Genomic DNA, 70,931 nt, shown 5'->3' with positions numbered 1-70,931 from the left:
TATGATTTGACAAGAGTCGTCTCAGCCGTCTTCTGTTGGGAGCGGTTATTTGCTGGCACAATATAAGAATTATTCCCTGGAAGATTGGCATTAGGAGCCATGTTTCGACTGCGCTGATCAGCAGACGAGCCATCTACATGAAACTGGTGTGACGCAGGCTGAACAGATCCCGCCAACCCCATAGGCGGGCTAGGGTTCCGGTGCAGCTGAGATGCCTCTGGCAGAAGAGAGCTTGACACAGTAGCAATTCGTCCCGATGTGCTAGGTTTTTTCTTGTGTGGCAGGGAAGAATTGTGAGTAAAATTGTTGGAGACAACCGGTAGGTTAAGCCCACCCGTTGACATGATTGCAGAAGCGGCGGCGGCGGCAAGAGATTTCCGAGCGAGCAGCGTCTAACAGCTGGTTGCGGCGTGTTGATTCCTCCAACGGCGGAGGCGAGCAGGGGCACGGCTGTCGGCGGAGGCGAGCAGCGGTAGAGTCTCGCTGAAACGGCCTTCCGCCCAGATGGCAGCGGTACGGCGGCTGCTCGGTCGGTCAACGGCCGGTCGTGGGGTCTCGGCTGAAAGCCTCTCTCATCCTTGCCCAGGTGAACCACGGCATGCGGAGGAGGCGGCGCTGAGGCTGCTGCTGACGTGCCGTGGTGTGTACTGCCGGAGGAGCGAGTCGATCAGCGGCTGCGGGAGGAGAAGGCTGCTGCCGACGTGCCGTGGTGTGACCGGAGGAGGAGGGGTGGGGATCCCCTTTTTGGCTCCTCCGTATGGGCGCGGCGGAGATGGCGCAAAGTCACTCACGCCTCCTTAAAGTCACGCACGCATCCCATTTTTCAAAAGATGAATATACATAATATAGAGGGGTTGGTTATTATAAGACATGTATCCATAGTAAGGACGTCAGGATATTGTATTGAGCTTACAAAATTATTATATTCGAAGTGAAATTTACTGTATTAAAAAATAAAAATTCACTTCCTCTAAGATTCGAATTTCAGTGTTGCATTTATCAATCAAAATACTGCATACATCGTCAATCATCACAACCGAAGAATTGAGAATGATTCTTTTTATAAGAATTGAGAATCAAATACATAAAATACATGAATAAGAGATAATCAGATTGTGATAACTAAATATAACACATACGGATTGAAAAATTAACAAATTAATGTGATTCTTCATGTATTATATCTAATTGTTCACTCTGATCGTTTCTCATTGATGGATTTATGAATTTGTGCAGGATTCTCAATTCTCACTAAAGATAGTGGTTCTCACATGATCCTTTATATATATATATATATAAGGGAGGGCTAGAATAAAAACACTCTTAAGTGTATAAAATATAAATGATTTTCAGCCCTTAGATCATCAAGATCTACGGTTGATTCGTAACCATGTTGGATGAATTCGTGGTCTCGAGTTCGAATCCCAAAGGTAGCAAAAAATTATTTTTTGCAATTCGTAACCATGTTTGATGAATTCGTAACCCTGTTGGATAAAATTCGTACATTAAAAAACGTTTATATTTATATTTTAAGAAGTGTTTTTACCGTAGCCCTCCCCTATATATATATATATATATATATATATATATATATATTTATAATACGAACTAGTTAAAATGTATGAATTCTATGTAGAACACGTATGAATTCGTTGTGTAAATGTATGAATTGTGAAAATTAATTTTTTTGCTTATCTATGGGATTCAAATTCGGTACCATGAATTCATCCAATAAGGTGATGAATCAACTGAGTAAAATTATTCGAATTAATCATGTACAAAAATTTCACCAACCAAGTTTATTCGTGTGTTACATTGCTTTATTCGTTATTATCATTTCTCACGAATGATAGCATTCTCACTGTTATATTTATGAGAATGTTATATTTCGTGAGAAATGAGAATGACAAATAAGTTAAATATAAATTTACGAATAAACAGATTGTAATGCATATATAAATAGTAGTCGTGTTCAATTAATATAATGAAATTTTCACCCCTTTAAAATTCGAATCCAAGGTTGAATGATTATTCGTGCATTACAAAAGCGACTTATTCGTAAATTTATATTGACTTGTTTGTTATTCTCATTTTACACGATCAATTACAATAAATATCACTCATAAAATTTAAATATCTCACGATTCAGATTAATTCTTATATCTCACGATTCAGATTAATTCTTATTTCTCACCGCATTTACTATTTTTATAAAATCATTTATCTCCACATGTATCTTATGAAACTAGTGATATAATGAAATTTTAGAAATAAATACTAATGAGAATTAAAGGTGGAAATTGTATGTATATATAGGTGGTCCATGCACAGCTGCATGTGTTGTGTGGACTGACAGTTGTGGAAAAAAGTGACTGCAGCTTTTAGGACCATATTTGCTCATCAACAATTTATTGAAAACGATCATCTCTCCACTTTTAAATCAATAACAAAATTTTTGAGTGATTTACCCTACCCTACCTATATACTCCTTTTTCATTTTCGAAAATGCATGCATTTGTTTCCATTAATTCCTCAACTCGACCTATCTCAATAATTTAAATATTTACATAACCCTAAATTATCTTAGGGTAGACTAAGATAATTTATTTTATTTGATTTTTTAAAAATATTTACATAAGATATGAATAATACTATATAGAGAGAGGGTTCCACCAAAATGTAGGATGCATCACAATCTTGGATATATATCTGTGGTAGCTGCCATATATAGTACTAAAGCAAACATATGACATAACATTATATATGTGTGCCCACAATGTTTATTTTGCCTTTTTAATTTTAATTGGACATCTCAGAGAATTTTCAGTGGGCACAGTTCAAATGGTCCAGTTCTTGTTGCTCAATAATTATTATGGGCTTTTTTTTGTGTAAATATTGCTTTTTATTACTATTATTTAAGTTGTATGTTCGTGCAGATCTGAATCATTAGTCCAACTTAATCAAGTTTTAGCTATGAATTTAAGAAGAAAAAAATTAATCAAAGATGTGATGATGGGTTAATTTGTTGATTATGTTGTTGACGGTGGGTTTAGTTGGACGCACGCCTACCATAATTTGGCTCCAAACTCCAAAACCATAGTGCTTTTATTTCTATATATATATATATATATATATATATATATATATATATATATAATAACTACTCTTGGTACATCCAATTCTCAAACCACCAAAATATAGAAATAAAAAACAATATTATTGCTCAACCTTTAAATTTTTCCACAAAGATATCGGAATATATTGAAAATGATTATTGGCATATAAATACATTAATTTTAGACTAATTTTAATTTTAAGTACGAATTTAGAAACATATCAATAAATACATAAACTTATTAATCGGAGTAATCTAGAAGACAACATATTAGCTATGAGCCCTAATTTTTTTTTAGAGAAACCTGAAGCTTATATTAATTCAAATCGCGATGCACAATATCTGTGAACCCCAGGGGAAAATCGGACTTTCAGATCATCACATCGTCAAAAGAAATAGCAACATTTGCCAAAAAAATGGGAAAGCTTCCCAACGAACATGACACACCTCAAGCACAATCCTCTCTTTCGCACAGACGAAAGCGTCATAAAGCTCATCGCATAACGAATCCATCCCTCCCGTCTGCTCGCTAAGAACACGCGCCGCCAAGAGAGAATCGGTGTAGACAAGCAGCGGGCAAAAATCATTCTCCATACAATAGCCAATACCCAACAAGACAGCATGTAATTCTCCCATAAGCGTAGTCTCCATTCGACCAATACGTCTAGCCACGGCAGCATGAATCTTGCCTCTGGAATCTCTAATAATAAAGCCCACACCAGCCAACTACCCTCTAGCATGAATAGATACATCAACATCCATCCGAAACACCCCTCGCCGCGGTGGAATCCAACGCCTATCACCTTCCTTCGACATGAGACCTAGTTGCGCAGCAGTATGCCATCTAGCTTCACGAATTTTTTAAAAAGTCATATTTCACAATTCTGTCCAATTTAAACAGAAAAATATTTCTCTGTATATTTTTTGATATTTTATAAAGTTCGCGTTCAAAATCAAAATTACTCCCAAGGTATATATTTATGCAGCAATAACCCTATGGAAAATTTACAGTAAAAGAAAAGCGAGTGGTGAGAGTTAGTATTGTGGATCTCAACCTCGAGGGTAAAAGAAGAAAAGAGGCAATTTGTCAATCTCAAATGCATCCAAACTCAGTTAGAAAAATCCAAAAGAAACAGACTAGTAATCAAAGAATATATACATAAAACAGACTAGTAGTAGCTGAAGAGTGTGGAAAATTTTAACAGAGAATTCAGAGACAACCACCCTCAACGATTTATACTCTGAGAACGCTTTCTTAATCTCACACTAGCTGCTGCTTTTCTCTCTCTGAAAGGTGCCAAGGCACGACGCATCATTGAATCCGGCAACGGCTCGCTTTTAGCTCTCTCGAAAACCTCCATTTTTTGTTGCACGTCTATCTCGTTTGATTGCTCTTTTGAAACATCGTTGGACTTCAGCTCTTCATCATCATCGGACAGATACCCATTGTCTTGCATCGCAAGGTCGTCATACTCCTCGTCCGACTTGGTGGATTCTTCGTCCACGGAGCCTTCCAACTGAAATACGTCCCATCACAAACCGAGTCGAGTTATCAGCTCTTTGCCAGAAACTGACTTGTCAAAACAAATAACAGTAGCGCGCATACTTACCTCTTCTTGGAGTTGCTTCTCTCCATCACTAAGATCCTCGTCACTATCCACCTCCAGCGGCTCGTCAACCTCTTCATCACTTCCGTGCACGGAGAGTTCTTCCATGAGCTGCTCAAGGCGGGGAAAAGAAACAAAGGCTAATCAATCATAAAAGAAAAATGCAGCCTACTATTACCCAATATAAACCAAAAAGTTGTACCTCTTTAGCAGGGCCATCAGAATTTCTTGGTGAGCTGCAGCAAGATGACAAGTATCTGCTACCAGTGTCGGTCAGCTCACCCTTCGACTCATCCACACTGCTGGCGTGACTTGTGCCTCCAGTATCACCAGGCCAAGCACTAATACCAAAGTGACCAAACTGCAGATTGACGGGCTCTGCTTTACCAATCTGCAAGGGTCCATACATAGGCGTCCCTATCCCGTTCCATGTAGGATAGTTCGCAATGTGTGTGCCATTACTACCTAGGATGTCAACTGGCCATGCCTTTGCCACGGAGCCATCATCATTCAGAAGTGCCATTAACTGCCTTGTGGAACCTTGCCTCTGGATCAGCTGAAACATTCCCTTGGAGCTCAATGAATTGGCAGTACACTGATTCCTGTACTCCTCATCAACAATGGGAACTGTGTTTGTGGTCGAATCGTAAAGATGCTCACCTGCCTCACGCCTTCTCAAGCAGCTGAAGACCGTCGCGTGAATGGCTGCCACACTTTTATCAACATTAGTGTTGTTTATCTTTGGCACCAAATGCTTATCTGCTCGGTTGCAGAGGTACTCCTGGATTGTTCTTATGTTCCGGATATATTTAACATACTTGTTCCTAGCAGGGTCTAATGTCATGTATTTAGCACGAACAGCAAATCTTTCCAAGTGCTTTTCTTCGTTTGCAATGTAAATCATGAACGGTATAACTGAAGGATGTTTCTTCATGAGCCCCATCTGCATAACAATTAAATTATCATCCACTATAATTAAATCAGTATTCTCAAAAGAATCACTTGTTTAACAAAATCTAGAATCAGCTTCAAGTAGTATGAATAATTACCACAAAATTGAGACTCAGGTGAACCCCTTCAACCACAACTGATTCTTTTCGTTCTTCCCACGCAGTTATCAACCGGTCGAGGCTATCAATTACCATCTCACTTTGTGCTTTGAACCCTTCAATTGCCATCCGCTTTGGACTTATCAAATCACTGGTGGTTGTACTTCCATCAGATTTTCCAGTTGAAGAATTACTGGGCAATTCATCCTTAGCAGGTGAGGCAGCAGAAATACCAGCTGTTTTTTTCGCTTTCTTTTTGGCCTTTGCCTCTGCAACTGCAACTGGATCCAAATATTCACCAGCATGGTAAGTTGAAGCCCAGAGCAAAGGGTTTTGTTCTTCACCAACAAAACTTCTCATCATATGCCGAATTGAGTCAGTAGATATAACAGTTGTAATACCCAGCCTGCTTCCCTACAATAATAATGTGAAGAAGAATTAGGACCAAACACAAATGCTAGTGAAAAGTCAAGGCCAATATACCAAGGTATCTTCCAGAACAATAAAATTTAGGCAGGCCAATAAAGATTAAAGCCACCACTGATACAACGGTATTAATCAAAATAGTAAGAAATTTCTTTTTTTTCCTGTACAAGTAACCATCATTAGCTGAATATCTATTTCAACAAGAAATTTGGGGCCTCAAGTCGAAGGTTTGATAAGCAAAGATCTGAAGGAACTATAGATTGAGCAACACGGAGACAAACCAAAGGATAGATCTATGCTTATAGATTGAGCCACATGGAGACAAACCAAAGGAAATTTCAACAAGAAATTTGGGAACTCAAGTCGAAGGTTTGATAAGCATAGATCTGGAGGAACTATAGATTGAGCAACACGGAGACAAACCAAAGGATAGCAGTAGAAACTAAAACCTAACTTTTCAGTGAGAAACATGAAAAGAAACTTAAGACTGACAACCCATTAACAGTTTGTGGTGGTTTGTCTTGATCAAAACAATTAGAGATGGCAGCTTCAAGGCACCATCATGAAAACTAGATCATGAATATACTACTACAGAAAGTAAATCAACACATAGGAAACTGGAATGGAAAAACCCACCAGCAAGGCAGATAAAGTAGATTTTCCGCAGCCGCTCGTGCCACAGAGTAATACAGTCACAGATTCCTTTCTTTCTCTGATTCTGAAACAGCAATCAGATTTTAAGAATGATATGAAACAACATCCATTGAAATGAACATCCTAAGATTTTGAGTTTAAATTGAAAGAAGACATGCACACACAATATATTTCAAAGAAAAAACTATACTAGTTCCAGAGAAATTAAATTTCAGAAACTCTACATCTGATCTTGTTATTCTGCATGGGCGATCTAAATGAGTTGTTGTATAAATTGATTTCCAAATGATAGTTGCACAAGAAAGATGTTATATCAACCATAAGACAAAATGAATGGAAAAGGAACAATTTAACATACAGCTGTAGAACAAGAAAGATGTAACATCGTCAACCATCAGTCATATAATATCGTGAATGAAATTTCACATTTTCCCATTGCGAAATGGTTTTAGTCGAGTATCAAATACTTTACCTGCAAGCTAAGACTAGATCAGCCCTCTGGTTTGGCCCAACATACTTGTATTCTGTGAGAGCTTCACAAACAACATCTAGAAATACTTTCCTCCTGATAACCATTGTTGTGCGTCTTTTGTATAATTCAAACGGCTTGCTGTCGCTTTTGCTTTTATCTTCCTCCGTTGTTATATTATCAGCATCACCTTTGTCCGAGCATGCATGAACACAGCATTCAGAATCCCCTTGAGGATGCACTTTGACACCCCGTGGTGGTGACACCTCTATACATTCGGGAGCCAATTTATCCACAAAGCTTTCACTTCTGAGTATTTCAAGTACCCTTTGGCTAATCTGAACAAACAGCAATTCCAGTACTGAATACCAATATGAGTAATGCTGGAGGAACAGGAACCATTCTGATTTTTTCAATCGCTAAAATGCAACTGCCAACTAACATGACTTCATATAAAGGACTCACGGTACAGCTACTTAGAAATGCACGAGGTCACATTCTAGTAGCAGATTCAGCACATTATCTTTTATGACTAAAGTTTTCAAACACAAATGAGATCCTTATAATATATCTAGGTTTTAAAATGATAAAAGAAATATCCAGCTCCTAATAGCACTAGTTCAAAAGATATTATCAATTGTTGAAAAACGTCAAAGATCAAACACATGCATACACACAGAGACAGGAAGCGCTTATAAGATGAGGATATTACCCTCGAGCAGGTATAACACAATATGGCCACGAATTACATCATTTTCATTAAAAGGAAAATAAGAATGTCGTTTTCACTATTACGCTACAGCTCAAATATTACAAAAAATACAAAGGTATCCCAAAAACTAGAAAGAAATTTGGAATAATTCCCCAAACCCCCAACTAGAACGAGCTGATGTCAGCCCTAAAGGACTAGCAAGACATAGCAAATCAAGAACATAGAAAGAATGAAATCAGAAAAGGGGAATTGGTCACTCAAAAGTTTAGAATCGTAAATCACAACAAAACTGAATTCGAGATATACGACGCCCCTACGGTCTGAATCTCGACGGACATGCATGTAAGCCAAACGACAATTGATTGCTCTCGTATATGAGAAAAAACCGAAAAATTAAAGAACACCCTAACAAAAAACTCTGCAACAGAATCACAGGGGTACCTTAAAGGCATGACGAGCCTTGCAACCCATTAGCTGCAGAGTACTTTGCAGAACCGAACGCGTGTAGCGGAACGACGGCGGACCTCTCTTCTCCACTTCCGCCGGCGCCGCGTCATCCTCCAGCACCACTATGTACAGAAGCTTCGCAACTCCCTCCGCCGCCGCCATTTCTCAAACCTTCAAATCGACATGCACAGCAAATTAAAACTCCAAATCACCACACCAACAAGGACAAAACAACCGAATCAACCATCGCAATCAAAACCCCAAAGCTCCATAAAACAAACAGTCACAATCGCAATGTAGGTCAGCGAGAGGCGGAATCCAAACCTGCGCAGCACGAATCGACGGAGCAATCCTCGGCGTCCGGGGTTAGGGTTCTAGGAGTCGATGTAGTAAAAATCAGAGATGAAAATGTGAAGACGGAGGATCAACGCAGAAGAAGAGGCGGAGCAGCAGTAGCAGCATCGTTCCCGAGGCGATCGAGCCATTTCCACCGCTAGCAGCTGCCACGCATCACGGCTGGGACGCCGACACGAGAGTCGCCCGCCGCTGAGTTGCAGTCGGCGCGTGTAGCGCAGAAGAGACAGATTGGAGGTCTAATCTGATACGCTGTGGGAAATGCGGGCCCTTTTTGAAAGGGATATTTATAAGGGTAAATGAAAAAGGGAGATGGCATTTTGTGTAAATATTGGCAAATACGGGGGTGGATTCGTAACAGAAAATGTGGAGATTCTGTCAAGGTAGAAAAAGTTGAAATTGACTCGAGAATTAAGGGATATATATTTCGTAATTATGAATTTATGATCCAATATTTTTATTTTATTTTTATAATTACAATTTTGATTCTATATTAGTCAAACAGGACATATTGTGTATGAATTGATTGCGAAAAACGAGATTTTCTAATTCAATTATTTTTTAGAAACAATGGTGTCAAATGACCACATTAAACATGCAAACACAATATTTGGCCACTAATTGAAAAAATACAAATTATGGCCATTAATTAGGCAATATGCCTAATATACCCCTAACTGGGCGGACTGGGTAGGGTCAGGAGCGCGGGTCGCGTGCCGGGTAGGATCAGGCACGCGGGTCGGGTTAGGCCAACGAAATAGTGCCATAAGTGCCAACGAAATTTTTTTTTACTCCCCCTGCCCTGTTTACCTCCCCAGACCCCTGACCCCACCCACCCCCAAGCCAAAATGAACTTTTTAAACACTTCCCCTAGGGTTTAGATATTCCATTTAGGGTTTAGATTATCCATTTAGGGTTTAAATGTTCCATTTAGGGTTTAGATGATGTTGTTGTTTCTATATTTGTTCTGCATGTTTGGCACTAATAGTGCCATAAGTGCTAAAAAGACCATTTTACTTTATTTTATTTTGAATTTTCGTTGGCACTTATGGCACTATTAGTGCCATAAAATAAAATAACAAGAGTAAAATTTGATTTATTTTTATCTAGGGGGAGTAATTTTTTATTTTTTTATTTTGGCTTGGGGGTGGGTGGGGTCGGGGGTCTGAAGGGTAGACAGGGCAGAGGGAGTAAAAAAAAATTTCGTTGGCACTTATGTCACTATTAGTGCCATAAGTGCCTAACCCGACCCGCGTGCTTGATCCTATCCGGCACGCGACCCGCGCTCCTGACCCTACCCAGCCCGCCCAATTAAGGGCAAAAACGTCCCAAAGCTATAAAAATGGTCAAAATTTATGTTTTTTCAATGAGTGACCATAATTTGTGTTTTATGATCCATTTTGGCTATTCCAAAATTTTACTCTTATTTTTTATGTCAATCATTAGATTTCGGTTATGGGTACTTTTAGAAATTTTATTATTTTATTAATTACTTCCTCCGTCCCATTAATAAAGACATAGGTCTTTTGGGCACGGAGATTAAGACGAGGTAGTTTAAGGAATAAAGTGTTGTGGTGTGTATTTAATTAGGGACTTAACTCTCAACTCTCATTTCTCGGAACCACCACTGCCCACCACCACCACCACCACTGACCACCACCGCCGCCGCCGCCGACCACCCCCACCACCACCGATTCCCTATGCTATGCTGCCGAAAATGGAGCCCAGAAAAACAAACTAGAAATCGCAAATTTTCCAAAAAAATTAGCACAAAAAACTGATTCAAAATTAGCATCAAATTGCAAACGACCACCACCTCCGACAACCACCACCTCCGACAACCACCACCGCCGCCGCCTACGACAACCACTACCACCTCAGAAATTCAACCCCCAAATCAAACCCAGAAATCAAACCCAAAATCAACACCAAAATCGAACCTGCAAAATCGAACCCAAAAATCGAATCGCGGCAAACCCTAGCCCCTAACCCAAAAATCGAATCGCGGCAGACACAGAGTCTAGGGAGAGAGAGATGAGCGAAAGAGATGAGGGAGAACCGAGAGGAGTCGGACAGAGAGAGATGCGAGGGGAAGAATGAAGGCGGTCGCGGCACGGCCCCAAAGCCGACGTCGGCTGGAGAAAGAGAAGCAGGCGGCGACGGAGAAGGAGAAGAGAGGGGGAGGGGCGCCGCGCTGCAAACCCTAGTCCACCGCCGGAAAGTTAAATCTCCGCCGACCACCACTCTTCGCCGCCGACGCTGTCTTCCTTCCTCGGCGGAATTGCCGCCGGCTTGCTCCTCTCCACCTCATACCCCCAGCACACCAACACACCACACTCGAGAGAGGGTCGCCGGAGACGAGAGAGGGGCGGCGGAGGAAATATGAGAGGGCGGTGCAACCGAGAGGAGTGGGAAAGAGGGAAGAGGGAAGAGATGGTTTGAGAAGACCGAGGCGGAAATGAGAAGAGGGAAGAGATGGTTTAAGCTATGTTAATTACCAATTAAATTGCCTAATTATTTCCTTTTTTGGAAGTGTGTCTTTATTGGGACACCCCAATAAGGAAAGTGTGTCTTCAATAATGGGACGGAGGGAGTACTATTGTTATTATTAGGTATAGATTACGAAATTTCCTTAGGTGAGCAATGTATCATCACGTGACCCTAAGCCAATTAGTCATTTTGAACTAAGCTAGTAAAAAATTTATTTTCATATTTGGTTTATTTGGCCAACATTGCTAAAATCACCTTTAAAATAGATCATATTATTAAGAAGAAGGAAATAAGTAACAAGTTTCGATAAAACATCACCGAACCTATGTTGCATAGGTACGGGGGTGCGGATGCGGGGACGATACGATCGAGTACGGGGATACGGATTTTTAAAAATTATAGGGTGCGATTCGGCAAGGATACATCTAACTATTAAAATTTTATGATATATAATGCTTATAAAATATATACAATTTAAATTTTCTTAAATTAATTATATGTAATTTACATTTTATTTTACCCAAAAGTTAAGCATTTTCAATTATATAAGTTAATTGAGCAACAATATAACGATTCAAATATTATTAGTCCAATATATAAGTCATAACTGAAAATAAAATTATCAAAATAACCTTGTGTAGACCTTTCGTGCACGAGATACGTGAATTTCGCCTATGGAATTTGCGAATCCGGTTTATTTTTACAAATTGTTTTAAAAGATACGCCACGTGGCGAATCGGGTGCGAATCCGACGAGAATCGCACCCTAAAAGAATCCGATTTGCCGTACATGCTAATTTTTGAAGAATCCGTGCATCATAGCACCGAACTAATCCAAAGTTATGTCAAACAAAATATCCGGTTATTTTGGCTCTTATTACGAAACCTTAATTACTAAACTATAATCATGATTCAGTTTGAATATCCAATAACCGAATTTTCACTTTATTTTTCAATTAAATCAGAAATCATTGTAATTTCACTTTAATGGTACATGCAGTATCACGACGAATATCTAATTTCTCAGATGCATGTGAGACGGTTGTCCCCACTAACCAACACAAGTCTTTTTGTCCTCACTCGCACACTTCCCGAAAAACTTTTCAGGGGGTCACTCATCCTGAAATTGCTCTAAGCCAAGCACGCTTAACCTTGGAGTTTCTTCCATGTGGGCACCAGAAAAGAAGATGCATCTTGTTGATATGAGTAGCTCAATCAAATCCTTTAAGCTCTCCTCGAATATGTCATCCCATTCCAACATATTCTCAGAATCCCTCTCGTTCGGGTGTGTTTCGGTTCATCCCTGCGCCCCTCCGCTTGGAAGTCTTAATCGAAGCCGCTCCTTGTCCGTGCCTCTTTTGCACCGACGATCACTCTGTACTTCGTCCTGGGGCGTCACAGGTCTTCAGCAGGCTGGTGGCCTTCTAGCTGCATAACCTTCGAAAATTAATAAGATTGATGGTTCCATTCATAGTTTTCATCAAATTTGTACTCTTACAAGTTCCCCCTAGAATGACTATATATATGTGAGCAAAACGAACTATGCAACTATATAAGCCTGGGCTGATATCGAAGAAACGTAAGTCATTTTATCTTTGGGGACATGCATTACGCCAATATCGTGAGCGCTAGCCGGGTCGTAACATGTCTTGTAGAAAGAAGTCTCCTCGACTCGACTTTAGTTCGTTTATAAGTTTCAAAACTTCTGTCATCTGGTACATTCGCAGGTTCTATACTTATGTCGTCTGATTAATTCGCTAATATTGTTCTTAAGTTCTGTAGTTCATGTGTTAGTTTTGTATCTTGTTTCTATCCTATTGAAGTCAGTACAGTCTCTGTATCTTCTCATTATATTATTGTATTTCGTTTTATCGAGTTGTAATCGTCCAACACGTGTACCACATTTCTAACAAAATATAAGACAAGACAGTATAGATTTGAACTCGATCGAAATATGCATTTGGTGGAAAATCGAGCATCATTCGCTAATTAAATTGTGTATGGTTATCTATTTAAACGTATCAAACTTGTTCCCTTCTTCTTTTAGTTTTATAGTATACATGTTATATATAAAATGTTTTGTCTCAAAAGAATCAATGACGGATATACATTATTTTATTAATAAATATTCTCTTCATAAATCCAAAATAATTGAAATAATAGATTCTCATATGATTTGAGCACGCCAAAACCACTTTGTGACAAAAGAACAACAAGCTATTGATTTAAATCAATTGAAAGGGAAAAGAAAATGGCATTTGCATCTTTCTTTGTAGAAAAAAGACTCGTGGGGCCGAAAAGACGATGAAAGTTACATTTGCTCAAATATTACAATGGAAATATAAAACTTTTACTCGTGTGCGTATTTCAACCCTTTCTAGATTACTAGTTAATTGCACGTAAATAGAAAGTATATTTAAATTTAAAATTTTAATTGATATCAGCTTTTTGTCAATTAATTAAAAATTTTACTCCTAAAAATACTCCTAAAGTCTTCCCACACAACAACTATCCTATTTTTCATTATCTATTTTATAAATTTAGGATTAGATTTAAGGGGGTGTAAATTTAGGATTAGATTTGAAGGAGTGTAAATTTTTTTGTGGACTCAACTTAATATAGCTGATCTGTTGAATGATCATTTTATCTTACTTTTTATTATTTTAGCTCAAATTTAAAGTTATGATTACTTTTGAGAGATCTGTTATGGATGCTCTTACATCGAAATATTTGCATATTTTATTCTTTAATTTATGTGGGCTACAATCTTACATCTGTTAATTAATGTTAATTAATACAATCACAGCGCGCATTTACGGCTTATCAAGAAATTAGCTAACAACTTTAGATTTTATTTAAATTAAATATAATTCTGAGACAAACTTCTAGCGAAGTATCTCTAACTTGGGTAGTAGATAGCTTAAATAATTTAATAGCTTGACTAATTTTCCATCTTAAATCTTAGTAACTAAGATTGAATATAAATTAGATAAAAAAAAAAAAAAATTGAAATGAAGGTATAAAGTGCACGTGGAAAGCCTGAAATCGAGGGCCTCAACGACAACAAACAAACGCGTAAAAGGTTAAAAAATAAGCACAAAATATAGAAGTGGTGGTCCAAATCTTAACCAATTTTAGCCTCAACGGCACGCGGATTAAGGTTGCTGTCATCTCAATAAATCCACTATTTTGACTTTGACTTTTGTATTTCTAGCTAATATTTTTTATTTTCAAAAGTATATTACCTGCAGCGATAATTATAATTTTTTTGTCATTTTCGTTCGTTCATAAAAACATCCGCAACAAACTCATGAAGCGAGTACGCATCCGACGAGGAGAGGGTTGACGTGCGCTGAAAGCTCAAATGCGCGCGCTCAATGCAAAAAAGCGAAGAGTGAGGCGCGTGCAAACACCGTCGTGGGGCATGGGACGAGTCAGGCGCGGAGGTGGGGCTCGACGACGGTAGAGCCCGGTGGCTCGGACGGAGGGGCCCACCTGCGAGCCGGAGGTGCCGACTCACGATTGTAGATGCTCTAATAACTGTGATCTTTTCATTTTATCATTACATGTACTTTTATATTTTACTCCATTCATACAATATTTACAAAAAACATCTCTTTTTTTTGATAAGGAAAATAAATATTATAGAACGATAAGGCACCAGTAGTACCAAGAAGATTACAAAATCATCGGGGATTCATCATTCGACATCCACCTATGAAACCCAACTCCATCATTAACAAAACCAAAAATTCTACCCCAACTCCACACTCTAGCTTTGATTTCTCCAAACAAGTTTGCACTCTCCCATCTTTTGTTCTCAAATCTACTCTCATTCCGCATTTTCCAAATAAGCCAAGTAGTACAACACCAAAGAGCCATCAAGAGCTTCTTATTTCTTTTCCAAACATCTCACAAACCATTTATCAATTACCTAACAAATCAATTATGTGAGACCATTTTCTACACTTTATACACGTTTTTCAATAATTTCTTTAAACTGGTCCACGATACACTTATCGTGAATAGAGATGGCAATCTACCCGCGGGTAACGGATATCCGCGAAAATCCGAACCTATTAGGGTGGGTTTGGATATCATTTCCACGGATAGTTTCGTGGTTGCAATTCACTATCCATTTAGTTCGTGGGTATGGATTTGGATACTTACTAACCATACCCGCGAAACCCGTTTACCCGCGAAAAATACCCGCCAATTACCCATCAATTATCCGTGAATTACCCGTCAAATATCCACAAAAAATTCCATAAAATATGGGCTTTGAATATATATTTTGAGATTATGGGCTAGCATATTATATCTTAAAATAGGCCCAAACAGAAACTGAACTAAGAGTCTAAGACCCAAATTCTAACAGTCTAATTTAAATTTGAATTTTATTGAGCAATTATAGAATTTTGTTGGATTTTATATTTTAGTTGATGAATTTGAATTTAAACATTGTTCTTTGTGGATTTCAACATATGGATTTGAACTATGTTATTTGTGTTGATTTTTTTTTCTATTAAATTTGTTGTAAATTTATATTTAAATTTTGTTTCGTGAGTATCCGGCGGATAATAGGTGACGGGTATCCGGCGGATAGCGGGTGACGGATACCCGCCGGATAGCGGGTTCGTGAATACCCGACGGGTAGCGGGTATCCGTGGATAGCGGGTTTGGATACCATTTGATATCCATGGATAGTTTCGTGGTTAAAAACCACTATCCATTTAGTTCGTGGGTATGGGTATGGATAGTCACTATCAGTACCCATCGTACCTGATTGCCATCCCTAATCGTGAACGAAGAGAGTATTTATTTCTCATTTTTCTCGCAAGATAATAGACAAATTCGTCCTCATCAACACGAACAACCCAATCATGCATTTGTTAGGACAATCTCTAATACGTTCGACCATATAGAACAATTGCTTGTAGATGCAAAAAGATATGGAAAAAATAGATATTTGGCTTTAACTCATCCATGTATATTGTATACCACAACACCATCTTCTAATGCAATACATCATTTCAAGTAGTTCTTATATTTTTTAAGACGAGCGGCAGCCTTAGCCTCATGGTGGCGGTTTATTAATAATGGATTGCTTCTAAACCAAACTCATCATTAATTTTGTTAATCATAAATATAATCATACTATCTCATTCATACTTTTGTTAACTATAACTAAAGTTCTATTATATTTTAAAATTCGAAAGCATGTTCGATAGGGTATAATCCACTCATTGAGATCTTGAATGGGTAATTAATATGCGGGTCCAAATTATAATTAGTCTACGATATTGTATAGATACATTTACTAAACAAAACAACGAAGCACAACATAATTAATAAGGAGCTTTCCCTTCTATTATTGGGTTGATGATTCAAATCACCACTTTTTGTTAAAGTAACAAAATGAAAAATCTGATGACGAAATCATCTATTTTTAAAAATTGATAGATATCCATCGGTGCACCGTTTACTGATGAGGTTGACAGCGTTGGACGTTTGTTGTAGACGGTTCGTCAGTGTGCCATATTACCGACAAACTATTTCGTCTGTATACGCCTAGTTTGTGGATTAGCAACTTTGTAATTATTGCGACCAATTGCTAGCTATGCTCAAAGTATACTGAAACAACTCTAATATAGACACAAATAAGCATAATTTTTTTGTACCAAATCTAAAATTTTAAATTTGAATGAAGTACATCAATTCATACATATAATTTATTACTATATGGAACAAATAAAAATAACTAGCTATATATATGTTTCTCAGTGTGAACATTGAATTGCTATATTACATTTGCAATTGAGCATCATTGTATGAAAACAAGAAAAGGTCAAAGAAAAGTGTAAAAGATTTGGGGGAAAAAGATAAAGCACAGAATCACGAGGGTTCTTTTCTTGATGTTTTCTAATTAGATTTTGTGCTAAAAAACAACAACAAAAGAAATCGAGAAAAGAAGTATTTTGCTTCGATTAGATACTTTTTTAATTAATTTTCTTGGAAACCATATGAGCTTTTGAGTTTTACCATTTATAGAATTATTTTTGGTGGAGGAGAACTAGAAATCTGTCACATTAGATGTTGGTATGAGAATAAGAACAATTCAAAGTTGTTCACATAATTTATTCTTAAATTTTATTCCATGCAAATAGTGTACAATTATAGAGTTTAAAAGCAAAATAATGAATAGATACGTATACGCATTAATTTAATGACCAAAACTTAATCAACCCAAAAAATTGAGGCCGCTATTAATTTTTTTGAAGTAGCTAACTCCACTTTTTTTTAATGGAACATCTTTCATTGCTTAATAAGGCAGTGCATATTTAGCCAAATAAATAAATCAAACTCAAACATGATTAGTACTCCATCCGTCCTACGAATCTTGACACGTATTTTTTTTGGGTCGTTCCACGAATTTTGACACATTTCCAAATAAGGTAATACTACTAATTATTATATTATATCTCCTACTTTATCACTTTTATACTTTATTATCTACCCACTTAAAACACTAATCTACAACTCCTTAATTCTCGTGCCGAAATCAAACATGTCAAAATTCGTGGGACGGAGGGAGTATATTTCTATACGGATGAAATAAATAAAAAATAAGTGCATTAGCAGAAATATATGCTAGAAACTAATTTGATTCCAAATCTCTTTTCCCCCAAGCAAAGAATTAATGGATTCCAGCACAAAAAAATTATGCCAGCCGTTTTTGTTATTTGAAAAAATAATATATTTAAAACATAAAATTGCATTTGTTCCTCCAGAAATGTCAACTACGAATACATACTTTCACAGAACCGGATTCTTTTCAATCTGAATATTCTACAAACCTCCTAAAATAAATCTCCTAAAATAAATCTATGCAGCCACGTTATGGTCATCCACAAACTGCGAATACATACTTTCACAGACCGTCCATGGGCTTAATGAGACTGACCCGAAGCAGATTTTTCATCTTTGTTTTTTTTATGCTTTTCTATTTTTTTATAATTATTTTATTCTTTTTAATTATTGTTAGCATTTTATTTACATTGTTATATTAATTAAAACTGATGGATTAGATTTGTATGGTAAATTAAATTTATAGATAATGCCAAATGCCATATTTTAATTCGTATTCCGATTGTTGTAATTATTCTTAGTTTGTATTTTGTAATGTTGAAATTGTTATTATTTTGTCCTTTTTTTGATTTTTTATAATGCATGTTTAACATAATTAAAAATATTTAATAATAATAAAAGAATAATTGTATAATATGTTGTGGTTGGGTGTTTGGAGCGACGACTGAACTGATAAACCATAAAATATCGGTGTAATTAAGTTAGATAGAATATCAGTAATGTGTGAAAGAAGAAAATTAATTAAATATTAAAGAAAAATGGATGGTTAATTAGGGCGTATGAAAGAGATTAGTTGAAAATTTTGTTTAATTTGAACCGGACATCTATTTTTATATCAACTTTTTATCAACTTGAAGTCACTAGAAAGTCATTATTGGGCCGACACAAAAAACACTATCATTAACGTTAATGATGGCCTTAATTGCATATTTCCATAATGGTCTCCATAAGTTAAGGAAAAATAATCAGATTTTAGGCCTAAAGTAATACTCATTGGGTTCTAAATAAATGCCTTATTTGAAATTAAATGTGTCCTATAAGTGTCTTATTTCACAATTTCATAAATAAAAAATGTCGAACTATCTATTTTATTCTTATCCTCAATGTAAATTCTTTAGCTTCTGTTTCCATGCAATCACTAAAAAAAAAAAAAATAGTGCGTACAATAAATTTTATTATGATAAAATGGTCTAAAGGATTAAATTCGTACATACCACAACAAGAAAGCTGAGAGAAGAAAGCAACACAATTAAAATATGTAAATAAAAAAAATGTCAAAACAATCATATTCGAATTCGAAACACATAGAGTGCTGAAGTGAGACTGATCTAAATCTTACCAAAAACTCTCACACAAGAACAAAACAAAGTAAATGAAAAGAGTACCCAATCACAAGAGGATAAGAAGCTCCCCCAATATCGTATCAAGATCAAGTGTGAAAATTCAAATAGCCTATATCTTAAAAGAAATCATCTATGTAACCTATTGTTAATGGAGGTGATCTTGGGTACACCCGGGTGTACCGTACAATCGGGTTATATCTTCACTAAAATTTTGACCTATATCCTGATTTGAATTCATATCCTGACCCAACCCATATAAATAATACTATTATGGATACGGGTCAACCCGGTTGTACGGTACACCCAAGTGTACCCAAGATTTTGTGTTGTTTTAATGAGCCCTTAATCCAACACCAATTACCTACAATACCGTGTACCCATGTTGTGAATTGAATGTCATAGAAAACCAATCAAAATAATTTATTCTGTAAATAGAAGGTTTGATAAATTTGGAATAATGAAGAAAAAATTTCAATTGATAGGATCATGAAATTGGGAATTGGAAATTATGGGACCATAGCATTCAATTGCAGTGGCTTTCACACAAACGTGACTCTTTAAAGTTTTCAAGCGTTGGCTTTCTCCATTTGATTCCCACATTACAACTAGCAAAAAACATTCTAAGGAAAAGTATACGACCATTATTGATGATAAAAAAATTATTCCCTTTCGTTCACGAGAAGTGTAATATTTTAATTATTTTAATATGTTTACAATAAGTATAGTGTTTACATTTTAATATACATAATATTAGATTTTTAACTTCATTCACACTTAATATATTTTTTAAAAAAATCATCTAATAAATTGTTTATTAATTATGGAGTATATTTTTTCAAAGAAACTCGTGCTCCAAATCACACCATACTTTTAAAATTTGATTTTTATTCCCCTAAAAAAATGATTTTTATTATGTAAAGTAATAATTAGATTCAGCTCAACGGCATCGTTTTAGGTGCTTTAAATTGTGGGCCAATTCTTCTATTAGGAAAAAAAAAAGTCGAGAGATACAAAACACCAATGGCAACTTATTGCTATCCCATATTGATTATTGAGAGAATGTGACTGGTGAATAATGATTGCTGGCCAATCAAGAAATTGTAAAATTCTAACAAAAAAATATGAGTGGCTCCCACACCCACAAAATTAGTTGGACAAGTTACTTCCTAGATTTAATGTCTCCTCTACACACTTGAAAAGATTCAAAAGATATTCCAAGTGAAATCATATTTAGCATGAGAGAGAAAAAATATGACAAAAGTATATATTCTTTGATCTTGTGAAGAAAAAAACAGTGATGCCTTTTTTCTTATTAAAGAAAAGCAATGATCTAAATCTCTCTTGGATTTAAAGGGCCCAACTCAAATTATAAAATGATTCATTGATTGTAAATATATAAATTTGCACCAAATTTCACTCTACCATATCAAACAAAGTTGGAAAGAAAATACACAAGTTTTGATCACCTAAATCAAAAATTTGATCAAAGTTGCAATTTTGATGATATTTTTCAGCCACCTCCAATAATCAAAGCCCAACCATACGAGTACCATTAGAAAGCTACCATTAATAAATTTCCAATATTATTAAGGTATTTGAGTATATTTTAATATTTATATTTTTAGAGTCGACGCAAATACTAATTTAAATTGTTTCAAAATATGTTTGACTGAGATATCTTCGAGCGAAACAGAGTGAGCTAGCTAATTAAAGCTTAAAGAATCTCAAGTTGTAATGGGAACTTGAATCTTCTTGGGCTCGATTATTTTATGTTTGATGGGTTGAGATGGGCTAATGGGCTTTATATTTTAAACCTTGATTATCCTAATTGTCAATCAAACAATTTTTTTCATTCACAATTTAAAAGAGAAAGCAATACTACTAAAATGCATAGAATCTATGAAGTGGAGAGTAAGCAAGAAGAATTAGAAGGATGCAAGGAGAGTCATTTTATTATCTAGCACTACATTTTGAAGTCATTTGAAATCAATTGATTGGTGTGGAACAATATATGAAATTCAGCTCACTCAAAAACACACATACACACACCAAAACAATCCCTCTTCTGCTCACTCACTCCTTAACTAGTACACCAAAAATTTCCCAGATTAGACTGAGTAGCTGCCTGCTGGTGGCTGGCCAGCCGCGGCGGCTGCTTTAGGCTTGGCTTTCTCGACAACGATGGCTTGGGTGGTGAGCACCATTCCAGCAACTGAAGCTGCATTTTGCAGTGCGCATCTCGTCACCTTGGCCGGGTCAATAACTCCAGATTCTACCAAGTTCTCGTACGAATCCGTGAGAGCGTTGTAACCGAACTCCCATTCCTTGGCCCTCACTTTCTCCACAACTACCTCTCCTTCCACCCCAGCATTATGGGCAATCAAAGCTGCTGGTGCTACTAAAGCCTGCAGTTGCATCATATGTTGATGAAGAAAACATTCTCATTTCATGTAGATCTAGTCATTAAGCAAAACAGATCAATTAATCTAAAACCGAGTCGTTACCTTTTGTATGATATCAGCACCAAGTCGCTCATCGGCGTCTTCAAGCTTGTCCTTAATCCGTGGGACATAAGTCGAGAGATGAACCAATGCAGCTCCGCCACCGGGCACGATGCCTTCCTCGATGGCAGCAAAAGTTGCATTCTTGGCATCTTCGATACGGAGCTTGCGGTCCTCAAGCTCAGTCTCAGTTGCAGCACCAACTTTGATCACTGCAACACCACCGGATAGCTTGGCGATTCTCTCAGCAAGTTTCTCGGAGTCATAAACAGAATCAGTCTCGGACAACTCCCTTTTAAGTTGAGCAATTCTAGCCTGCAGCTCATCCTTGGATGCAGCATCGGCGATCAAGGTTGTGGAGTCCTTGGTGATGGTTATCTTTCTAGCGATACCCAGCTGGTCGATATCAGTGTCTTCCACGCGCAATCCCAAATCAGTAGCTTGATACTCAGCTCCTGCAACATAGCAAAACTGAATGAATGATGTTCTATGCTCACGGGAGAAGAGATGAGCATGCAAATGTTACAGGACACATTATTCTTACCAGTCAAAATGGCAATATCTTGAAGAAGAGCTTTCCTCCGTTCTCCAAATCCAGGGGCTTTGATGGCAGCCACATTTACAATACCTCGGAGCTTGTTTACAACGAGAGTTGCCAAAGCTTCTCCGGTGACATCTTCAGCAATAATGAGCAAAGGTGCCCTTAACTGAGTAGTTTTCTCTAACAAAGGAATGATGTCCTTGATTGCTGAGATCTTCTGGTCTGTAACTAATACCCGAGCATTCTCAAACTCAACAGTCAGCTTCTCGGGGTTTGTGACAAATTGCGGAGAGATATATCCTCTGTCAATCTGTGAATAGAAATTACCAACATTGTTAAAGCACTCTTAAACAGATAAGAACATGACATGCTCAGGGCAGCCACCCCCTCCACTGAACACCCAAAAAACATAACAATAGTCGGACAGCACACACACACGCACAACCAACAAAGAAAATCACACACACCTCCATTCCTTCTTCTACATCGACGGTGGTTTCAAAGGAGGATGATGACTCAATGGACAGAACACCATCCGGTCCAACCTTGTCAATTGCATCAGCGATCATTGTCCCAATTGTCTCATCGTTCCCAGCAGAGATGGAGGCAATGGCTGCCAAAAAAAAAAAACAAATTTTAGTATACAAACTGCTACTTCATACTTGAAGTGACATCATCCGAAGAACACAATGTGAAATTCACAGGAATGCAATACCTTTAATATCATCCCGACCCTTGATGGGCCTAGCCTTCTTCTCAAGCTCTTCAACCAAACCCTGCACAGTTTTATCAATGCCTTTCTTTACAGCAACTGCATTGGCACCGGATGTAACACTGAGGAGGCCAAGTTTGATAATTTCACGTGCAAGAACAGATGCTGTAGTAGTCCCATCACCAGCGGAATCATTTGTCTTGCTAGCAACCTTCACATGAAATAGGCACTCAAAAACAAATTCAGTAACATAAAAAGGATCATGAAATTTTTGTCAGAATCAACCAAACAAGTGGCTTGCTCTGATGTGCAAGAATGCTGAAAAAAGTAAACTGATTTTCCAAGAACAGAAACGTGAAGAACTAACCTCCCTAATCAAAGCAGCGCCAGCATTTTCCATAGCATCAGGTAACTCAATGGCACGTGCAATTGTAACCCCATCATTGACCACCTTAGGGGATCCAAACTCATCCAAGACAACGTTCCTTCCTACGCAGAGTTAAACAAACTTCAACCGGGTGTAACAACACAAACAAGCAATTAAGCTGAGCCTGGTCATATGCTAGATATTGAATACTCCCTCAATCGACGAAAGAACTTCCTACTTTTCTTTTTTGAAACGTCCACAAAAAAAAAACTTTCTACCTCTCTTTCGACCATACCCCACCATTTATAAATATCTCATTTACCCTTACTTTTTACCTTTTCACTACTCCCAATGTTAATTAAAAGACATTTTCAGCATTTCCAATATACTCAACAATCTTTTCTCCATTCTCAATACATTCAACAACTTATTCTCTTCAAACGCATGTCACTCCCTATTTCGTGGACGGAAGGAGTATTTCACAACAGTTTGTTTAAACATCGTCATAAAATGAAACCTACTCTGTCCTCAAAAGCTTCACAAGACGAGTTCGCATTCCACAAATCTTATCATTTCCAAACAACCAAACCACACTAGCAAGGCTCTACTATGCAATTACCCTAAAACAACGACATTCAATATCACACACAATAGTTACAATCTTCTACCCAATCATCTAGGTGAACATCAATCATATAGAAACCAAAGACATCATTTCTCTCTCGTCACACCTCACCGTAAGGCCGAAAACAAAGTCAAACAGCAAATACAATTCAGAAATTTACTGAAACTGCAGCAAGCAAAAACATGCTAACAACACCAGTTCTCCAGAAATTACCCCTGGGACCAAGAGTGAGGCCGACGGCGTTGGCGAGCTTATCGATCCCGGACTGCATCGCAGACCGCGATTTCTGATCAAAGGCGATCTCCTTGGCATTAGCCCTCACCACAAACCGATTCTTCGACTGCTTCTGCCCGATCCTCTGCCCCTGCTGCGACAGCTGGTTCACCTTCCTATTCTTCAACCCGTCCTAAAACACCGAAATGAATTAATAAAATTAACATACATATAAAAATAAACAGAAAAAAATGAGAGATCAACAATCAAAATACACAGAAAAGTGCGTGTAAGTGCAGCACCTGTTTAGAGGAGGAAGGGAGGATGGAGGCGGTGGAGATTGCATTAGCCGACGCCATTTCTGTAGAAGAAGGGTTATTGCGGAGTTGAAGAAGCAATGAAGTTTGTTGTTAGGGGTTTGGTGGGAGTGAGGTAAGACAAGCTAGGGCTTATAGTATAGAGAGAGTGAGAGAGAGAGAGAGAGGTTCCAGAAGATTCTGGCTATTCAATTTCGAGAAACGTTGAGGCCTTTCTATTAAGTATTAGTCACAAAATAGGAGTAGTAAACTTTCTCTTTGTAAAAATTTTTGTTACCATCTCACTCTTTTTTTCTTACACTTTCGAATAGAATTAATTAAAGTATTTTGAGTTGCAAAAATAGTACTCCTTCTGTCCCATTATAAATGAGACTATTTTTTAAGACACAAGAATTAAGAAAAATGTATTTAATGTATAAGTGAAAATGTGTTTAAAGGGTAAAACTTTTACTAAAAAAAGAAAGGGTCTCACTTATGATGGAACACTCAAAATGGAAAGAGTCTCACTTATGGTGGGACGGAGGGAGTACTTAACCGATATCCTATAAATATGTATAAGTTTTTTTGATACGGATTTTAATAAAAAATTATTTAAAATTTTGATAGTGAAAAAAATCTCACATAAAATGTATTGTTAAGTAAATTATAAATAAATAGTAAGAATAAAAGATGTTAAAGACCTCAATGTGATGTATATATTCTAATTTATTTTGTAGATAATACGATAAATATATTTTGAGTATTAACATAACGTCGTGTAACTATATATATAGCCTTGTCCCCAAAGGGACAAGAAGCGGTGCAAATTTTTGTATGCGAACAGTGAAGTATAGGGTTCAAATCCCACCGTTTCCCCAAGTAAAAAAAAAAATACAAAAATTTCTGTAAAATCAGTTTTATGGTGAAACCGACTTCACAATCAGTGACAGATCCAAAAAAAATTATATTAGGGGTATGAAAAAATAGTCTTATAAACATAAATAAAAAAGATATTTAATTTAATGTTAAAAATAATGTGTTCCAAAATATTGTTTGAACAAGAAAAAAAATTTATATATCTATAACTCTCTCTAATTCTTTTGTATGATTCTTTACTCTTTAGCACTAGCGGCCACTGTTTTTTAATTTTAGTTGGGCCCAAAGCCCAAACTAAATAAATTCACTTAAGTGACTTGGCCGGTGGGAACTTAGGGGTACATTTACAAGATATTAAACCTTTTTTTTATCCCACCGCCATTCCCTAATACTACTACTAGAAATTTTCTTTTTTTATCCCACCGCCATTCCCTAAATTCGCCATTGTTCATAATGACACTACTTCAACGTACAAATGATAAAGTGACATTTGTATGTTGAAGTAGTGTCATTGTGAAGCCGGTTTCACATGAGACCACCTGGGAAGAAAAAAAAATAACTATAGCCTTGATTATATACTATTACTCCGTCTAACTACAAATTACAGAAAAATAACTAATGAGGCATAGTTCAAGTGGCAAAGTTGAAGCATCCAAAGACTTTTCTTTGTGAGATGTCTTAAGTTCAATTCAACCTACATGTGGTGTAGTTTTTTCACATTTGTGTGGGTGCAGTTATTTTCCCACTTTGGTGTGGTGTAGAGGTCGCCTGCGTGCGGATGATTTATTTGATTACATAATAGATACATCTTGTAATTGTAATTGTAATTATAAAAAAATACAAAAAACAAAAACTTCGTTATAAATACTATTAGATGGCATTTGATTTTGGTGGACGAGATAGCTAAGATTAAAGGGTGATTAAATAATTCACTTAATTTTGAAAAGATAAATAATCGCTCAATTAAATCATTAGAATAATTTTCGAGTTATCCATCACGAACCCCTAAAGATAAGGGGGCAAAAACATTCCCCCCCCCCCCCTTCAGTATTTTGGTGGGGCAATTTTTTTTTTCATAATTATATACATGTATATAAGAATATATTAGGTATATTAGAAAATTTTGCGGGGGGCAATTGCCCCACCTCCCTTGGTTGTAACTCCGTCAATGCATACAAATTAAGCACTTAATTAAATTGAATTATTTTATCAATAATGTATTACTACTCAAATTAAATGTATTTTCAAATAAATATTCCATTCGTTCCAAATAACTTGATCAATATTTCTATTTAGGCCATCTCTATTAAATTGATCGGGATTAAATTAGATAAGATCCTTGTGACCTTTTCACTTTATTATCAAATACATGTAAAATACTAAACACTAATTCCTTAAATTTTGTGTCAAAAAAAAAGTTGATCAACTTAGTTCGAACTGAAGAAATAGTATGAAACAAATAAAAATAATCACAAATGATATGAATTTTAATAATACAAATCTCCCTTTGTAAAGGCGACTGAGCGAACGAGTCTGAATCTCCACATCCCTTAATTGAAAAGATATAAAACAAACAAAACTAGTTGCCTGCAAAATCAAAGCTATAAATTCTTTTGTATATACATAAATGATTGTGATGAACTTGTATAATAATTTATAATGATTAGCAATATGATTTAGTTGCAAAATGTTCCAAGTTGCGAGCAACGATTGGAATGCTTGGATACAAGACAAGGAGATGATCATTTCTACTCATTATATGTAACCAATTTGTTGACAAAAATAACAAAATAATAGATTTATTTATTTGTCTACTACACCATAATTTTCAATTCATTGACACTAAAATAAACTTCACAATTATTCAAGATAATAAGTGTATTATATTTCGTTGCCCGGAAATTCAGAGCGAATTTTGTGTTAATTACCACAAAATCAGTGCACTATGTTGTATGGCAGCAACAATAATTACAACATAAACAACTTCTTAATCACTTCACAAACAAGAAATCATACTCATAAACACCAAAGAGTCAAAGACAAAAAAAGATTAATAAAAACTGCAAGTGCAAGCTACGCCACATCACAAACAATTTCTGCACCCACCACCACTCCCATGATTTAAATTTCTCTCTCTCTCTCTCTCTCTCTCTCTCTCTCTCTCTCTCTCTCTCTCTCTCTGAGTGTATATATTAGTATCCACGGTGTCTCTCTCTAAGGCAAGGGTAATTTAAGCTTTGGTTGGATTATCTCTTCATTCGAAATAAGTAAGTTTTAATACATTCATACATTGCTAAATACTTATTTCAGCATGTTTTTTCACCTTTATATTACTGAGGTTAACTAATTCGTTGTGTTTCAGAGGAAGTGTGCCTATTTTGTTGAATCAATTCATATGATCTGTAGCCTAATTTGCACAAATATTTAAATAAGTTAATTGATTGAGATTATTATTAGCATATGCAAAATGTCAAATTTGATTGGTGCAAAAGTGCACAGATATTGAGGCCCATTAATGAACAGTACAAACATAGGTCATGGGTCGCCTTAGTAAAAATCTAGCCACTTTTGTCCCCTTGGGATGGCCTAGTGGTTGGGGTGGTTGCCTGTTGTCCAAGAGGTCACAGGTTCGAGTACTCTCGGCCACAATAATCACTAGGTGGGATGTGTGTGTGATTTGTATTATTTATAATGTAATTTCATCAAAAAAAAAAAAAAAATCTAGCCACTTTTTTTTCAATTTTCACACATCTTTCTCATCTCCATTTAGTGATTGATAAACTTTAAGAATATTTAGACTTCAATCAAATTTATCACTTCTTGATATGCATGAGCTAGCTAGCTTACACACACAATTTTCTAATGTCAAAGTTGAAACATTCTTTAAGGTTTCTCCACTCCACAAAATGGTGCAAAAATGCAATCAAGATCTCCAAATCCCAAACTCTTTGCCTCCAAAAGTAAGTTTCTTTTCACTATTATGTATGTATGCCAAAATCCAAGAATGGATTATGATCTGCAAAAGTTTAACAGATGTTGGAGCTACTTCATGAGTTAGCAATGGTGGAGAAGGAGATCACTCGACTCGAGAATCAAATCAACGCGATCAAAGCAGAAGCAAAACACGAAGAGCCACGAGCCCACACACAACCAAGTTTGCAAGAATGGGAGGTTCCAAATCAAAGAGAATCACCATCACCACCACCACCACCACCACCACCACCACCAGATCATTGCAATACTAGCAAGAATGCTAATGAGAAGACGAAGTCGTTTGAGATGAAGGCCCTCCATTTCATCACCAAGGCCATCAAAGGAGACTACAAGCTCAGTGATTTCACCCTCAACGACAAAGCCATCAACTCAAAGAGATTCAAGCAACACCAGAAGCTGAGACGCCCCTCTCCATCGCGGCATCTTGAGATGTCGACTCCTTTACATACAGAAGAAGACAGCATCCACAGATGGCCACCAAACAAGCTATCTGAGAACATAATGAGGTGTTTGATCTTCATCTTCTTGAGGCTGCTTCGAACGTCTAGAGCTATGGAGCTAGAGAAGCCTATTGCTCGTTCCACAGACTTCTCACTCAGCTTCAGGGCCGAAGCAAGCTCAGGCCTCGTCTTCCCAAGGGACTCGCGGCAGCAAGATCCTTATGGAATCTTTGATTCCAAAGAATCTTTGCTTAGGGATATAGGGCCTTACAAGAACTTGGTTAGATTCACATCAAGCTCCATGGATCTCAAATGCATTCAGAGCTCAGCCTCCCTCCCTCTGTTCCAGAAATTGAAGTGAGTCTCAATCAAGATAAACATAATTTTTAGACTTTTTCATCATCTTCTTTTTTTATAGATATTAACTGTTTTTTTTTCTTTTTAAAAAATAAACAAACAGGAGTTTGATGGATGGTCTTGAGAGAGTGGATTTGAGGTTCTTGAGCCATCGACAAAAGCTAGCCTTTTGGATCAACATGTACAACGCTTGCATCATGCATGTATATATACCATTTTATATACACTGAAATTGATTAAATCTATGCATACAAGTTTTGAAACTATAAACTTAAAAAATACTAACTTTTTAATTTTTTGATTCAGGGATATCTTCAATATGGAATTTCCTCTGTTTCCAGCCCTGAAAAGATGCTAGCACTCATCAACCAGGTCAAATTGACAATAACCAATAACTTTCTTCTTTTTTTTGGGTGGGGGTGTTTAATTGACATCAACTTTTATGCTATTTTTCGTCGTGATCAAAATCCAATAATATAAGTATGATTAGAAAGACAACGTTAGGAGCTTTCCAACGGTATCTTTCGAATTTTCCATCAGATTCTAGACAATCAAGTTATTAGCCACCGAACTTTAGATCCTGGTCTAATTCCAAAAAAAATAAAACTTTATGTATTCCTTTACTAAAAAAATAGATTTAGTTAAAAATAGATTTATGTATTCTTTTTTTCTTTTAACATGAACTGATTGAAACACACTTATTTGAACTCAGGCAACTCTCAACATTGCTGGCAATTCAATCGACGCTCAAACAATTGAACGCTGTATTCTAAGAAAACCAGCTGATTCACAGGTATTCTATAATCAAAAAATTCATTCTAATTCAAATATTGAAATCTGATCGATAAACCTGTATAGATTGTTGGCGCTAAAGAGATGATGCTTCACGATCTCCACGGCCTGAAATCCTCCGATCCGAACATCGTATTCGCCTTATGCTGCGCAACCCGTTCTTCTCCAGCAGTAAGTGATCAATTGATTAAAATTTCCTTGATGATTTTGAATGACGACGACGATTGCGTTGTGTAGGTGAAGATCTACACAGCAGAGGGCGTGACAGCAGAGCTGGAGCGATCGAAGGTGGAATATCTGCAAGCTTCGATAGTCGTGACGAGCAGCAAGAGAGTGGCGCTTCCCGAGCTTCTGCTGCGGAATATGTTCGATTTCGGAGGAGACATCGGCGCGCTGGTGGAGTGGCTCTGCCAGCAGCTGCCGGCGTCGGGATCTCTCAGAAAATCGATCGTCGATTGCTTCAAGCAACTTCGCGGCGGCAAGATCGAGATGATGCCTTACGATTTTGAGTTTCAGTATTTGTTTGCGGTGTGATTCAAGTTGAGTTTTTAGTTTCAAAGCAAATTTAGAATTACATTATATGCCCTCGTATAATTCCTTCAATAATTTTCTTGTTCACGAATCACAATATTTGAATAAATCACCCCTATTTTTGATCTAGACCGCTCAATTGGTATAGATCTAAGTTAATATAAGTTCTTAGTTTCTCACATAAATGGAAATTCTCTCACTATATCCCATTCCATTAGTCACATAAATTGCAAAATTTTCAACTAAGTTGAAGTTTTTAGTTGGGCTGATCACTGATGTATCAACCAATGTGCTGAAATTTTAACAGTATTGAAAATCGTTATTTACTAATTTGAGTATGTTGTTGATTGGCGAGATTGTTGACTGACGCGACGATTATTTTAAGACCTGTAAATACCGATAGTCGTGACAAACATACATATACAATACACGGTATACATAGAGCGCAAATCTTTTAAAGAAACAAAAAGAAAGTTAGAGATGTAGCGATAGAGAATTTCAGAACTCTGTGATTGAGAGCATTTTCTTGCTCAATCTTTGTAATTATAATTTTTTGTCATTGATAGTGAATCTTTTCTAATCACTTTACATAGACGTAATTCTTTATGATCGAACCAGGTAAATTTTTTTATGTTATCTTATTTTATTTTTTAATTTCTTTTTTTTGTTGCGTCATTAACCCATAATTAATTAAATCTCAACAATCTGCTTATCATACTCTTTTGGCAAAATGTTATTAATGGGATTTGTCAATTATTTTATTATGCGATTATACTTGTGGTCCAACATTTCTTCGTGCGTTTACTTGTTAACAAAAATTACTAACTTTGGACCCACTTACTTTTTCCACAATGCCTTAGCTTTTCAAACAATTTGGAACCCACTTATTTTTTCCACAATGCAAAATTATAATATAGTAGTGTATTTTACGACAAACTGAAAAGTAACTAATGTTTTTATCATATCAAAATTGATGTTTTTTTTTATCAATTAACCATTTTTTAAACCGATTGCGAAATTGTTTATTAGTAGTATATTTGTGATTGTTATTTTACGGTCAATGCAAATTTATCGAAATCAATCTATTTGTGTTTGTATTGGACTCTGAAATTTGTCGCACCATGTAATAGCAATAATGGAGTTTGACGCGGCTTGACTTAATCAACGGTTTTTTGCCCCATCGATCACGTAAGAATATAGTAGCCTATACCAATTCGGTTTACTACTCCCCTATCTTCATATCACGTGCCACTTTCCCAATCTTCATACTCACGAAATTCTAAAAATTGTATTTTAAATTTCTGACTAATTTTATCTCATAGTATAAATAATAATAAAATAAAAGTAGTCATAATAATAATAATAATAATAATAATAATAATAATAATAATAATAATAATAATAATAATAATAAAACAATGATAATCAATAGCAAAAATAAATAAAAATAATAATGGTATAATAAATAACTATAACTATGATAAGTAATTATTAATTAGTAATATTAATAGCTAATAATGACAATAAATAATAATTAAAGGCAAACTAGATAAATAATAATAATAATATAATAATAATCATCATCATCATCATCATCATCATCATCATCATCATCATCATTATAGGATTCGAATCCAAGTTTGAATGACTATTCATGCATTACCAACAACTTATTAAAAAAAATCATATTTGTGGTTATTAGTGATTTTATGCTTAATCTTGAAGAGGTCATTGATGATTTTGCTTCTCAAAATAATAGAAGATTTAATTTATTTTTATAATTATTTGATCGTTGTTTTATGGTTTATGGCACTTTATAGTGATGTTACAGTTGTTTATTGCACTTTATAGCAATGTTACAACTGTGCAACTATCTCAAGTTTGCTACAAAATGATCGAAGCTTCATTTTCTAAGGGAGCCATTTTTTTTCCTTTTCGCCTAGGGCCTCCGGAATGTCATGGTCGGCCCTACTACTTATTTCTAATAAATATTATCACCTATTTCCTTTTTTTATTTTCTTTAGGTCTATAAAATTTATAAAATGAATAAAAGATAAATAATTTCATGTAGGTTGAATGACTTGAGATTCTCATATTTTCCATATCCAAAGAATAAAAAGAATTCCATTATTCCATGCCAACTTGCATATTATTCCCATTCAACACTATAAATAGATGCAAACCCTCTTCACCTTTATCTAAGCCACAAGAAAACTTCATCAATCCATACATAATGGCAAACACTATCCTAATCTCTCTTTCCCTTTTCCTAACCGCTGGAATTACCATTTTTACCCTTGGAAATGCACAATCTTCCTGCAATGGCCCATGCCAAACCCTAAACGACTGCGCCGGCCAATTAATCTGCATTAACGGCAAATGCACCGACGATCCCGACGTCGGAACTCACATCTGTAGCAGCGGCGGCGGCGGCGGCGGCGGCGGAGGGACGTGCAATCCTTACGGCACGCTTTACTGCAACGGGACACCGTACCCCCAATACACGTGTTCTCCTCCGGTAACCTCCTCCACGGCGGCGAAGCTCACCTTGAACGACTTCAGCCCCGGCGGCGACGGCGGGGCTCCGTCGGAGTGCGACGGTCAGTACCACAGCAACAGCGAGCGAGTGGTGGCGCTGTCGACGGGGTGGTACGCCGGCGGGTCGAGGTGCGGGAAGCTGATACGCATCGTGGCGAGCAGCAACGGGCGGAGCACGACGGCGAAGGTGGTGGACGAGTGCGACTCGAGGTACGGCTGCGACGCGGAGCACGCGGGGCAGCCGCCGTGCAAGAACAACATCGTCGACGGCTCCGACGCCGTGTGGAAGGCGCTGGGGCTGGATGAGAACCTTGGGATTGTGCCCATTACTTGGTCCATGGCATGATCATCGTCTACTATCCTTTTAATTCATGTCTAAACTAATAAATTAACACCAATTAAATTATTATATTATATATATATATATAGAGAGAAATGTTAAACAGAGAATGCTAAATATTTAGAGAATAGAGAATACGTGAAACAAAAACGAACAGATCTACAATTTTTACGAACAAATCAATGTACCGCATGAACAGCAATTTGCCCCGGGTTCGAATCCTGCTGGTGGCGAGTTTTTCTATGTTTTTACTAAATACGTCTGTTCGTTTGTTATGTTGATCTGTTCGTAACATGTATAGACTTGTTCAAAGTGAAATATATAATAATTCTCTGTTTAACTTGACCCTATATATATATATATATATCATTAATATATATTTCAATTTTTCTTCTTCTTTTTTCTTTAAACATGGAATGCTGTAGTGATATTTGAAAATACTTCTTTCGTCTACAAAAAATTAGTTTTAGAGGAGACGATACAAATTTTAAAAAAAAATCTGCACCGTTAGACTTACAAAAATCAAACCAAGTATGTCATTTTTTGGTTCGATTTGATTTGATTTGACGATTTCTGTTTGATATTGCTGATCCCCCGCCGATGGAGGGAGTATACCCGTTAGAGAAGAGTAGAAAAAGAAGATAACTAAAGATGTGTAACAATCTTTTGTGATTGATGTAATGCTGAAATCTATATAAAAAAGTTAAATCAATTGGTCAAAATTTTCCCTCCAAAAATTTATCAATATCACCATTAATAATGATTAATTTAATTATTATTTACATCAATATATATAGATAGATATATGTATATGTAATTAATTTGTTTAAAGAATTTCAATCTTTAAATCAATTAATCAATTTAATTTAATGTCAATAAATAGATTTTAAGTTTAAATTTTAATACTTTGTGTTAATATTTGCATATTTCTTTATTTAAAGGTAATTAAGTTAGATATAAAACTAGCACACATCATTTTAGAAGTGTAGATGTTCGCATACGTGAGTGCATATATTAAAATGTGGTAGTCAAATTAGATGTATACAATTCTAATATAATTTGTGTTACTAAATTAATTTGTTTCATATATAATACTCCCTTCATCCCGCGAAACTTGAGCAATTTCTTTTTGTCATGAATTTTAAGGAATTAATATTTTGCGTGTTAAGTGTGGTAGGTGAAAAAGTAAAATGGTGAATAAATGGATTTTTTTTTTTGATAAATTACATAAGTAAAATAAAGAAATTTAAAGACCGCGCGATAGATATAAGGAAAGTGCTCAAGTTTCACGGGACAATCCGAAAAGAAATAATGCTCAAGCTTCGCAGGACGGAGGGAGTATTATACTTCCCTCGTCAGTCGTCACAGTTAAGTTGATCAACTTCTTTTGGACACAAAATTTAAGAAATTAGTATTTTAAATGTATTTGGTAATAAAGTGAATAATTAATTAGATGTTTATTTGGTTATATTTATTCCATATAAAGAAATTGATAAACTTAGTTGGGATGGCCCCAAAATGAATATTTATCAAGATAGTTGAAAAATGAGTAATAATTATGAATTTGAAAATATAATATTAAATTTTCTCACCTGATTTATAATGCTATAATTTAGAATTTGATTTTGTCTATATAATAGTAGAATGATATAACAAAATTATTTTTCCACCTAAACTGCAACTACAATTCCACTGCTCCGGTCTATTAGTAATGTTTCATTACTTTTGTGCACGAAAATTAAGAAAAAGTGTAATCAGTGTATAAAATGAGTTGATAGAAGATATTTAAATATTATTTTAAGTGAGTTGATCTATAAAGTGAGTTGGACCCACAATTAACAATAGCTAAAATAGTTAGTACTTTTTTTAGTAAAAAAAGTATGAGACATTACTGGTGGGACGTTCCAATATAGTAACTGAGACATTACTAATGTGACGGATTGAGTAATTTTTTTGGGCAAAATCACTTACTCCATGTGTCCCAATTTTTTTGGGCAAAATCACTTACTCCATGTGTCCCAATGATAACGTCCCAAAAAAATGGGGCACGCAAATTAAAAAAATGTAGATAAAGTAAATGAGGAGAGATATAAAAAGAGTAGTGAAATACTAAGAGAGAAATAAAGTAAATAAGAATACTATTATTTTGGTTGGAAAGTTTAATTGTTTCATTTTATGGGTTGAGATATCATAAATAAGACGCCCAAAAAGAAAATTTTGGACGTTATTATTGGGATGGAGGGAGTATTATTTTGGTTGGAAAGTTTAATTGTTTATTTGCCAAATTTGATCAAATTTATTTATCCATTTTTAAATATAATGTGTGTATATTGTATCAGCTTTAATTTTATTATGTCAGCTTTGATTGATGAAATTAAAATTCAGGACAAATTTCGGAATAGACTAAAGTTTATGTATTTACATCACAATTTTATAGAATTTGAAAAATATCAAAATTCACTAAAAAATTATGAATTTACAGCCAATTAACATCTCAAAAAATATGTTGTGAAATATTGATCAATAGAAAGTAATTAAAAGTTTCAAAAACTTTTTATACACTAATAGAAAATTTGAAAAAAAAAATATCTGGATATTTTGGTTGAAATTTTAAATATCTAATAATGATCACTAGATAAAAAAAAGGTTTTGTTAAGATCTTGATCATTCATTTTGTACGCTTCAAACTATAAAATGATTTAATCTTTATTTTAAAGCTATTATTTTTATTAGAGCTATTTTATATAATATATGAAACTTATAAACTTTTGTTTTTTTAAATATTTATTCTTATGATTTTAATTATGTAGATAATATCATGCATTGCACCAGAATGACGATAAACCTTAGTAACTAGATCAAATGCAGATTTAGAATCCCTAGACCTAAATCCAATATGCAAACTAGTATAAAGATGTATCGTTAAAGAAAAATAAGCGACATTTCCCGGATATTTTTTCGAATGTTTTTTCAAACTAGTATAAAGATGTATTGTTAAAGAAAAATAAGCGACATTTCCCGAATATTTTTTCGAATGTTTTTTCTTTGATTATGGTGGTAACAACAATGACAACTGAAGCTCCAACGAACTTATGAGATGATCTTGGTTCTTCAATGATCCGACGTCCCCGACTGCTTCATGATTCACGGATTGTGTCCGTTCGTGACTCGACGTTTGTGGTATCAACCTGTACTACCCCGTTCGTGCCTTATGAGATGATCTTGGTTCTTCAGTGGTCCAATGATCTTTGATCATTGACATTTTTTGTACAACACAAAATATAAGATTAGTTTAAGAGTTTATAATATGTAGTTTCTCAAGAGCTTATAAGTTGTTAAAGTGTTTAATAATTGAGCTGATAAGCTAAATATATATTTTTTTTTGCTTGTGAGAAAAATCTATGTTAGAGACTGAAAATTAAATATGTATGAATTTTAAAGAATATATGATGAAAATAACAAGTTGTAATTGAATAATATTTCTAAAATAATTGTTACATATAAAATTATGAAAAAATAAATTGAATTAGGTAATTGAACTTATTTTTTGAGGAGCTTATTTTTAAAATTCATAAATTATTTGAGAACTTATTTTATCAAATAATTTTAAGAACTTATAAATTCAGCCCAACACCGTCTTAATTCTATTTTCCTTGCAATAAATATGAGTATTTTTGGATGATTGGGCCTAGTCTGATTAATTTCTTCTTGATTTGGTCCCTTCAAGCTTTGATTCATCGGGATTCTAGGCCCACATCTATTTATTCAATATAGTTTAATAGCCCATAAAATTGAAATATTGGGACCAAATTATTAAATTGATTTGGTCTCGTTTAAGCTATTGATCAGGATTCTATAGTCCACATCTATTTATTCAAAAGAATTTAATAGCCCATAAAATTGAAAAATGGGACCAAATTAGTAGTATTAGTTTAGCCAAGTATTTTTCCTTTTTATTTTTTGAGTTGAAGAAAGGAGATAGATTAGTGATGATTAACCCTTGAGTCCTTGACATCATTCTTTATGCGTGTCTCATTGTTTGAATATCTTCAAACCAACTATTGTTAATTATTCTCAAGCAACATATGCGTTTCTAACTCAAATCAACAAAAATATGAGAGAGAGAAAAGAGAGGGGAAAAAGGGTTGCCCATAAATTTTTTTCTTCCTGTCCCAATTTTTTTTTTCTTCAAATAAGAGAATGCATGAAAAGAGTGGGAAAAAGATGAAAATATATGTATTTTTCCCTTTTTATTCAAAAAAAACGCACACTAAAAATAAATTGTTTCCAAGTTGTCAAATTAATGTTGGTACTGATGGGCAATCTTATTTATGTTTTCTGTTTACACATAGCTCTGCCTTTTTTGCCCTTTTCTTTTTCTCTCTGTGTGTGTGGTGTTTTTTTTTTTTTTTTTTTAATTTTGAAATTTGAAATTAATGATTGAATCCACCATGCAATATATTCTTCAGTGCATTGGAGAATATTCGAATACTTTTCGACAAACTCAAATATGAATTGTCTTTAGATTTTAAAATTTAAACAATAATAGGACTGTTCCACTTTATTTATTATTTTTTGTTGAGAAAATAAGTATTCTTAAATTTTGAAGACGAATAAAACGTGAAAATATCTGACAGCTCAATGCAACATAATAATAGTTCATAGTAAGACATAATTAATTAATATATTGAGAATAAAATGCAGAAAAACTAACCTTAGGTCGTTGAATTTATTTAAACTCATTCAACATGTGGAAAACAATTTATTCTGCATGCATATTGCGTAATTCTGAAAAGTGAAAAAAAAAAATTCACCTCACCTAATCATTGTGTTCTTTATTATCACATTAAATGTGAAAAAGAAAGCCCACCAAGATTAATTTGGAGTGTCCCAACATTTTGAAATCAAAATTCAAATTAAAGGCCTAAAACAAATTAAACAACATAATTAATCTACTAGAATAATGTCCGACATACTGATGAAATTTGGCATTTTTACGTATGATATTCTCTATTTGATACAAATATTAATTACATAAATATAGCTTTATTTAACTATCTAACACTTATTTTTGCTTGATTGATAAAGGTCACAATTAATTTAACTAAAGTGATATTATTGCATCTGATGGAAATTATGAACTACTTGTAACATATTGAGTATTCGGCCTGCATTTAACTTTTTTTAATTACGATCATTAATGGGCCCAACATAAATACGCCATTTATTTGTTGGGGGCCTAAAATAGTTGTGAGGTAGATATATATCTTGTATTCAGCTTTTAAAATCTGATTATTAATTTATTTATTTTGGTAAAAGAAAAATCTGATTATTCATTGAATCATGTATTTATGATAATTGAGAAGTCGACTGAGTCAATCAAATTAATTACTTTCAATTATTCTTTTTCATTGCTTTTGTTCTTATAAATGTACATAACCTAAATTTAATACTCTCTGCGTCCCACTTTAATAAATTTTTTTTTGGACGTTCCACTAGAATAGTCTCATTCTTATTTTATGAGTGTAGTTAAATGAATAAAATAAAATGGACCATATCACTTTTCTCCCGAAAAACAAATTTTTTAATCTCCGTGTCAAAAAAAAAACAAGACTATTAGGCCGGGACGGAGGGAGTAGTATTTGTGGTTATTTATTTATTTTTATTTTTTTATTTTATCTCAAGATAGAAAAGCAACCGGCGGGTGTTGAATATGTAAATCAATTTAATTACTTCATATCACAAGATTAATTTAGTTATTCAAATAAAATAACCATGACTTAATGAGAAGATGATTAAACACACACACACACAAACATGACACATCCTTCTTTGAAAAAAGGAAAAAGAGAAAAGTAGTTTTGAAATTTCTTGCACCTTTACAGATTGACCACTCAAAAGAGAAATTTCAAATTCTAGCTAAAAAGAAGACATTTAATTTGTATAATAATGTTACATATTACTATTATATGTAAACATAATAAATGTTTGAAAAACTATGTATAAATAAATAAAAATAGAGTTGTCATTTGTCAATGTAGGGCTGTAAACAAATCAAGCCGCTCACGAATTATTCGGAGCTCGGCTCCAAAAAGCTTGTTCAAATTTGTTTAGAGAAGCTCGATAAATAAACAAACCAAACTTGAGTTTAGTAGTATTCGGCTCGTTAACTCTTGAACATGTTCGTCAAGTGATTCACTTTGAAAAATATAAATTATTAGTAGATAATTTATTTTTTTTTAAAATAATCAATATTTTGAATATAAATATAAATTTAGAAAGTTTGTATAGGCTCGTGAACTGCTCGTGAGCCTCAAAGTATTCGGTAAGTAAAGTTCGGGATTCGATTCGATACTAAACAAATCAAACTTGAGCACACCACTAATCGGTTCGATTCGGTTGGATTACATTGAGAAGCATTAGTTGGTGGACTTATGGCAAATTCTCTAATTTAGAGGGGTTAATATGCAATAACTTAATTTCAGCTAATTTCCACCGGCATTCGCCAACTATATCAAACATTCACGCCGATCTCTGCTACATTAAGCCTCTCTCTTCTCTCTCTCTCTCCTCTGCTGGCGACATTCGCAGCTCTCTCCTAACTCCAATTTCGTTTCTCTTTACAATCCCACGCATTTCAAATTCGGGGTTATATTATAAATTCCATACCTTTTTCCGAATAATCTAGTATTTTTTTTATGTTCAATTGTGTTTCTGTATCTCATACATTTGGGGCTTGTAGTGATCGATCTTTCGCAAGGACGTTTGGAAGGTATTTCGGCGTTTCCAGTGATAATTTAGGCTCATTAGTGACACTTCAGTTTTCTACTTTATGTTTCCAATAAGAAGTTTGGGTTTAGGATTTATGTAGCTCGTAATGCTATTACTCTTCTACGAGTCTGAAAAATCAGCATTTCGATCAGTGTTGCGTGTGTTTGTGTCACTGTATCTATTAATTTCCGATAGCGCCTGACAGTGGTACGGACTGCAGGCCGCAGCAGCTTTTCGAGGAGCAGTTTCCGGAAAATGGAAACTTGAGCAATGCTGTTGTTTTGTTGAATTAGATGCTGTAAATGAGCATTTGAAGTTACTTCTTTTCTGCTTTTTTGGTGATTTGTGTTCATTTCATCTAAATGATAGGAAATGATACTCATATAGTTATGTATTTGTGCCTGTGGTGTGGCGCTGTCGAATTTGCCTGCTAGCTAGGCTTGTATCAAGAAAGTTTCTAAGCTGAGCGATGAGAATATAATTTGATGTTTAAGAATTGGATGGATCTCTTATGATGCAGGAATATGATGCTTTGTAGTATGGAGCAAAATTGAGTTATTGGAGAGGCAACTTCGATATATTCTGCTTGAGTTTCTTAAAAGATCGGTTTTTGCCTTACCCTTGACCTTGAGTTGAGCGACTATTTTCTTCAACATGGGAACCTCACATCGCAGGTTTGTATAGATGTTGATGTTGCTCTGCAATGTTGTATAAACTGCTGCATCTGACAAATGGGTTGCTTATATATTATTTTCTTTGCTTACGCAGTGGGGTTTTAAGGAGATCAAACGACACTGCTCGACTTCTATTAACAACAATCATGGGAATGGTCCTGGGATATTTTATAGGTGTTTCGTTTCCATCTGTTTACTTAAGCAAGGTATGATCTAACTTGCTGAGTAACTTGCTCAATGAAATTTTTTGTCACCAATTAGGTTCATTAAACTCTATCCTTGTCTGTCTTCTGCTGGCAGATTAATCTACCTTCAAGTTTAATGACATCTCTTGATATGGCCTTTACCGATGATCCTCGTAGTTCTACTAGTCGCAGTTTTCCTGAAAACCTTGGTACCGGAAGTACTCCTTTGACACCTAAGGTCAGTCTTTTCCTAGTATGTTTTTTCTAATGGGATGGAGGGAGTACATGCTAAGTAAACAAATCAGCTAATCACACACCATACTTATTTTCGTTATTGGGATTTGCACTCTAAGGGTAATAGATTTTCTGTATATAGAAAATCTCAAGGAACTGGTGAGACCGATAAGTGCTGATGGCCTCAGAGGAGTTCAATGTTATATATATTCTCAATGAAATGACAAGTAGCCCCACTCTTGCCATCTATCAAATCCAACAAAGATGTTTCTTCTTACCAGTTTCCATATTGACATCCAGTGTTTTGGGTCAATATTATGTGTATATGTCTGTATATATCTGACGTATACCACATCTCGTGTGTCCCAGTATTTGGTTAAACAAGCTTTTCTGTTGTGCACTTCTCCTAATTTTGTTTATCACGCCTCTTATATTTTCCCCTTAAGCATTTCCCTAATTGATTTGACATAAACCTGCGGTAACGGTACTATCTACTCTTCCGTGATTGGTTTTAATATTCATGCGAGGTATTATTATATTTAAGCACAATCCTTTTGGATTTCAGATATATGTTCCTACAAATCCCCGTGGTGCAGAGTCTTTGCCACCAGGAATTGTTGTCTCAGAATCTGACTTTTATCTACGGAGATTATGGGGTGAGCCTAAAGAGGTAATAAAAAAGTGGAAATGATGATATCCCAAAAGCTCTGAATGAATCTGTGTTTTTACTGATAATTGTCTCTCCAATGATATGTGGTCATATACAAGTGTGATATATGTTTAATCTAAAACACAGAGTATTTAGAATTTTAGATTCTCTCAGCCTTAGCTGGTTTCAATTATTTGTTGAATTAACTAACTTATTTTCTGTTGCATACTTGCGGGATGGGATGAATCGTTAGACTACTTTCCTGATCTTAATGCAGCGTTGACTGGAGTTGATAATATTGGTGTGATATAATTGTCAATAGTAGGTGCATTAGCATATATCTACAAGACTACAACATCAAAAACTTTATTAATGCGATGTCTCACGTTCTCACGATAAATGCAGTTCTTGTAATGACCAACCTCTATATACGTATCTTGCATGAGATTTTATGCGATAGGAGTGTGCTGACATCTACATGCTGGAATTCTCAGGATCTGAAAAGAAAGCCAAAGTACCTAGTGACATTTACAGTTGGTTTTGAACAGAAGAACCATATTGATGCAGCAGTGAAAAAGGTTACTTTAGAATGTTACAATGCTATAACCAGTCTTTTCATACCCTAGAGAGAAATTATATTAAATTTAGTTTTGGTATAATTCTGTAGTTCTCTGAGGATTTTCAAATACTGCTTTTTCATTATGATGGTCGAGCCAGTGAATGGGATCAGTTAGAGTGGTCACGTCAAGCCATACATGTCAGTGCAAGAAAACAAACAAAGTGGTAATATATCTTCAGGTTTTTGCTATATTCTGGGCCTAATCCATTATCATTCTGTGCCTTCTATTGTGGACTAGAACCTATGAGGTGTGTTTTGAAGGGATCACATTTTATGCTAGAATAACAAATTTCTTGGTGCCTGTCGATGTGGAAACACACTTTAAATATCTTGCTGACTAGTTCTTTATCAAATTTTGTGGCCTGATAGAGAAGATTTAGAAACTGCTATGGGCTGAAACTTGAGCTGATTACATCATGTTCATTTATTTATTAGACACATCTGATCAAATTAAGAATCTTATTAGAAGTTTAGAACTTATCTTGTCTTTTGGAAAATTAGAGTAACTATCTCCTTGTTTATCAACTTCCGAATGTTGCTGGGTTTTACAGGTGGTATGCAAAGAGATTTTTACACCCAGATGTTGTATCAGCTTATGATTACATTTTCATTTGGGATGAAGATCTTGGAGTTGAGCACTTCAATGCTGATAAGTAATAATCTTTTTCTGTTGTTCCAAAAAATCATGAGGTCATGTTATGACAACCTTTTCCCATCAATTTATATGGTACTTCCTCAACTTGCTAGGTATATTCAGTTGGTTAAAAAACATGGTTTAGAGATCTCCCAACCAGGTCTCGAACCCAACAATGGACTTACATGGCAGATGACTAAGAGGAGAGGTGACAGAGAAGTTCACAAGTAAGTCCACTGGTTAACAGTTTAACCCCCACCTCCCCCGCTGTTTCTTTTTTTACTTCATCCTCCTTCCGAGAAAAGAGAAAATATGTATTTATAAAATGTGAAGTGATTGATAAACAGGGATACAGAGGAGAAACCAGGCTGGTGCAGTGATCCGCGTTTGCCTCCATGTGCAGCGTAAGTACATTCCGGCAATATGTGTTTTTATATCTCTTTTGTCTCTGTATGTATCTCTATATGCACTGAATACTGGTCTGTCTGGAATTCCTGGGTATTACCATCAACTAAGAATCTAAGATATTCTGTACCAAATCTCTATCTAAGGGGATAATTTCCATATAGATAGTACTTGGGAATTGTCTTTGACATTCTGTTCTGGTGCTGCTATTAAGTGAGAGGGACAGGGTGCCTCTTAATTTGAGAACTTCCCTCACTGTGTAAAATCTGTGAAGGGTTTAAAATTTGACCTCTCCTTAACTCCTAACCTAGACTATTTCATCTGGCAAATCCGCTAGAATAATGTGTATTTTACCATTTTGCAGCTTTGTAGAAATCATGGCTCCAGTATTTTCTCGTGAAGCTTGGAGATGTGTTTGGCATATGATTCAGGTGTTTGTCAAATTTGGGGAATACCACTCAAGTCTTTCCCATATCAATTTTTTATCTTAGAGCTTATCAGATTGCTTTTCTTTTTCTTTTTCTTTTTCTTTTTTATTATCAGTGTTTGAGATTTAATAGTAACTCTGCACAATCTTGTGCTTGCAGAATGATTTGGTGCATGGATGGGGATTGGATTTTGCATTACGAAGATGTGTCAATGTTAGTTTCCATCTCTCTCTCTTTCTGTGTTTGTGTGTGGGCATTCGCTCCTGTTTTCTGTTGAATTTTTTTTCAGACATGTGTGAGTTCCCATTTTCCATCTCCTCGGTCAATACCTTCTTCTCACTTCTGCTTGTCCCTGCAGCCTGCGCATGAAAAAATTGGTGTCGTTGACTCACAATGGATTGTTCATCAAGTGATTCCGTCACTTGGAAATCAGGTTAGAGACCAACACCTTGCTAGGTGCTAACAGCTTAATCTTCCAACCTACTTACTGGATCTTTTTGTTTAAATCATTCTTCTTGAATCTAACAGTGTATTTTTTATATTCACTAGAGATAAGTTTGATACGGACATCACCTAGGGCCAACAAAATGGCTATTTTTGTGTGTGGACCCAGCGTTGATGCTCAATAGTTTGGATGTGATCATTTCTGATTAAGAATTGACAGTAAATCAGGCTTTTGAATGTTTAGGATGTGTGGGATGCTTTTGCTCCTTCTAAATATTTGTTCTTGACAAATGACTATCCTCTCTACCTTGCCACTTGTTTATGAGCAATAGCTACCCGGCCTTCATTTGATGTGTCATAATCCTTACGTCTTCCCTTCTTGGCTTACTCACAACTTTTTGTGTTTTCTCAATTCAATTTTCGATCCTATTTTTTATATGTGGGGTTGAATTGTCGTTGGAAGTGTCACTAAACCCAAATTTACTAAAATCCTCAGGGACAGACCGATAATGGAAAAGCTCCATGGCAAGGGGTATGTACATCCAGAACTATGTATAGCTCGATACGAGCATCGTTATAATCTTTTCTGTGTTTCCCAATTCATTCCTGTTTCATTTCATCGTATCATAGGTACGAGAGAGATGCAGAAACGAATGGAGGATTTTCCAGGATCGGCTTTCTACTGCAGACAAGGCATACTTTTCTCAGCGGTAGAATGGTGTGAGTCGTGTGACGGCCCCCCCCGCCCTATAGTTGTGTATATTGCTTGTCATTTCCCTTTACTTCCCATCATCTCGAGTGTTGTTTTGTAGCCTAATTCTTTCTGTGAGAAACAGCTTTTTCGCGAGGCGTAGATTGACCACGTTAAGATTAGTGTGAAATCACCATTAGATGATGTCAAAGAGAGAGCATTTTGTGAGCAGGTATGTTGATTTGTTTTCTTGTATTGTTGGTCAAGTGCTCTTCTATGTTTCTGTTCCAATGTAATCTTCGAATTATTAGGTATTAAATGGAGCTATATCGATATCAAACCAGAGGATCTTTTATTTTTATTTTTAGTGTGTGTGTGTGTGTGTTTTTAATTATTAGACTATTTGTAGAATTTAAAATAATTAAATATACTATAGGTATATTAAAATTTGTAAGGATACACATGTTTTTATAAAAGTAGTGATATTGAAGTTAGGCATCAAAATCTTATTGTACGCGTCACATCATTATATAGTATATTTTGTGCATGAATAAATTAATCTTGAATTCCAAATACAGTAATAATTGCATGTGGAGTAGTTTATTAAGTTTTTTTTTCGTTCAATTTATTTAGGGTTTTCTTTTTCTTTCTTTTGTTTGAAATATAGTACAAAAATGGTACGTGGATTCATTACTAGCAGAAAGAACGTACATTGTACGTGTAATTAATGAATCTATTATTTTAAAAAATCTATTAATTCATTACTTTTATTAGATAATTTGTTGGATGGATATATTTATTTATAAGCTTTATCAATAGCTATATATATAAAGTATTCTTTATAGATTTGGGTGACAAATAAATGTATTATATTTTATAAATATAATAATAAATATATAATAGGGGTAAAATAGGCAATTCACAAGTTGTGTATTAAACTGCTTAGGCTATTTTTCTATTAGTATAGATAGATTTTTTAGACTCACTGAAATATATAAAGCATTCGGGAACTAATATATAATTTTCACAAAGTTATTATTGTTTATTTATTTTTATATATATATATATATATATATATATGTTCCACATATGTTATGCCTTGTAGATTTTAACCTACGAAAAGGTGTGTTTTAGAAGGTGTAAAAGGAAAACTGAAACATGAACTTTTACTTGATGTAGAGAATTCTGTTCCACATTTATTTGATATGGTTGATAATATATCTAAAATTATGAAACTCTATAATTGTAAAATACGTTTGAGATTTATATAACGCCAAATCTTATACAATTTTTACAACCTTTAGAAGTATCAAAACTCTATAAATCGACTTATAAATTTCTGTTTGTGGAGCAAATAAACCATTGGAAAAGATCTTTCACTGGCTTTTCATTACATGAATACCTTTAAAGAAACTGCAAAAACAGAAACTGCAAAACCAAAGCTAAAAAGTGATACAAAAAAATGGTCACGTGATCATCTATTCTTCATCACATTTCATTCTCATAATTTAACCTTTTAATTAAAGGGTATGGTATGGAGAGCTCCTAAATCATAATTATTGACTAATAAACTTGAATTGTAATTTCAATTAAAGCTCCTAATGATTCACAGTTATAATTAATACGATGTAGCACCATCACCATACACATAATATGAGGAAATATAAATCATAACACGAAAAATAATAAATAGTTTCAAGATATAGAAGGATGTGGTTTAACTCCAATGTCATTTTCATGTAACATCTCACCAAACTAAGACTATTTGTATGGTTTCTCAACATTTTCCATATGCACAAATAAGTGCTCTCGTTTCACCTTCCTATCTTCCTTTCCAAGACTTTGCAAATCAACATAACTATGTATATATAATAAAGCTAATTGTTAAAACATCACCGTAACTTTTAGTATTTTCCAAAAGATGACTATATGTTACGGAATTTGAAAATGAGGACTATATATTATGAAATTTGAAAGTGAGGACTATCGCTTCCATTTTTTACATTTACACTCCTATTTAACACATCAAAATGAGGACTACAGCTTCCATCATAGCCCGAAATAGGAGCGTAAATGCAAAAAATGGAAGCTAAAGTCCTCATTTACAGATTCTGTAACGTATAGTACTCATTTTCAAATTCTGTATCATATAGTCCTCTTTCTGAAAACACTGAAAGTTATGGTCATGTTTTAACAATTAGTTCATATATAATATTCACTTCGTCCCACTAGAATTTGCACACTTGCCTTTTTTGTTTGTCCCATTAGAATTGACACTTTTCTAATATAGTATGTGGTCCCTACTTTCTCTACTCACATAAAATAAATGGATCCTACTTATTTTACACTCTTAACCATTTGTTCTTAATCTCCGTGCCCAACTCAAAAGTGTCAATTCTAGTGGGACGGAGGGAGTATAACGTTAGTTAGCAACATTAATAATGCACAATTTGGACACCCAAAATCTATATGCTAATATCTTACACTATATAATTCGTATGATCTTGCAAAATTAGCTAAAATCTACAGTTTTAAAGGCAATTTGCAAATAGGGCATTTCATATTTTTTTTTCTATATAAATTTATTATATTCTATTAATTTAAAGATTTCCATTAAATGAGTAGCCTTATATATGACGAATGGAAATGGCTACCCTTTGCTTAAAATGGTCGTTAAGAACAAAGCCAACAATAGCCAATATCAAACAACCTTATCACCCACCACATGGTAATAATAATATAAGCCAACTCTCCTTTCTTCTTCATTCTACTACAAGCCTCTCTCTCTCTCTCCCTCTCTCTCTCTCCCCCCCTCTCTCTCTCTCTCTCTCTCTCTCTGGTTGGAGAGCACAAGAGGTTTGTTTGGCTCTAACTCCATCACTCCATCATGCACATATAATATGTTCACATTATTCCCACTTTAAATGATTTTGATGATCACATTAAAGATTCATTAGGCCACATGGTTTGTGAGTCCCTTGTCACTAAACTTGTACCAAATGTTAAATAAATACATCACTAATGTGAATGTGACTGGCCTCCAGAAAACAGAAGTACCTATATTCAAGAATATGTGTCTAACATAACTCTGTTTTTCATGAAAAAAAGAAAAAAAAAGAAAATCTGGTGATCTCCACAGAAGATGGGGGAGATGTCAAACAACCAGCTGGGAGTGATGGGTGCACTGTTTCTCTCCGTCGCGTCGTCGGTGTCCATTGTCATCTGCAACAAGGCCCTGATGAGCAATCTTGGCTTCCAATTTGGTAACTGACCATTTTGTGTGAAAACTTCCACAAATACATCAACTTCATATATATTTTTCTTTCTTTTCTTTCTTGTAGCCACAACACTCACCAGTTGGCACCTGATGGTAACATACTGCACCCTCCACGTCGCGTTGCGCCTGAATTTCTTCGAGAACAAGACAATCGACACGAAGACAGTGGTGCTCTTTGGCATCCTGAATGGTGTCTCCATTGGCTTCCTCAACCTCAGCTTGGGATTCAACTCCATTGGCTTCTATCAGGTGAATGAATGAATTCTTGATAAAAAAACTCAATCTTTTTCACACATCATGATCCATTTTTGGGAGACTCATTCACATGCTGCAGATGACAAAACTTGCAATCATTCCTTTCACAGTCCTCTTGGAAACTCTGTTCCTCAAGAAGCAATTCAGGTTAGTCCTCTCAAAAATCTCAACATTGATTGCTATAGATATATATATATATAGATATATGTGAGTAATTTAATTTCCTTTTTGTGATGCAGTGACAAGATCAAGATCTCTTTGTCAATACTACTAGCTGGAGTTGGCATTGCATCTGTCACAGATCTTCAGCTAAACATGGTTGGAACCATTCTGTCACTCATAGCCATCCTAACAACTTGCATAGGCCAGATTGTATGTCTCCTAATTTCACACTTTGTTCAATAAATCATCACCATATATTAGCATTAGTTACACTAACACATTTTTTCATTTGTCAGCTGACAAACACAATACAGAAGAGGCTGAATGTGTCATCAACACAGCTTCTGTATCAGTCATCGCCATTCCAAGCAGCCATTCTGTTCGTGTCGGGGCCCCTGCTGGACCAGTGCCTGACGAAGCAGAACGTGTTCGCCTACACGTACTCACCCGTTGTCATGGTGTTCATACTGCTGTCATGCTTGATTGCTGTGTTTGTGAACTTCAGCACATTCTTGGTGATAGGGAAGACATCTCCTGTTACATACCAAGTGTTGGGGCATCTTAAGACATGCCTTGTTCTTGCATTTGGGTACACTCTCTTGCATGATCCTTTCACTGCAAGGAACATCCTTGGCATACTTGTTGCTATGCTTGGCATGGGATTGTATTCTTACTTCTGCACTCTTGAATCCAAGAAGAAGCTCTCCCCTTCTCTCTCCTCCCTCCAGGTAATATCTACACTTGTGTTTTACTACCAATTTGCTTCACATCATGGAGATGTTTCTCTCATCTTGATCTTGAGTTTGAGTGTGTCAAGTTTTGTTATACTCCCTCCGTCCACGAAAAAATAATCCATTTTTGCCATTTTGGGACGTTCGAAAAAATTAGTCCTTTTCCATTTTCGAACACTTTTTATCGCATGGTGGCCCCTTTCTCTTCTCACAATACAATTAATTATAATTATAATTTATAAACACTACTTTTTAAGTGAGATCTAAACTCCATTTACATTTACAGTTATTAAAACTAGTGTCGTCTCCTTCTCAGACTATTTTTTGTTGACGAAGGGAGTATGATGATTGAAAAAGGCCAACAATCCTAATTGATACTTTGTATTCCACTATTCATTTCACTATCTTCATAAATCAATCAACAAATTGATACTTTGTGGCCAACAAGTTTATACTAGCATGTGCATTCGGTGCAATGCACATGGAAACGTTTCTATATTTCTATATTTATATAAAATTGATATTAACTCAATTATAATCAGATTCATAAATCTAATAAAAAAATTAATTTAACTGAATACATTTGAGTTGAATAGTGGAAAAAATAGAAAAATAAAGAATTTACAATAACAAAAATTGATATTACGAAAATATAAAAAAATAAGGTTAAAAATGAAAATGAAATTAAAAATAAAAAAAATTTAAAAAATATATTTATTCAAATAAAAAATATGAATTTCACAGTATCAAATGAGAGAGTAGAGAGATTTTTTTAAATTTTAATCTTTAAATAAATGTAACTTTTACATTTTAAATCAAATATTTACAGTATCAAATTAAAGCTCGTATCGTGATAATATACATATTAAATATTTTATAATTAGTCGAATTTCACAATTTTAGAAAGAAAAAAAATAAGAATATAAAAAAAAGGAAAAAATATACTAGTTTATAATTAAAACTATAAAATTATCACTCAATTTTGAAATCAATTTGAAATTAATTTCAAACTGAAATCTTGACTTTTTAATATAGGAGTATAAATTAGTATCAATCCTAAAAAATAAAATTGAAGACAAAATTAATAAAGATAAACAAAAAAGACCAATAGTAGAATACGGAATGGAACACCAAATTATTAATGTTGTTATTATTATTGTTATTATGGAAATTTCTTTTATTGTTTTGTATTTTGATTTGGTAATTTTTTGTTGAGGGAAATCTTATTATAACCATCTTTCATAAAAACATAAGTTTTATAGCCCTAGTTTATAATAGATAAGTTATATAGTCATTTTAAGTTTAAAAGACTATAACACCCTTTGACTTTTTATTACTCGATGGTGTACACGATGGCACCATCGAGTACTCGAAGTACTCGATGGTGTTATAGAAAATTTTCAGTTTTTTCATTACTCGATTGTGTACTCGATGGCACCATCGAGTACTTCGATGGTATACTCGATGGTGCCATCGAGTACAAAAAGGTCAAAGGATTTTATAGTCTTTTAAGTCTAAAATGGCTATATAACTTATCTATTATAAACTAGAGTTATAAAACTTATGTTTTTATGAAAGATGAATATATGTGATAATTCCCACTTTTTTGTTTTTGTTTGTCTCAGGTTAAAGAGAGGGAAACTGCGCCGCTGTTAGTGAGCCATCAAGACAAAGAGTCTAAAAACTCAATTGTTTAAAATAGAGGCCCATGTCTATTTTTGGTTAATCAAACTTCTTTATTTTATTTTATTTTACTTTATCTTCTTTTTTAGGTTAAACATTTTGATTATTTTTTATTAATAAAATTTCATGGGTAACGTTCAATCAACCCTTTTTCTCACCACAAGATTATATATTCTACTATATTCGTGGATAATTGACACGTGATAATAATCATAAAGGTATAGAATTGTGAATGTTATGGTCTATATTTTCCTTATATAGACTCTTAGCATTATTACATATTAATCACTTACAAATACAATAGAAGATATCATGTTAGAATGTAATAGAATCCTAAATCAAGAATCTTAGCGATAAAATCTTCTTTAAAAATACTAATAAGATTATAAAATATCATTCAAATGTGAATATTAGTCCCGATTTTAATTTATAAGACGATCTCACACAAATTTATGTGATTTCACCAAAAATGAGGAAGATGAATTTTTTTTTTCCTTTAAAGGAACTTAATTTTAAGCCTTCTTTAACATAGAAAAGTTATGCATTTTGAATAAAACAGAAAAATAGCATATTTGCACGTTACTTATCAGTCAGTCCGATTCAGCTTAAACTAATATTTCTCTGAAAATACTATTTAATACATAGTTTAAGAAACCACATTTTTTTCGATATAGATCTCTATTATTTATTTATTTGAGGGGAACATCGATCTCTAGTTGATGTCGAATATTGTTATTTTGGGTAAATTACAAAAACTACTTTTCTTTTTCCCTTTTCAATAATTCCGTACAACCCAACTATACCAATTATACGTATTTGTTTTTGACTATTTATTTTTATTTTTGTAATGCGAGGAAAGTTGTGAATTTTTAATTCAAGACTTGTTTCACTGTTGGAGATGCAATAATCTTATTTGAACATAAAATGGTCTAAATATAAAAAAATATCAATTTATAAAAAAACAGATGTTTGGAATTATTTCTGTTGATAAACATGCATGATGCAATATAAAAATACTATGTTTTTCATGAGATTCAACGAATATTATAAGAATGAAAATATAGATTAATAGATACTCCCTCCGTCCACCAATTAAAGACCTAGGGGAAAAAACACAGGTTTTAAGAAAAAGTGTATTTTTATTAGTTGAGTGGAGAAAGGGTCCCACTTTTTAAGAAAAAGTGTATTTTTATTAGTTGAGTTGAGAAATGGTCCCTCTTTTTTGTAAAGAATCTTTGACTTTGTAGATTAAATAATGAATAAAAACTTGCCAAAAATAGATAGGCCTTGTTTTTGTGGACGTCCCAAAAAGGCAAGTAGGCCTTGAATTGGTGGACGGAGGGAGTACTATAATAACAACATATTTAACCCGGAATCACAAATTTGCCTGTATCTAATCCTCATTATTAAGCTAAAGTCTCTTTTTAAAAGCTAAAAAGCAAGATACTAATTAGCTAAAGCCTAATAAATTCTTTTGTTCTTTATACTTTAAAGGAGAGAGGAAAAAAGGTAAAGTTGTATTTTAGGTTAATTAAATACCATTCGAAATAGATGTCGCGTGTGAATTTGGATTAAATTTTATCCTAACTACTGAAAAGTCATTAAAATGAGACAAACCTAAAAGAGGGAATATTCCTATTAACTAAAGTAGATTAGCTAACTCCACCACATATGTCTCAATCATGCTTAATACCCTATCTCTTAAATTTGTTTATTTAAAATGGCAGTATTAAATTTTTGTGTAATTCGCAATTTCACCCTCTAAATACACTTTATTTGTACATATTGCACTTTGAAATTAAGATTTTGGCACCTTTGACCCACTTAAAATTCATAGGAGGTCAAGATTGACAAGGAGAATAATTTGTTAACTGCACCCTCTTTTCCTTCTTAATTTAATAATGGCTAATTAACTTTTTTTTTTGTAATTTAGTAAACATAAATTTTAAAAATCACGTCACGGTGAATTCAAATCTGAAACATTTGGTCTTAGATAGTCAAATATTAACCACAACAAACTCACTATTTGGTTACATTTGATGTTATACCCATAATGATGATTGTTTAGGATTTCATATTTTTCAATATATAATATAAATTGGTGAGCAATGTTGATCCATCTGGAGGATGTTAAAAAGTAATTGATGCTAAGCCTAAGCAAATTACAAACAGTAATTATTTGTTAGTTTTTATTATACGTGAAAGGATATATATTGCATGTTATATCTATTATATAATAGGATTAAGCCTTAACCTATGTGGCATATCTAAAATCTCACCATTTCAAAATTTACCATATATAATCTTCATCATTTATTAATTAATTAACTATTACATTCTATATAAAGATTCATTAATCATAATAAATATAATTAATAATAAATGTGTATATATATATAATAATATTAACATTACATATATATAATCTAAATTAATAAATTTTATTATTTATTTTTTCTAGATAAAAATTAGATTTACATGTCTGATAAGAAAAAAATTATAATCTATATACGATAAATTATTTTAATTGAATGTTAGTGATTAGATGTATATTTGTTATTAATTTTATATTTCTCAATAGCGTACATATTATATGTATATGTTGAAATATATTATATTGTAAGAATATATATATATATATATATATAATATTTATATTCTTAATTTTCAATAAAATTAATTTTGAATTAAGTTTGAATTGAGACATGCACGTATATGTAAATTATAAACGGGTCCAGTCATTGATTTACATGTTTGCATAATAAGACACAAATTCTATAAACTAATTACTTTAAAACAAAATCTTATTTTATGTCTATCAAAATAATTAAAATTTTATTTTTATTTTTTATAAAATAAATCCATACATTTTATTTATATAGGGAAGAAAAATATATTTTTCATTTCTGCAAACTTTATTTGTTTATGTTCGTCCATTACTACAATAATAATAATAATAATAATAATAATAATAATAATAATAATAATAATAATAATAATAATAATAATAATAATAATAATAATAATAATAATAATAATAATAATAATATCTATTCTATAATACGATTAGGCCTTAGCCTATGTGGCAGGCCTCAAATTCTTTCTTTTCAATCTCAATCTCCAACGTGGCATTTGAGAATCCAATCTATATATTCTCATTCTCACTTTTAAAACAAAAGTCACGCCTCCCTCTTCCTCACGCCTCCCTCTTCCTCACCCCATCGCCGCCGTCCCTGAATCCGGTCGGCGTCGTCTCCCCCTTCACTGTCTCTCTCTTCTCTCAATCATTTTCTCTCTCTAAAGTCGATTGCACACTCAAATCGAGCCCTAATTCCCCCCTTAAACTGCCCGCCTCTCTCTCCTTCTAAATTCAAGCGTCGCCGCCGTCCTAAGGGCGACGTTGCTCCGCCTCATCTCTGACTCCCTTTTCCATTCCTTAATTAGTTCGATTCTGTTTCCACTTCTTAAACCCATGAGAATTCTCCATTCGAAGCAATTAATACAAGAGCCCTAAGATTTCTTTTTCCTATAACCTGTTGCCGTTCCTTCTTCTAGACTCCGACGAAATAGTTGCCGCTGAGCTTGCGGTTCATCCGCCGCCGAGTCACCGCTGAGCCCTGGAGTTCGTCCACTGTGTCGTCGACCCCCACCCCCACCGAGTCACCGCTGAGCCCTGGAGTTCTCTGTTTTGATACCTCCATTTCCTGATCTGCCGTGATTCTTCCTACATACCTATGGTAAGTATTAAATTAGTTTCCTAATTTAATAACGCGTTTCACTATTTTAAATATAGAATGATTATTATTTTAGAAAGAACAAATTTTGGAAAGAATTTTGGCATCTGCCATCAAGCGTGTTGTGATTGTTGCATGGAAGCAATATGATTTATCAACTCTGATGAGGGGTGAAATATGCAAGGTCCTAAGATCAGGACACGTAGCTTTGCTTGGAATACCAAAGATGAGCAGCAGGGAGCAAAGAAGCTGTGAGAAATAGGCAGAGGGAAAAGTCCAGAGCAGAGTTGGCAGAGCAAAGCTTCCAGAGCAGAGCTTCCAGAGCCAGAGCTAACCAGAGCAGAGCTTCCAGAGCAGAGGGCCAGAGCCAAGTTGCCAGAGCAGAGCTGCCAGAGCAGAGATGCCAGAGCCAGAGCTAGCCAGAGCAGAGATGCCAAAGCCAGAGCTAACCAGAGCAGAGATGCCAGAGCAAAGCTGCCAGAGCAGAGTTGCCAAAGCAGAGCTGCCAGAGCCAGAGCTAACCAGAGCAGAGGGCCAGAGCCAAGTTGCCAGAGCAGAGATGTCAGAACAGAGCTGCCAGAGCAGAGATGCCAGAGCTAAGTCATTAAAGTCAGAGCCAGAGCTAAGTCGCCAGATCCAGAGTCAGAGCTAAGTCGTTAGAGTCAAAGCCATAGCCAAATCGTCAGATCCAGAGTCAGAGCTAAGCTATTGGAGCTAGAGCGCGGAGCCACATGCCAGAGACAATTCGCCAGAAGGCGGAGCTACTTAGCAGAGCGGAGCCAAAGAGTAGAAGTCTGCCCCGAAGGAAGGAAATCCAGAGCTACTAGACAGAGCGGGATGATGAGGACAGAATCCAGCTCTGTAATTAGGGGACAACGACCTGACAAGTTATAATCTAATAATAGCCTTAATTAGTTTAATGGCGAGCATGCGGAATAGATGACCAAACGAATTTACTACTTTACCCCGACTGTAATGCCTATAAATACCTACGATGATGAAATAAAGCACACGCTCTCTCTTTTACTGCTTTAAGAACTCTTCTCTTTCCTTTATCTCTAGAGTTTGAACTAATAAAATTACATATATAAATAAAATGTCTAAATTGTTAGAGTTATGTTTGTTAGATAGTTGACAATTGGAGTTATGGTTGAATATAATTTCATATTTGATGATTCTCTCACAAACTCTAGATGAGATGATGCTCAAAACTCCAGACGAGATGATGTTCTTTCCAGTTTTAGACGAGATAATTCACTTTCAAGTTTTAGACAAGATGATGCTCACAAGTTAGAGATCTGATCTGTCAAGTTTGCGACGAGATGATGCCCACAACTTGGTTGGTCTTAAAACTCCAAATAATACGATGTTCGATAAATCAGTTATGGTCTTTTAAATATCAGACGATATTATTTTCATAATTAGTTATGTTTTTAGAAGTTCATAATTATATGATACTCACAATTCAATTATGATTTTCAAACTCCATATAAAATTATGGTCAAATAGCAAAATAAAAAAAATTAAACAAAATTAATAAATCTTGTAACAACAAATGCAACAAATCAATCCTCCATCATACCAATGTCAAATTTATATGTATTTCTACTCTCTTTTTTTTCTTACGGGTCAACTTTTATAAAATTTCATATGAAAATTAATGGGTATTTTTATGATCTCAACAAAATTAATAATTTAATTGCTAAAAGTTGTCGAGATTAATATAATTTAAAATGTATTATTAATTTAATTTAATTTAATTAATTATATAAATAATTTACATAAAAATTATTTTATATAATTATCATAAGAATAACATAAAATATATAAATTACAAGAAAATATGTACCGGTCGAATTTCGACGGGTAATACACTAGTATTAGTGATACGAGATATGAAATTAAGATCAAGTGCAGTGTATCAATGTATTGCATGTAAATATGAAACGTCAAAAATAAAATGTACGTACTTAATTTTTAGTGCACTTATAAGTATAGTATTATTTTATTATTGTTATTATATCATCATCATCATAATCATCATCTATTGGTAAAATAAAGGACATAATGTCGCATACGATTACTTTAAGGAACAATAGTCAAGATTTACCTTTTTTTGTGATAATTGAGTTAATTGTGACATTCCCGATTGCATTGGTTGTTGGCGTTTGATTTTAAGATGATTGCTATCTGGCTATTTTATCCTTGGGTTATTCGGCTGAACTTTTTATATTTTTTGAAATTTAACGTGACTTTTATTTTTAGCCCATAAATACACGAACTTAGTATTTTTTTTATTTTTGATATCGATAATAAATTAAAAATTCTAATTTACTATTAAGGTGAAGGCCGGTATACCATGTCATTCATTCTCTAATCAAAATAATGAATCAAATTACACTATTCAAGTGCTTATTTCGTAGTCCACGCCATGTATTCCGACCTCCACCTCAACAATAAATAGAGTTTTTTCATGTCGATGTCAAAAATCAGAAAAAATGTTAAGTTCATGTATTTGTGGGCTAAAAATAAAAGTCATGTTAAATTTCAAAAAATATAAAAATTCGTGTATTTACAGGCTAATAACCCTTTATCTTTTATAACAGGAAAATCAATATTTTGGATGTAGCATTAGTTATTCGTAGATATATATTTACATTTTATATTTCTTAAATATTAACGATTTTTTTTCTTAATAATAATAGTAATAAACTCTTTTTTTTATAAAATAATAATAATAAACTCTTAGTCGTACTATCATTATCACAAAATATGAAAGTATATATGCATTAGTTTCTTGACTTCTTCACCTACACGAAAGTATATTATCACCTCGAAAAATTTGAATGCGGCAGTCCCAATCAAATGCAGAAGCAAAAGTTCTCAACAATACTTTGAGAAAACAAATAAACTTTTTAAAAAGCAAAACTCCATTAGTAATTTAATGATATTACTTTCGTCTCATAAATACTACTCTATCTGCCAACTAAAATTGTCTCATTTTTTGTTTTGAGATGTTCATTAAAATTGGTTCGTTCACATAATATTTAATTTTTGAAAAATCATAGATCGTATCATTTTAATTTAATTTACACATTATTTTTAATTTTCGTGTCCGAAAAAAAATGAGTGGGATCCAAGAAATATGATTTGAATGAATACTTAAATAATTGAATTGAAAGGAAAGAGGGAAATGGTTGTGAAATTGATAAAGTGAGGAGGGCAAATTGGTCCATTGAAGTAGCAAATCATTAGGCTTCTGTGCAATGACAAGCTTTTGTGTCACATTTGCAGTTGCACCGATTTCTGTTGCTTTTAACAAAGGAGTAAAAACAAACATCCAACCAACGTATGCCTAGAGAGAGAGAGAGAGAGATTTATGAAGGCATCGGGCGACGCCATTTTCACAATAAACAACAGTTTTCTCTCTCTACATATTCCTTCTCTCACACACCATCATAGAGCAGCTGCGAAGTGTGTGAGCTCCGCGTATTGCCGCACGCTTCCATGATTTGACTTGAATCCGACATTTTCCTTTCCAAATTCCTTCGATTTTGGGGGAGTTTGGTGGTGCTCAATGGCGGCTTCGCAGAGTGATGGTGGAAGGATGGAAGGATGGCTGTATTCGATACGATCGAATCGGATTGGGCTTCAGTATTCGAGGAAACGCTACTTCATTCTACAGGATCACCTGCTCAGGAGCTTCAAATCGGTGCCAGCTTCCCCCGATGAGGTTTACTTTGTTAACTCAGTTGTTTTGCGTGTAAATGCAGGAGTGTCTAGTGATGTAATTTGATTGAATTTTCTTTGTGTGGCGAGCTTCGACTTCTGCGTCCTGTTTTGATTGGCTACAGTATGTTTGCTTCCCCATTGTATAGTAGGAGTCCAATGGTTAGCTAGAATTGCCTAACTAGATAGGTTTGACTCCGTCCATCTGTTGAAATCTCCTGATGTTATGTCGTGTTAATGGAGAGTTGGATCTCTTCTATTGATTAGTAGTATCATGTCTGGTACCGCACCAGTTATCCGGCGCAGTGTCGGAACTGCTTACTGAATCAGAAGGGCTATGTAGTAAGGCAGAGAAGTGCCAAAAGAGTTATATGCCTCAAATGACATGGACTGGGATAGTTTGTATTGTTGGGTGGAATTTTGTAATCAGGTTTGGTGCACTGCATATAGTATAAAGAATATGCCTCAAATAACATGGACTGGGATAATATGTATCTTGAGTCACAAGAATTAGGAGTATGCATATAGTATCAAGAGGCAGTTATAGAACGTACTGCTCTAGTGGTTTGTTGGAGTGCTGTAAGTATGAGCATATAACTCCTCTACTTTTCTGCATGATGATGCTGAAGAAGCAGCAACAAGAATGTGGTTCACGAATTCCATACTCTTTGCATTATTTTAATGTAGCAGATTCAAATCTGATTATATGTTTCTTCTTTTGTACGTGTCTCAGGGTGCGCGTGCATGCATGTTGGATGATGAGGAAACATATTTTTCGCTCCTGTGGTCTTTTTATCTCTTTCATAATTTTCGTTTTGCAAACTGGATTCACCTACCTTGGGTGCATTGTTAGATATGAGGCGGCCTCATATTCTACTACTTGTGGGTTTCTTCTGATTTTCTATTAACAAATGGCATCCCACTTCCATGTAGCAAGAATACGAATCATAATCTGAAATAAATTATCAAGGGGGACATTACCTGCTGTCCAAGCCTGATGCTACTTGAATAACTCTCATCGATCTTCACCTATGATAAGCTTTACTGAGCCCATCATGTGACTTGACCAAAAAGAGAGCAAGTGAAAAGCAAATAACTGGTTAGTTGAATATAAAATTCCAATGACACTTAGAATTGGCCCTAGTCATGTAACTGGTTAGCAAATATTTATGAGCCGATCTTTTCAAATGCTGAAAATTGCAATGGCCTTTGGTTTGTTGGTTTAGTTTGTTCTTTACTTTATTTAGTTTGAGTTAGTTATGTGATGGGTAGGATTGTATATTCACAAGGTGATGTGCATAAGCAATGCATGCTTAATTAATAAATCTAAGAAACATATCTGAGAATCTGCTAAAATCCTAAATCTTCACTTTTTACTAATCTGATACTTTATCTGAATTGTTCAAGTGCAGAAATTGCATCTGATGATGTTTTGTTAATTTGATTGATATTTGAGAAATGGTCATGAGCTACCTGTTTCTCCTTTCCTTTGTATCTAGACTTAGCATTCATTTGCCTTGTCCTCCTCTAGAAGGTAGATTAAAGCATGTCACAATTGGAGTAGCTGTAAACCTAGAATTATCAAACTTTAGTGAAATTCTGATATTCAACCCAGTGTTCTATGCTATCACTTTTTCATTTAGTATAGATATTTGGTAACAGTAAATATTTGTAGGTCATGCATTGCCTAAGATTTACATGAAACATTTGTTTCAGGATCCTGTTAGAAGTGCCATTATTGATTCCTGCATAAGGGTGACTGACAATGGAAGGGAGAGCATTCAGAGGAAGGTATGACACTGAATGGTGTTGCTTGAAATTTCCTTTTCTATGTGCCTGTTCTATCATATAATTAAAATTGTGTTCCCTCCTAAAAACTGAATGGCAGGTTTCTCGTCTATATGTAATTTGCAGGTCTTTTTCATCTTTACTCTTTATAACACTTCTAATCACACCGATCAACTGAAGGTTTGGAAGCTTTCTATTCTTAATTTTGAGCCTTTTTCTTTAACTCAACGTAACAAGTATAAACTTCTGCAATCTGCAGTTGGGAGCAAACAGGCCCGAAGAAGCCGCAAGATGGATCCAGTCTTTCCAGGAATCAGCTTTAAAGGTAGAAAGTGCCCCTTTTTCTGAATTCTCTGGTAATTAAAAAGCTGAAAACTGATGCTACCTATTAATACAGCCAAACCAGAATCAAGGAGATTTTGAACTTTCAAGACGTGTGCCGCAGTCGTTGAGGTGAATAATTTAGCTTTTATTAGTGTCTGACCAAACAATTTCAGATGAAACTGCTCTAGTCAATTGTCGTCATCCTTGTTGAGTTGGTTGTGCCTGCCTGAATCAACCTTTCACTAGGAAGTCAGGTTGCTGGAGGGTTTCCATAGGTTTCTTTTTGTCTATACTTTTTTTCATAATAACTTTTAAGGTTCTCTAGTGATTATTTGCTTATTTTCACCCATCCAATTTTGCAAAAGTGAGATCAGGTTTAATGTTCTTTGTCCTTCCATATTGTTTAGGCTAAACTATTCCAGCAAGCATTCATATTCCATTGACTGGACTGTCTTCTCCTCCTCAGTCAGTGATGCAATGACATCAGATGTTATTGCACCATCACCTTGGAAAATCTTTGGTTGCCAGAATGGTATGGGCTAAGCTTGTTTCCTATCTTGTAAAATGGCTGGGTGCCTTGTCTAATGTAAAATTCTGCAGGTCTCCGATTATTTAAGGAGGCTAAAGACAAAGAATCTCATAGGAAGGTAGGTTGAGCAGTCTTAGTAGTCGCATTGAAATTTCAGAGCCTCATTGATGTGAATTATTTCCATATACTGTAGTGGGATGATCATCCAGCAATAATGGCTGTTGGTGTAGTTGATGCAACTTCAGAGGCTATTTTTCAAACACTAATGTCTCTTGGTCCTTCAAGATCAGAGTAAGTTAACACTATCGGACTATACATAAGACAGATGTTAACTCAATATAAAATCGGTCTCAGAATATATGTTTAATTATGTTCATATAAATTCAATCCCAGATTGAAATTAATATGTCACAGAATTTCATAGCTTCTGTACACCTGAAATATGTGTCATTTATGATATCTCCACTGTGTAGAACTTTTACATATCAGGCTGGAGGAGCTATGTTCTGTTCATGCAAGAAAAGAGAAAAAATGAAATGGGCTAAGTGTTTAAATTTATGCTAGTTGATTTAAGTATTCTAATAATTAAGTATTTTGGTACGATCAAGGCTTATCATTCAGTTCAAAGTATTGATCGCAATATATATATGTAGTAAACCTGTGTGGTATGCTATGTCATGAACAGCAGAGACCTATTAAAGTGTTCCATTCTACTTATATATCCATTTCCTATTCTTTTCGATCATTTGTATATTTGGTAAAGAAAACAGTGCTTTCAAGTAGGATTTCTGGAAATGATAACCTCAGAGATCATGATCATGGATCTCCATGTATGAATTCCAGGACCATATTTGTAATAAAAGAATCTTTTTGAATTGCCCATCTGTGAGTTTGTATTTTGTTTCTTTTATGTCGAGGAAATGACGTATAGTACAATCCAATGGATTCACCATACCAAAGTACTTACTTTGTAAATCTTAGGCTACTCAGAATGATGCCAGTATGTGTTTTGGAGACAGTTTTCTTGAGCTGTTCATCCCAGTTTCCACACATCCTTTCTTAATACCCTTATTTTTACCTTTATGCAGATGGGACTTCTGTTTTCATAAGGGTTCTGTGATTGAACATATTGATGGTCATAATGATATAGTTCACAAGCTTCTATATCACGATTGGCTTCCTTGGTCTGATCTAAATCTTTTCTCTGTCATTATCGTACATTTTTGTTGTTTATTTATCTTCAAGAGTTATATGTAGCATAATCTGTTATAGGGGTATGAAAAGAAGGGATCTTCTGTTAAGGCGGTATTGGAGAAGGGAGGAGGATGGTACATATGGTAATCCTTTTATGGCTCAAATCATATTTTGGATCTTTGTTTGATCTGAAAATGACAATAAATTATTTGTATTTTGCAGTGATTCTGTATCATTCCGTGTTTCATCTGAAGTGTCCACCTAAAAGGGGTTATGTACGCGCCTGCCTTAAAAGTAATGTATGCTTGTAAATATGGAATTAATGGGTTTTTATTTATTGTCACTGTTAAATGCCAATTTTTTTTGTCTTGGCATGTTTTCCATGAAATTTGTCAAAATTTTATCTTCATCCTTATACTTTCTGTATGCTTCTTACAAGATATATTGTGCTTGCCATATATTAAAGCCAAACTACATGCATTTGGCTGGAATAATCAGCCCCTTCATTTTTGTGTTATGACATGGTTTTGTTCTTTCATTTGACTATTTCTTTTGATCTCAGATAAAAAAATTGAGCATTTTATGATTGCAGCTTGACTTTTTATGTATGGTTGTATAATTCCCTGGCAGGCGGAGGATATGTAATATCTCCAGTTAATCAAGGAAAGCGTTCTGTGGTGAAGCATATGCTTGCTATTGATTGGAAATTTTGGAAATCTTATTTGTCAACATCATCAGCTAGGTCAATAACAATACGTATGCTGGGAAGACTTGCTGGTGTGCTCCGTACCTTTTTATTCCAACTTCAGTCTATGCATTTGTTATTTAGTCTCAGATGGATCTGTGATTGAGTTCCTTGGAATTCTCTTCAAGTTCTTCTATCTTTTTATATGCATGAAATGGAAATTCCCATGCTCCATCTATATATTTCTTGCTTGTGGCCATGATCTAAAACGTTCAGGAACTTTCATGTGAATTCCTTTGAGGATGACGTATGCATTCTGTAAAGGAAATAAAGTGCGTAATATTAAGGGATATGTACAAATTTGGACCCAAAGTATTAGTGATGTTTCAGTTCTAGACTACACTTTAGGTATTTACAAAACTGGATGCCATACATCTAATTCAGTTTAAATATAGAATCAACTCAATGTTCCAACTCATTTTTTAATATTAGTGGTCCAAACGACATAGTAAATTTATGAGGTCTGCTTTTGTAAATACCTAAAGTGTAATCTAAAACTGAAACCACACTAATACTTTAGGTCCAAACTTGTAATTTCCCATGATGGTAATGTGAAAACTATCTCTCATTTGTTATGAGAAGGAAAATATGGCAAATTAAAACATTCGTGTGTTTAAAGTGTAACTTGATAATTTAACTGAGATTTCTTCCATAATTATATTAAATGACTTAGATAATACGCCCTCCGTCCACGAAAAAATTGACACAATTTCCTTTTTGGTCCGTCCCAAAAAAATTTGCCACTTCCATTTATAGTAGTAGGTCCGCACAACTTCACTCATTTAAAGTGGGACCTTATTCCACTAACAACTTCATTCACATTTTATTGAAACCCGTGCCGTCCACAATGTGGCAAATATTTTGTGGACGGAAGGAGTATAATTTATATGCTTTAATTGATTCAACTTAATTGCCTTTTCTGTAGCCTTACGGGAGCTGTTCAGAACGAAGGTGGATTGTTCATCATCTGATTTCTCATCAGGTGAGCTGACGAGCAACATAACCATGCAGCAAAAGAAGATGGATCTGAAAGTTGATGTTCGAACTAGGGTGGAAAATGGGCAGAATAGGGAGGACATGGAGGAAGAATCGCTTAAAACACCTTCTGAACACTCAAGTCTTGTGGGATTAAATGATGCAACAGATGAATTCTTTGATGTCTCAGAACCTCTGGATTATGATCAATCGGAAACTGGTTGGCAATCTGACTACGGTCCAGAAATGTATTCTCAGGTATTACCAGTGAAGGTTTAGGAGATTCGACATGTCATCAAGTGATATTATCACAACAAAATTTCAAGTGATTGGGTTCCAGTTCATGTCTGAGGGACCAATAAGAAATGAAATAACTTTCCCCCAATAAGGCACAAATTTTCTGGATTGGATTTATGTTTATGCATTGGTTGTTGGTCTGATACGTGGATTGAAAAAATCACTAATGCATCTGAAGATTTCGCTCAACCAGGAACAGGCATATTATTTTCTATGAAAAAAGTAACTAGTTTTTATGTACAGACTACAGAGTTACTATATTTGCAGGAAAATGATAGACATACTCGTGTTCTCTACCTCTCTAGGCTATTTATAGTTTTGTTTCTTTTCCATTCCAACACTATTTTCTTGCCATTTTCTGTATTCATCGCTCATCAATTGGAGTGTTACAGGATACACGCCAACCAAAATTGTCGACTGCTGCCGTCTTTGTCAAAAAGTTGCATGATCTTGCAGGTATGAGACCTTGACTCATATGTATACAATTAGGTATAATAACACTTGTCCCCAAGCTTTTCCCCATACAACCAGGTGACGATAATGCCTTCTGTGTTTCAACTTCTAACGGCCTGAGACATTGGTAACCGCAGTTCAGAAGAAGGGTTATGTGGACTTGCATGATATGGCAAGGGAAGACAGTCTATCGTGCAAATATGGATACACTCTTCCGAAGGATCCAACCTGTAATTTGCTATGCAGTTGGACAGCAACAGATCCATCAACATATCTTATTCGTGGAAAGACTTATTTGGATGACAGAAAAAAGGTAGTTTCCCGTTCTAGAATTTGAATTTACAGTATAACTACCTTACTTTAGCTCCAGTAAATGGTATTTTAATTTATAAAATTACTTTAATATCTCTGACAGTAATTAATAGTTGCTTATACATGGCAAATCATAATGATTGGTGGAATATTGCGTTACGATGTAGATGTTTACATCTTTTTTGTTTTCTTTGTATTTTGATGGTTGATGGTGATTGCTTAGTTTTATCCTTTCTTTTTAGAGACATATTGGATTATTGCAATATGAATCATGATACAATGCAGTTGCAGTTGCTGATGTTGAAACTATTAGTGCTAACAAGGCCCAAATGTTTTGTTTTTGCTTTGGCTTTTCTTTTTTGATTTGTGAATACCGCAGTGGTGAAATTGTCCATATGTGTACGATTCATTGATATGTTTTGTCTACCCAGATTAAAGCAAAAGGCACATTGATGGAAATGGTTGGTGCTGACTGGTTGAGATCTGACAAGAGAGAAGATGATCTTGGTGGCCGTCCTGGGGGCATAGTTCAGGTCAGTGTTACTTTTTGCACTTTGCCTTTTATAAAATATAAATTATAGACACTCAGTCACCTCTTCAGAATTTGCCTCGAATCACTATTGCTATTGGTCTGTGTAGATGAAAATGAAACTATTTTTACCGTGCAGAAATATGCTGCTAAGGGGGGTCCCGAGTTCTTTTTTATTGTGAACATACAGGTGAGTTAATGGATTTTTCTATCTTGTTTTGAGCAATTCCTTTGTTGACTTCATCTCTTAAATTTATACTTAATTGGTGTAGGTTCCAGGTTCAACAACATATAATCTTGCTTTATACTATATGATGAGCACTCCTCTAGAAGAGGCTCCTCTTCTTGAGAGCTTTGTAAAAGGAGATGATGCCTATAGAAATTCTAGGTTCAAGCTCATACCATATATTTCTAAGGTTGGTGATTTTCTTCTTTATTTTATTTTTTATGTTTCTTGTGTTTTGCTTATGGGTTCACTTGCTTTTATTCATTTTCTAATTTCCATCCTCCATTTTTTGTTTCTTCTATAAAGCTCCCATTTATTTGATATTTTTAATCATGATGTAGCGTAACGTGGGTAATCAAAATAACTTTGTGAAATGATTGGTGGGTACCAACTTCTATGTTACTGCTCCTGAGGTTTTTGACGTTTTGAGCCGCTCTCAAGAAATATGGAAGGATAATGCGTATCTGAAAATAATGTTATGCATATCTGAAGTTAATGTTTCTTTTGTTGGTTTATTTTTCAAAATTACCAAAGACTCTTTAATGCATCGATAATTTATCCCGTTCTCATTTCATCCATCAAGATGATGCATCCACCGTAGATCTTCATGATCCAAGAATTTAGAATGGTTCTCCATTTTCATTTTAAATCTCCGTCCTCATTTGAACCTCTCTATGTGAAAAATGATGAATTCAAAACAATGGAATGCCTCCCTCATGGGATTTGAATCCAAGATCACGAATTTATTCAACAAAGTGATAAACCACCATAGATCTCGCGATCCAAGGGCTGAAGATGGTTTCTAGTTTATAGTATTTTAAAATGTGCTCTTATTTTATCCAATCCCTTGATGTCATAGGTATAATGAAAAATTGTAACAATACACGTTTTTATTGTAGTAATAGATAAGTAGATAAATATAATGTACCATATTACATTATTGCCCTTAAGTTAAATATATAATAGGGATATAATAGACAAATCAAATTTTGTAAAACAAGGCTCTTTTATAATACGTATAGATTAATTGATACAACATCCATTATTATCTAGAATTTCTTTACTTGTTTTGTTTTTTTTTGCATAGTTTTTATATTTAATAATAACAATTTATAGATGATATCATGAATCTCTATGGATCTGAAACTTGATTCCCGTATTATCTGTTTCTCAGGGCTCATGGATAGTCAAGCAGAGCGTTGGAAAAAAGGCATGCCTGGTTGGTCAAGCATTAGAAATTAACTATTTTCGTGGGAAGAACTACCTCGAGGTATCATATTAAGGAGCTCACTTATGGGCCACTTGCTAACTTTTCTTTCTCTTTCACTGATTGTATGCTGTTGCATTTTAAGCACCCCTGATTCATTTCTTGAGCTAAGCCATTCATTGGCATAGAAAAGTTGGAGACTTTGGGGTCTTTCAAAACTAACAAATATAAATAATACTCCCTCCGTCCCGCTTCAAATGGTCCTAAATTTTTCGGCACGGAGATTAAGGAATGTGTGATAAAGGTGTAAAGTGGTGGTGGGACCATCTAAAAAGTAGTGTTAAATATTTCTATAAATGGAATGAGGTCATTTGAAGTGGGACAGCCCAAAATAGAAATATGGTCATTTGAAACGGGAGAGAGGGAGTAATATCAAGCAGTTCCACTTTGAGCTTTACTGTGTGAAGTAAATATTTTGGAAAGGAATTTAACTGTGCTTTTTACTATGGTTCCATCATGTTCTTCAAATAGTGCACAAACATAACAGTTATAATGGTACTTTTATGAGCTTGTGACACTAGAATTTAGCTGACATGTGCCTTTTATTTAAGAAGACATTGCAATATCTGTATCTATCTGATAATGGAACTCAATTTACTGTGAATAACATTTTCAAGCAATTGACAGCTTGGGGTTGATATTGGTTCCTCAACTGTTGCGAGGGGGGTGGTCAGCCTTGTTCTAGGTTACCTCAACAATCTGGTCATTGAGATGGCATTCTTAGTTCAGGTAAAACCCTTATTGATTTCTTGTTCTGCTTTGCTCTCTCTCTCTCTCTCGCTCTCTCTAGCAATGATTCTTACGATAATATGCAGGCGAATACACCTGAAGAGCTACCGGAATATCTCATCGGGACCTGTCGCCTTAACCATCTGGACGTCGCTAAATCAGTACTAGTAAAACCGTAATCCACACCAATTCACTATCACATACTACATGATTACTGCTGAAAGTTACCAAGTATGAAAAATTTGTGTTGATAACAAACGATTGATTGTAAATGTTGTTGCTAGTTATGATTTTTTCATTCAACCGACTCGAATTAGCAGTTTATCCTCTTTGCTGTGATCTCTCAAAATACTACTCACTGCTTCATCATCATATGACATGATTTGTCTTTCAAGTTTTCTTCAGTTTGATAATCTTGAAGGAAATTTGAAATTCAAGCTCAATGTGGATTAGAAGATGCCGTAACAGTAGATTTAAAAGTTGTGATCTTGATTGTCTTTTTTCTTTAATTGTTTCAGTAAATACATAGTTTGAAATTCCTAGTTTTATTTCTGTCATTCTTTTACTGCTCACAGTTTAATTAGGAAGATGCTTTCCCTCTAACCAATAAATTAGGAATTCGAGTCACTTTACGGTGTGTGTGTGTGTTGGTTGTAACTTAAAAAAAATGTTGACGCAACATAATAAAGGTTTTCTAAAGAAACAAATAAAACCTTTAAATAAATTTGAAGGAAAGATAACAGTAATGTAGAAGGTTGAAATTGAGATGAGTGACGCAATTTATGCTTCAATGTCACGCAGAATTAAAGAGTCGTGATTAGAAATGATTGTCTCTTAATATTTTCAAAATTTGCTCTTTAACGTATTGTTTTTTTCTTTTCTTGAATTAATAATGCAAAAGGGGCCATCTTTACAGAGCTGAGAAATAGGGGTTTTCAGCCGATCCCCAACCCTACTACCTCTCTATCGGCATGTGACATGTTGGGATTTTATTTAATTCCCCATAAATTCTTGTTGGTTATTCAGAAATATGTATGTGTAGCTGTCCCTCCCCTACATTCAATACTAGCCCAATAATAGTACTAATACATCGCCTCAAAAAAAAAATAAAAAAAAATAGTACTAACATCACATATCAACACTTTGATAACCTCTATTATACATTTATTGCTAAATATTTACTGTATATAGGATAAAGATCAAATTAAAATTACCGTTATTCTGTTAACCAAAACTCAATTTATAGTCCATAAATCTTGGTTGATGAAATGGTCATGATTAACTTTCAAACAAAATACTAATGCTTTTTTGCACATAATAGTTTTCTATATATTATCATAATATTTTATTCACAATTAACAGAATAAAATTGATTTTCACTTAAACTTGACCATATTTATGTATATATTCCCTTCGTCCACAAAAAAGTGGTCCATTTTTGTCATTTTGAAACATCCATAAAAATTAATTTATTTCTATTTTTAAAAACTTTCTATTATGTGGTGGGCTCATTCTCCACTCAAAATATATTTAACTATTTTTATTAAAATTCGTGTTGTCTACTTTTAGGATAATTTTTTGTGGACGGAGAGAGTATATTAAAATTCGTGTTGTCCACTTTTAGGATTATTTTTTGTGGACGGAGAGAGTATATTTTATTTGAAATATGCAATAAAAATGAGAGATCTGGCGTACATATTTGTTGCGTGTATCTCAATACAATGGAGCTCTTGATAGCTTACAGTTGATAATAGATTAAAGATGTTTCGCAAAAAAAAGTTAAAAAAACATTATTTAGTGAAACACAAGATAGTAGTGCAAATTTGCCATCAGTTAGTTGTGATGATTGGTCCACTTTGCTTGATAATCATTAAATTCAAACCCTTAAATCATGAGTGATCCATCACACCTACAAAATTATTATTCCACCATACCACCCCCAATTTTTTTTTTTCAAATAAAAGGGGGTCTCAAGGTCAAGAAACATTGTTTTCATTTCTCCACATTACTAAAATTCTTTACTATGTATTTAAATGATTTTACATAATATGCATTCCAATAACCATGACAAAACAACATTAAACACCATATATTGCATCACGCCAATAATCTAAATAAAATATTCACGTGTTATTTTTATTTCTTCATAAATGGAACTAAACATAGAAATTAGAATCATCCGAAGCTGCGGTAGCATTTGAAATGGGAAAAATATCAAACAATATCTCAACTTTAAGCGGAATACAATAAATATCATAATATTTCAAAAGTAACGATTTTGTTTGTACTCAATAATTTATAATTGATTAATTTTTCCGGTACCAGAATATTCATAAAATTCGCACTCCATGTAGATTATTATAACATTTTTCCACTCAAAATAGGCGAATTACAATTTGGAAATGGAAGGTCATTAATCTCATTTATTTTTCTATGAAATCAAACGATTTCGTTGTAATTTTGACTATTAAAAACTTCATCCCTCCATTTATTTATAAAAATAGTAATATATTTTTATAATTTTAGGACGTCCACAAAAATTAGTCAATTTTCATTTTTGGAAATGTTATATCAAATGGTGAGTTATTTTTGTCATTCACAATACAATTAATTATCATTATCAACACTATTTATTAAGTGAGATTCATTTCTCCACTCAAAATATATTCAACTATTTTAAACTCGCGTTGTCCTGCTTCAAGATTATTTTTTTACGAACGGAGCGAGTAATACATAAATAATGCCAAATATGTAGGATTATGAGTGACATTTTTATCACATGTATCAAAAATTGAATACAAAATTATTACTTTTGAAATAGT

General features: G+C 34.5%; 7 protein-coding genes across 11 annotated transcripts; 5 read left to right on the top strand and 2 right to left on the bottom strand.

Annotated features, from left to right (window-relative positions):
* Nucleotides 1-4,178: 4,178 nt before the first annotated feature.
* Nucleotides 4,179-9,106, bottom strand: LOC131000075 (P-loop NTPase domain-containing protein LPA1 homolog 2-like). Its single transcript, XM_057925840.1, has 8 exons — nt 8,804-9,106; nt 8,474-8,650; nt 7,324-7,658; nt 6,834-6,915; nt 5,772-6,185; nt 4,925-5,665; nt 4,726-4,833; nt 4,179-4,632 (listed from the first exon to the last, which is right to left on the bottom strand). The coding sequence occupies exons 2-8, from the start codon at nt 8,639-8,641 to the stop codon at nt 4,342-4,344; spliced, it is 2,139 nt and encodes a 712-aa protein (XP_057781823.1). The 5' UTR covers nt 8,642-8,650; nt 8,804-9,106; the 3' UTR covers nt 4,179-4,341.
* Nucleotides 9,107-21,244: 12,138 nt separating this feature from the next.
* On the bottom strand, nt 21,245-24,810 carry LOC131000074 (ruBisCO large subunit-binding protein subunit alpha). The gene is made up of 8 exons (XM_057925839.1): nt 24,575-24,810; nt 24,273-24,465; nt 23,435-23,556; nt 23,071-23,278; nt 22,823-22,968; nt 22,359-22,665; nt 21,818-22,269; nt 21,245-21,718 (listed from the first exon to the last, which is right to left on the bottom strand). The coding sequence occupies exons 1-8, from the start codon at nt 24,629-24,631 to the stop codon at nt 21,422-21,424; spliced, it is 1,782 nt and encodes a 593-aa protein (XP_057781822.1). The 5' UTR covers nt 24,632-24,810; the 3' UTR covers nt 21,245-21,421.
* Nucleotides 24,811-27,603: 2,793 nt separating this feature from the next.
* Nucleotides 27,604-30,687, top strand: LOC131000073 (uncharacterized). 2 transcript variants are annotated; one of them, XM_057925836.1, is made up of 8 exons: nt 27,604-27,711; nt 28,333-28,404; nt 28,478-29,235; nt 29,339-29,438; nt 29,542-29,607; nt 29,948-30,028; nt 30,094-30,198; nt 30,265-30,687. In XM_057925836.1, exons 2-8 carry the CDS (start codon nt 28,351-28,353, stop codon nt 30,559-30,561), a joined length of 1,461 nt encoding a protein of 486 aa, XP_057781819.1. In that variant the 5' UTR covers nt 27,604-27,711; nt 28,333-28,350; the 3' UTR covers nt 30,562-30,687. The 2 variants fall into 2 exon arrangements, with proteins under 2 accessions (XP_057781819.1, XP_057781821.1); XM_057925838.1 differs by lacking the exon at nt 27,604-27,711 and having other exon boundaries at nt 28,270-28,404.
* A 2,073-nt stretch (nt 30,688-32,760) lies between these two features.
* LOC131000072 (kiwellin-like) lies at nt 32,761-33,776 on the top strand. The gene has a single exon (XM_057925835.1). It carries the CDS (start codon nt 32,792-32,794, stop codon nt 33,440-33,442), a length of 651 nt encoding a protein of 216 aa, XP_057781818.1. The 5' UTR covers nt 32,761-32,791; the 3' UTR covers nt 33,443-33,776.
* Nucleotides 33,777-39,943: 6,167 nt separating this feature from the next.
* On the top strand, nt 39,944-45,510 carry LOC131000071 (uncharacterized). Its single transcript, XM_057925834.1, has 15 exons — nt 39,944-40,208; nt 40,728-40,881; nt 40,976-41,087; nt 41,182-41,304; nt 41,866-41,970; nt 42,444-42,527; nt 42,617-42,732; nt 43,120-43,221; nt 43,316-43,429; nt 43,550-43,606; nt 43,972-44,038; nt 44,195-44,248; nt 44,394-44,468; nt 44,976-45,011; nt 45,110-45,510. Exons 2-15 carry the CDS (start codon nt 40,862-40,864, stop codon nt 45,191-45,193), a joined length of 1,149 nt encoding a protein of 382 aa, XP_057781817.1. The 5' UTR covers nt 39,944-40,208; nt 40,728-40,861; the 3' UTR covers nt 45,194-45,510.
* Nucleotides 45,511-47,947: 2,437 nt separating this feature from the next.
* On the top strand, nt 47,948-51,423 carry LOC131000070 (UDP-xylose transporter 1-like). 2 transcript variants are annotated; one of them, XM_057925833.1, is made up of 6 exons: nt 47,948-48,433; nt 48,512-48,696; nt 48,782-48,849; nt 48,942-49,074; nt 49,161-49,592; nt 51,221-51,423. In XM_057925833.1, the coding sequence occupies exons 1-6, from the start codon at nt 48,313-48,315 to the stop codon at nt 51,290-51,292; spliced, it is 1,011 nt and encodes a 336-aa protein (XP_057781816.1). In that variant the 5' UTR covers nt 47,948-48,312; the 3' UTR covers nt 51,293-51,423. The 2 variants fall into 2 exon arrangements, with proteins under 2 accessions (XP_057781816.1, XP_057781815.1); XM_057925832.1 differs by lacking the exon at nt 51,221-51,423 and having other exon boundaries at nt 48,018-48,433; nt 49,161-49,751.
* Nucleotides 51,424-58,310: 6,887 nt separating this feature from the next.
* LOC131000069 (protein ENHANCED DISEASE RESISTANCE 2-like) lies at nt 58,311-68,412 on the top strand. 3 transcript variants are annotated; one of them, XM_057925829.1, is made up of 21 exons: nt 58,315-58,745; nt 60,458-60,532; nt 60,656-60,709; nt 60,789-60,854; nt 60,927-60,982; nt 61,261-61,385; nt 61,454-61,500; nt 61,576-61,673; nt 62,471-62,566; nt 62,655-62,719; nt 62,799-62,870; nt 63,207-63,353; nt 64,247-64,554; nt 64,986-65,049; nt 65,184-65,359; nt 65,790-65,891; nt 66,027-66,077; nt 66,160-66,303; nt 67,288-67,383; nt 68,008-68,109; nt 68,196-68,412. In XM_057925829.1, the coding sequence occupies exons 1-21, from the start codon at nt 58,590-58,592 to the stop codon at nt 68,286-68,288; spliced, it is 2,193 nt and encodes a 730-aa protein (XP_057781812.1). In that variant the 5' UTR covers nt 58,315-58,589; the 3' UTR covers nt 68,289-68,412. The 3 variants fall into 3 exon arrangements, with proteins under 3 accessions (XP_057781814.1, XP_057781812.1, XP_057781813.1); XM_057925830.1 differs by lacking the exon at nt 58,315-58,745 and adding an exon at nt 59,477-59,623; XM_057925831.1 differs by lacking the exons at nt 67,288-67,383; nt 68,008-68,109; nt 68,196-68,412 and having other exon boundaries at nt 58,311-58,745; nt 65,998-66,077; nt 66,160-66,299.
* The last annotated feature ends 2,519 nt before the right edge of the window (nt 68,413-70,931 follow it).

The sequence above is a fragment of the Salvia miltiorrhiza genome, chromosome 8 (genome assembly GCF_028751815.1).
Source record: "Salvia miltiorrhiza cultivar Shanhuang (shh) chromosome 8, IMPLAD_Smil_shh, whole genome shotgun sequence".
Lineage (NCBI taxonomy): Eukaryota > Viridiplantae > Streptophyta > Magnoliopsida > Lamiales > Lamiaceae > Salvia > Salvia miltiorrhiza.
This window is presented reverse-complemented; position numbering and strand designations above follow the sequence as displayed.

Excerpts from the sequence above, each read along its gene's own strand:
- LOC131000075 (XM_057925840.1), bottom strand. The coding sequence starts at position 8,641 with ATGGCGGCGGCGGAGGGAGTTGCGAAGCTTCTGTACATAGTGGTGCTG. Across the intron at positions 7,659-8,473 it reads AGGCTCGTCATGCCTTTAAG|ATTAGCCAAAGGGTACTTGA; the intron begins GTACCCCTGTGA and ends CTGTTTGTTCAG. Across the intron at positions 6,186-6,833 it reads CTACTTTATCTGCCTTGCTG|GGAAGCAGGCTGGGTATTAC; the intron begins GTGGGTTTTTCC and ends TTATTATTGTAG.
- LOC131000074 (XM_057925839.1), bottom strand. The coding sequence starts at position 24,631 with ATGGCGTCGGCTAATGCAATCTCCACCGCCTCCATCCTCCCTTCCTCC. Across the intron at positions 24,466-24,574 it reads TCCCTTCCTCCTCTAAACAG|GACGGGTTGAAGAATAGGAA; the intron begins GTGCTGCACTTA and ends TCGGTGTTTTAG. Across the intron at positions 22,270-22,358 it reads AGATATTGCCATTTTGACTG|GAGCTGAGTATCAAGCTACT; the intron begins GTAAGAATAATG and ends GCTATGTTGCAG.
- LOC131000073 (XM_057925838.1), top strand. The coding sequence starts at position 28,270 with ATGCATGAGCTAGCTAGCTTACACACACAATTTTCTAATGTCAAAGTT. Across the intron at positions 30,029-30,093 it reads GAAAACCAGCTGATTCACAG|ATTGTTGGCGCTAAAGAGAT; the intron begins GTATTCTATAAT and ends AAACCTGTATAG. Across the intron at positions 30,199-30,264 it reads CAACCCGTTCTTCTCCAGCA|GTGAAGATCTACACAGCAGA; the intron begins GTAAGTGATCAA and ends TGCGTTGTGTAG.
- LOC131000072 (XM_057925835.1), top strand. The coding sequence starts at position 32,792 with ATGGCAAACACTATCCTAATCTCTCTTTCCCTTTTCCTAACCGCTGGA.
- LOC131000071 (XM_057925834.1), top strand. The coding sequence starts at position 40,862 with ATGGGAACCTCACATCGCAG. Across the intron at positions 41,971-42,443 it reads TATGGGGTGAGCCTAAAGAG|GATCTGAAAAGAAAGCCAAA; the intron begins GTAATAAAAAAG and ends TGGAATTCTCAG. Across the intron at positions 42,733-43,119 it reads GCAAGAAAACAAACAAAGTG|GTGGTATGCAAAGAGATTTT; the intron begins GTAATATATCTT and ends TGGGTTTTACAG.
- LOC131000070 (XM_057925832.1), top strand. The coding sequence starts at position 48,313 with ATGGGGGAGATGTCAAACAACCAGCTGGGAGTGATGGGTGCACTGTTT. Across the intron at positions 48,434-48,511 it reads CAATCTTGGCTTCCAATTTG|CCACAACACTCACCAGTTGG; the intron begins GTAACTGACCAT and ends TCTTTCTTGTAG. Across the intron at positions 48,697-48,781 it reads ACTCCATTGGCTTCTATCAG|ATGACAAAACTTGCAATCAT; the intron begins GTGAATGAATGA and ends CACATGCTGCAG.
- LOC131000069 (XM_057925829.1), top strand. The coding sequence starts at position 58,590 with ATGGCGGCTTCGCAGAGTGATGGTGGAAGGATGGAAGGATGGCTGTAT. Across the intron at positions 60,855-60,926 it reads TCCAGGAATCAGCTTTAAAG|CCAAACCAGAATCAAGGAGA; the intron begins GTAGAAAGTGCC and ends CTATTAATACAG. Across the intron at positions 60,983-61,260 it reads CGTGTGCCGCAGTCGTTGAG|GCTAAACTATTCCAGCAAGC; the intron begins GTGAATAATTTA and ends CATATTGTTTAG.